Here is a 66,105-nt window from a genome sequence, read left to right as displayed (position 1 = left end):
TGGAAACGTTGGGATGTGATGTCACCCCAGGGGTCAGGAATGACCTGGTGCTTGCACAGGGGACCTTTACCTTTTTAAGTTTACTGAATATACAGTTGTAAAACTGAATATACAGTTGTAAAAAGGCAAGTCAGCCTTGCCAAAAGAATAATTTTTTTTTAAAAAAATGAATGTAACATTTTTCGATGTATCACATGACTTAAAGTAAAAGAGATATATAAATTGGTCATTCAGTTTTGAACAGTTTTGAACAGTGTCCTTAGTGGGGTTTCAGTTATGTACTCCAACTATTTATGAGTATCAAATTGTGTTTAAAGTAAAAAATAGTTATATTTAGTGACTGGAAAGGTCTTTCATTTGCCCTTAAAAGATAAAAGCATGAATCCTAACTGGTATACTATAAGGATATGTGCTCAGATATAACTGAGCCATATGTATAGCCAATATATTCTGTCTCCCAAAAATATCCAGGATTTTTCAGGACACTGAAAATTGTATCTTGAAAAATCTCAAAAATATTCTGAGTTAACCAAGAATATCAGGAGCTGGCATTTGCAGGTGCCTAGAACTGGGGTTTTTTTGTTTGTTTGTTTTTACTTTACCCCCTCCCCTTTCCCTTGTGTTTCTGAGTCTCCTGGTGCTTGGTATGGGCTTGCCAGGCTGCTTTAGGAAAGATTCTGTCAGTTTCAAGTGTTTTTGTTGTTGTTTTAATTAAAATTTCATTCTTTGCTGGAGTTCGTTTGTGTCAGGTTGGCTGTTCTTGTTTTACAGTGAGATTCTCATGTTTTACATAATTTCAGATTCTCAGGTTTTACATGGGTTGGGCTTAATCCCAGTTTGCATTAGAGTTCCTATCAGGTAGATATTTGGGTTTTACATTTTTGTGGGGTTTTCCCCTCCATAGGAAATAATGGAGGATGAATGGGGGCACCTTGTTCAGGGGCTCATAGAATTGGACCCCTTGGTCCAATTGGCTTGACTTTTGGGGGTTATTTAAAGGACAGCAGCTCCATGGCTATTTTGAGGCCAGTATGTTTACCCCCCCCCCCCATTCCTTATAGGGAATAATGGAAATATCAGAATAAAGGAAAATATCAGAAACTCACCAAGAATGTGGATCTGAATACAGGTGTTTGCAACCAGGGAAAACCAATATTTTTCAGCTCTAATATATCCAGATTTTCCAGATCCCAAAAATACAATTTTTTGGCTGCACACCTCTAATACACTTTACAGTTTGTACAGAATTAGTAGTAGTTTCCAAAATATTATAGTTGTCATTGCAGCCAAAGGACTGCAAGCTTTAGATGCTACCTCATAGTCTGAATATTTCCAACTGATGGATTTTCACCAGAGATGAACAGGAGTCTTATGGCATCCTAAAGATGAACAAATTTATTCTAGTATAAGCTGTCAAGTACTAGTCTTATTGGAAAAAAATTAGGTAGGATCCAACACCAGCAAACTAAAATATTTGCAATATAATCCTAAACAGAGTTACACCCTTCTAAGCCTACTAACTTCAATGGACTGAGAAGAGTATAACCACGATGAGGAATACATTATTATTGAATAGATTTGCCAACTGACTGGAAGAGAGGAAAAATGTTCTGTCCCTTTAATAGAGATTTACTGGGAGATTTACCAGGTGATATTATTTGCTTTATGGAATGAAAAGCTTCCACTGCTCATTTCCATGCATGAAGTCTCTGCTAAAATGACAGGACATTTTTCTCAAGTCTATTGGCAATCGTATATTTGTGGTATAAGTGTTCACAGATAGCATAATGGGAGCAATCCTGAACAGGCCTTTTGGAAAGTAAGTCCCTTGTTATTTAATTGAACGTATTCAGTGCTCTCAGGATTGCAGGCAGTGGGTTGGATCCAGACTAATGTTTCTGCGCCTGCAAAGATTTCTGCTTGGTTGTCAGCTCCCCCCACCCCCCATGGCAGCCTGAACTCCCCAGTCAGATTCTTAGGGGTCTCCTTCTTCCAGGAACAGGATTTCAGGGGGCATTTCAGGCTGTTGTGGGAAGCAGGACAGTGGGAAATTTGCATTCAGTGAACAGAAATCCTTGCAGTAGTGGAAATAACTCATCTGAATCCAGGTCATTAATTACAAATGACAGATTCTAGCACTCAGGTATAAAGAAAGCTATTATTGGACAAGCCTATTAATGCCTTAGAGGTGACATATTTTCATCTACCTAGCTTCATAACAAAATATAGTTCATACATTCTGAAGCTTTCCTTGTCTAGATACAGAACTTTGCCTTTTATTATAGATGTTGTAGAATTCACTGTTGCATCTGGCATCATCCAAATGGCTCAAGGGCATCCAAAAATGTTTCATTAATTAGAGATTGACAGCAGGATTTACAGAGCTATCCTATGCAGAGTTACTCTCATCTAAAACTTGTTGAAATCAATGGACTTAGACTGGCATAATTCTACACAGGATTACATTTACAATGTTATTTAGGTTAAACTGACATAAGGCTACTACAGGATACCACCCACATCAGCTTTGCCCCAAACGAACCTCACAGCATAACTACTTCATCAACAAATACAGGATCACTAGGGGGCACTAAACCTATAGCTGCAAGAAAAAGGAATGCAGTATATTTATTACAGTGTATAAATGAGCAAACAAATCTCTACTTTAAAAATACCGTGAATGGTATTAAATAGTGTTAAAGAGCATATACCTGAAGAAGTGAGCTTTGACTCACAAAATTTATACCCTGGAACACTTTGTGGTCTTTAAGGTGTTTCTGGACATTAATTTTGTTTTATTACAAAAGACTAACTTGGCTACTCACCTGACATTTTAATCCAGTGATTCCGAACACATGGATGAAGAGACCATCTCATTTCAAATGTGATCCCAAAGCTGCAATCTTATGCTCATTTACATGGGATTAAATCCCATTGAACCGACTAGTATTAGTTCTCCTGAGTAATAATGCACAGGATTTGGCTGTCATCTTGTTAACTAGTATTGATGTCACTGCTGTTGTCTTATGTGTTTCTGTTGGCCTTAAGCAGAAAAAGGAGGCCCCAAAGGCAGAAACAAAAAGGCAGCAAAACCTGGGGAAGAACAGGTCCACAGAGGCCTGCTCTGCAGCTACTCCTCCCACTTATCTGTCCTGTTGGTGAGTAGGGTTGCCTGGTCCTTCTTCGCCTCCGGCAGGAGGTTTTGGGGGCAGAGCCTGAGGAGGACGGGGTTTGGGGAGGAAAGGGACTTCAATGCCACAGAGTCCAATTGTCAAAGCGGCCATTTTCTCCTGGGGAACTGATAGCTATCGGCTGGAGATCAGTTGTAATAGCAGGAGATCTCCAGCTAGTACCTAGAGGTTGGCAACCAACCCTATTGGTGAGTAATGCTCCCACTTGATGTACCCCTTAAACAAGTGTGAGTAGGCCACCATCATGGTGCAAGATGCCATGTTCCACAGCCATGGGGCTGACTGACATAGCAGGGTTGCCAACCTCCAGGTACTAGCTGGAGATCTCCTGTTATTACAACTGATCTCCAGTGGATAGAGATCTGTTCACCTGAGAAAATGGTTGCTTTGACAGTTGGATCTATGGCATTGAAGTCCCTCCCCTCCCCAAAGTCCACCCTCCTCAGGCCCCACTCCCAAAATCTCCAGGTAATTCCCAACCCAGAGCTGGCAACCCTACTAATATAGCCCCATGCTGCACAACTTGGCATCTGATCCATCCACGCATGGCCTCAGATTTATAATCCCTGCCAGGAGTTGCCAATGCCATTGGCCATGTATGTGTGGGAGCGTTGAGACAGGAATTAATAGGTAGTGCAGAGGTCATCCACATCCTGTGCCTATGGGCTCCCCTGTGATCTTGGATGGAGTAACTTTCCACTGATTCTGGGGGGCATTCACAGGCTAGGATGGTTTAAGAAGTTGACTAACTCCTGCCATGTCTTCCAGCCCACCCCTTCCTATGCTGGCATCGGGGACTATGCCAGCATAGCACTGGTGGGTAGCAGGGCTGTGCCAGTGCCTGGCACCAGTGTCCCAGGGTGCTCTGCCAGAGTATCTCGGGGGTATGTTGGGGTAGTGGCCAGTTGTCACCCACAGTGTTTTCCTGCCCCCAACATTGCACTGTGGGTAATGTTTTGAAGGCTTCAGGAAAAACTAGTTGTAGAACAGGATAACCAGTTATTATCTTGAATGATCTTGGAGGTGGTCCTGTCCTGGGTCCTTGTCTGACAGTCCTGTAAGAAGGCTGGTGCCCTTCTATCACACACCTTTATGGTGTGCAGCCATGCTGCTGCCACTATGGGTGGCAACAAGCACTCGTTCCTCTTCTTTCCCTCCCTGATGGATGAAGGAGGGGCTTGAGGTATCGCTATGAGTGAGCAGAAAAGGGGGAGCCATGAAGCTTTCTCTTGGTTTACTGTGGGCAGATCTCCTACCTACTCCCTTCCCTGTCACCTCACAGGGTATTGTCAGTTTTTAAACTCTGAATACTCTGTATAATCAATATAATTTCCATTGCTTTTGACGTCTCTGTTTTTTAATCACTAAAAGGATCACAGTGCCAACCTAAGAAGAGTTACATCCTTCTGAGCCCAATGACTTCAATAAAGGGTGTACCTCTACTACAAATTGCACTGCCAGTTGGTTAATTTAAGAAATAAAAGTTCATTCACAATCATATGGAGATCCCAAGGTTCTTTAACTTATTCCAGATTGGATGCAGTTAATAATCTACAATCACACTATAACTCGAATGCTTATATTTTAATTCTGACCCTTCTCCAAGGAGTTCAGGGCAGGGTACACATTTTCCACCCTCCCCCATTTTATAGTCATAACAGCACCATGAGATAACTTAGGATGGGAGAGGAAAGCAAGGCCCAAGATCAACCAGGCCTTCATGGCTGAGTGGGGATTTGAATGCGGGTGCCCCCAGTCCAATATTCTAACCAATACACCACATACTGATAATACATCTATGCTGCAAACACAGACGGTTGAATGGTTTAAAATTCTGATTTGGACCCTATTTGGTTAGGGTTGCCAGGTCCCTCTTTGCTACGGGCAGGAGGTTTTTGGTGTGGAGCCTGAGGAGGGAGGGGTTTAGGGAGGGGAGGGACTTCAATCCCATAGAGTCCAATTGTGAAAGCGGCCATTTTCTCCAGGTGAACTGATCTCTATCGGCTGGAGATCAGCTGTAATATCAAGAGATCTCCAGCTAGTACCTGGAGGCTTGCAATCCTATATTTGGTTCAGGAATACGCTTAGCCATGGCAAAGTTGAAATCTGTTTCTACAGCAAATGATAAGGCTTTCGGGCCTTGAAAGAGTGACTTCTGACCTTTGGAGTGCCATTTACTTTTCTGGTGCAACTTTAAGCTATATTGTCCTGATTATCATTGATTATTTGATTAGATATCTCTTTTTAGTTAATAATTCCTTCCAGTTTTACAAACCAGAGGGTAGAAACCTGCACTGAGAGGATGCCTTTCATCAGAAATCTTGGGCCACGCGAGAACTTTCCCAATGAATTACTTCCCAGCACACACTTGTATTTGTAGACCTCAAACAAAATACTGAGTAGAAGAAGCTGTAACCAAAACACACATTAACAGAATCACATTCCACAGCTCTTGCTGGCTTGAATGATTTCAAAATGCAAGTTGAGGATGTGTATATTTCTTATAAAAAATCCTTGCACACAGAACAGGGGCATGCCAGAGACAAAGCTAAAGGCAAACATGTTAGTGTTCTAAGTATAGGGAGCTGAGTTTATTGTGGGAAGGATTCAAACATGTTCCCTCTCCAATAGTTTCTACGGTGCTGTTCAGGAAAAAAACCTACATAATGTGATTTTTCTGATTGTGTGCTTCCACCGCTCCAAACCACCGCTCTTAACCACTACACCATGAAGATAGGCAAAATCAAACTAGTCTGCTAAGTTTGTAAAATTTGGTCTCATCCTTCATTATGAAACATATTAGCATATGTTACAGCCACAGCCCTGATGGTTGGTGTTGGGAATACTACTTTGACTACTGCAGAGGAGTGTTACCATCACTCCTCGAGTACTGTTCAGTATTTTTGGCATGTCTAGAAAACCAAACTGCCTAGAGAAATTAGTTACCAAAATGCTGTCTGCTAAAGAGACTGCATGTAGCTCCATGGGTTCTAACTGCCATCTTCCAGAAGAGCCAAGATCTTGCTGATCCCATGATAGGGTTGCTGTGAGGATAAAATGGAGAAGGGGAAAACATTGTAAGACACTTGGGTTCCACATTGGGAAAACAATGGAATATAAATTAAGTAAATAAATTTTACAGCCAGCCATGGCCCACCTGAGACTTATGGTAAGGGGTAATAATGTTAATATAGCCTTCCTTTTTGTAAGTCGCTTCAGTGCAATTCTAAGCGGAGTGACATCTGTCTTAGTCCATTGAAATCAATGGACTTAGAAGGTAAGACTGTCCTTAGGATTGCACTGTCAGAACCTTAAAACTACAATAGTCTCAGCAGCTGGATTCTGACAGGATAGATGGCAAATGGAGATGGCAAAAAGGAAAGAGTGGAGATCTCCTATAGCTGGAGTAGATGAAGGTGACTGCAACAGCTGGAAATGTGTCCTATGTATACCCCATCATAGGATCTCAAAATACATTTGCTCATCAGTGAGTGTTTATGCCAAATAAAGGTGTGATTTGTGATTTGATTTGAGTAAAGAATTCTTTTATTTTCATCTGGAAAACATGCACGTTTCATTTTTGGTCATTTTTATTTCAGTAATGTGTAAAGCGAGGCCCTTGGCTCAGAATGGTAAACTGCAGTACTGCAATCAAAAGCTCTGCTCACGACCTGAGTTTGATCCCGACGGAAGTCGGTTTCAGATAGCCAGCTCAAGGTTGACTCAGTCTTCCATCCTTCTGAGGTCGGTAAAAGGAGTACTCAACTTGCTGCTGGGGGTAAACTGTAGATGACTGGGGAAGGCAATGGCAAACCACCCCATAAACATGGTCTGCCTAGGAAACATCAGGATGTGATGTCACCCCATGGGTCAGTGCTTGCACAGGGGACTACCTTTACCTTTACCTAAAGTGTAAAGCTAGATCTAAATGGAAGAGTTCCTGTTGGGTATCAAGTACGAAATATCTTGCTGATATATTGCATGGCTGGAAAATTATGATAGCAGATAGAAAGTCCCCAGAGTTGTCACAATCTGTTTCTTAACTGCAGTGACAAGAATAACTACATCAGTAAGCTGTGCTGATAGAATTAGTGATTGCTTGTGATGTGATCCTCAAAGGGCTTATCTGAGACAGCCCACTGAAATCTAGGGAAGCGTTTATCTTATCTCTGCAGTACATCCTTGGACAATTGCAAACTAGCTGAAATGTACTGGACAAAGTTCATCCTAGCAACCTGCCTGCTACACAGCCACAGGACATCAATCACAGTCAAATTAACATTGCAAGCTGGCTTCCTGAGTAAGGCTGCCAACAGACCAGGGAAAAAAATGCCTTGTCCTTTTAATAAAGGCTTAATGAGATATTCACTTTCACGCCATGAAAAGCTCCAATTGACTATCTTGCATGGTATGTGTGTAAAGTGCCACCAAATCACAGCTAGCTCATGGCAACCCCGTATGGGGTTTTCATGGCAAGAGACTAACAGAAGTAGTTTGCCAGTGCCTTCCTCTGCATAGCAACTCTGGTAGTATTTGGATGGGAGACCACCAAGGAATAACCAGGGCTGACCCTGCTCAGCTTCCGAGATCTGATGAGATCGGGCTATGCCATGCTACTTTCCCTCCCCTATCTCCCATTAAGCATATATTAAAAGGACAGGACATTTTTCTTTAGGCCTGTTGGCAAACCTATCCCTGAGTAGGATAACTACTTTTTTTGTTCTGCTTCAGAAGGGGAAGTGAGATGAGAATAAAGGAATTGGATTCCACACATCAATTCAAAGCTGATCTTTCAAAAATGACCCTTCATTGCCCTAAATGTAGCTCACTATCACTGCAGAACTGGAAAATTTGGAAACACGCTACAAAAGTGGGACGAACCAAGATAAACAAATAGTTGTCCAATAGTTCTTGGCACCCCTATTATACCCGATAGATCAGCTTCCAAATACAACCTGGTCCTGCAGAGCAAAGAGGCTTGAGCTTCTTTGCTGGTGCAAATATTTGTTTAATTTCCCTCACCAACACAATTAATGCATGTTTGCTAACTAAATAAGCACCGTTCCAGTGAAACCAGTGGCACCACCCTGATTTTTTTTTAAATCAACAGTCAAATGAATCTGTTACTCTGGGCTGCAAGATAAAGAGAACTCAGAAACCAGCAGTTTCTTCAGCAACACCATAGACAAGGTTTTCTTAGGTTACACCTTTCATAAGGTAAGGGGCTCAGGTCAACAGCAGTGCCATTTGGTGTCATGTGACTAACTGAACTTCAGCCAGCCACATCACTGTGTGAATTGCTTTCCAGATAAGTGAAGACATAAATCTCCCTTAAAAAGGTGTGCTCTATGTCAGGTTGGGCAGAAGTCACCTCAGTCTGATACTTCTTTGTTACAGCAAACAATCATGGCATTTAATGGTATATGGAAAGTAGAAAAGAGTGAAAACTATGAGAAGTTCATGGAGGTGCTGGGTAAGATCTACCTTTCCTTTTGGCTCCTGTGAGAACATTCTTTCTTGCTGCCACTGAGTTCAGTTGTTCTTTTTATGTGTTAAGTTACTGCTGTTGTCCATCTGTACATATTTTAAAATTCATCTTTTTTATGGGGGGGGGAGAAGATTGTTTGCTAAGGGGATGATCCCTCAAAATAATACATTGGTAATTCTAAATAAAGGTTATAGCTATATCCTCCTTTTTGTCTGTGCTCCTGGGCCTTTAATAACTGTGCGGCAGGCAGATATTCAAGAGAAGCTGATAGACCATGAGAGGGAAAAACTTGGCTAGCAGTATTTTTGCTTGTGATGCAACCCTTAAATGCTCTCCTAGTTGTATTCACCCTCATAACTATCAAGTGCTTGGAACGGTGTAATGAAGAACACAGATCTTCTTTCTATAGCAGCCTTGCAGACCTAAGGAGGAGAGTATGATTGTTTCATAACACCTTATGGAAGAAAAACCATGACCGTTTCATTGTCTCCCAAATGTATTCTTTCTCAGGCTGCTATTTAGAGACTTAATACTCCTTTTCTTGGTGCCTTGCTTCCTCCTGCAGAACATGTCAGGACTCTAGCCTACCCTGGTTTTCTCTCCACTACACATGAGAAAACTCCTTCAAAAAAGCCAATTGGAAGTCCAACCTGTCCAACTTGATCCTCCTATTAGTAAATATGCTTACTCCAATTTTTTTTAAAAAGGGTTTTTGTTGTGTTTTTACTTAGTATTTTCTTTTCCTTTTAGGTGTCAATTTAGTGAAGAGAAAGCTAGGAGCCCATGACAACCTCAAGCTCACTATCCAACAAGAGGGAAACCAGTTCACTATCAAAGAATCAAGCAATTTCCGCACCATAGATATAGTGTTCACACTGGGAGTAGACTTTGACTACAGTTTAGCTGATGGAACGGAGCTCCACGTAAGAGACCTTCTCTTCTATGATGCTGTTATTTGGCAAGGCTGCTGACTGGATGCAAACCAATGCAACTCCTATAAACCTGCTTTTTGGTTTCAGTAGTTTCTAATAGCCCTGACCTGGATGGCCCAGGCTAGCCTGATCTCGTCAGATCTCAGAAGCTAAGCAGGGTCAGCCCTGGTTAGTATTTGGATGGGAGACCACCAAGGAATACCAGGGTTCCTGTGCAGAGGAAGGCACTGGCAAACCACCTCTGTTAGTCTCTTGCCTTGAAAACCCCAAAAGGGGTCGCCATAAGCCGGCTGCGACTTGAAGGCACTTCACACACACACAGTTTCTAATAATATGTAAACTCACTCAGTTTAGAGTTGTCTGTGACGTCTGTCTTTACATTATAGGGTAACTGGATCATAGAAGATGGTAAGCTTGTAGCCATATTCAAAAGGAAAGATAATGGAAAGGAACTTAAGGCTTTCAGAGAAATCGTAGGAGAGGAACTGGTTCAGGTGAGTTAATAAAGAAGAGGTGATAGGTCTTATTTTCTGTTTCCGAGGCTGTAATGCGAAGCCTCTCACTTAGCTAAGGAAAGAGATGGATCCTCCTCTGCTGACCGTCCTCTCTACCCTAAAATACTGACTTTTCAACATTTGATAAATTTCAACCTCCTTAAATACACCTCTGCTCCTCATACACTTCTGCATTCACAAGGAGTTCAAGAATCCCAAGGTTGTCTTTGGCAAGGGGTTGTAGTAATTTTACTTTAGCCCCTCTGTGGCTAATGGCCCACCTCCCATCTAATAAAATAGTATTTTCAATGTATTGGTCACTCTAATCGTAAGACAATAGTGACATTCCTTAAAGATCCAGTGAAAGAAGGAATGAATGCTGGCTTTAGCAAGATAAGCTTTAGCAAGATGGCATGCAAGTTCAGCCTACAGTACTGTAAAAGCACCATTAACATTACAAGTAATCCTGCAGCTGAATAAGCTTTACACTTCGATCAGTTTCTTAAGCTGTATCACAGAAGATACTCTTACAGTGCATTCCTAAGGAGAGTTACTCCAGTCTAAGCCCATTGGGCTTAGACTGGAGTAACTCTCCTTAGGAATGCACTGTAAAGCTGCAATTCTACACATGCTTACTTGGAAGTAAGCCCCATTGATGCAGTGGATTGAAGTAAATATGCTTAAGATCACATTGTACACAGTTGTGGCATGGGAGCTATTTCTTCAGTGCCACAGTAATGCCTTGAAGAACCACTGCATGAGTTGGGTTAACAGTGGGACATGGATCAGATTGAAGATCTCATGCTGCAACAAAATGGTGGGGGGGCATATTTTGTGTAAAATAAAATATAAAGGATACCATGCTTGTGTATTTTAGTACATGAACTCATCTGGTTGAGAGTGCACTTTAGTTTTTGCATTTGCCCTGCTAGATATATTCTACACGTCTGTTATAATGACTTAAAAAAAAGTAATCATATGGTCTTTGTATATACTCCCTTCCACACACATACACACACATGACAGCTCTTAATCTCTTGTGTCACATGAATCGGCCTTATGCTGAGTCAGGCCATTGGTCTATTAAAATCAGGATTGTCTACTCTGATTGGCAGCAACTCTGCACAGTCTCATGTAGAGATCTTTCACATCACCTCCTCCTACCTTGTCCATTTAACTGGAGATGCCAGGGTTTGAAGCGGAAACCTTCTGCATGCAAAGTTGATAATCTGCCTCCGAGCCATATAAAAAAGGTAAAGGTCCCCTGTGCAAGCACCGGGTCATTCCTGACCCATGGGGAGACGTCACATCCTGACGTTTTCTAGGCAGACTTTGTTTGCGGGGTGGTTTGCCAGTGTCTTCCCCAGTCATCTTCCCTTTACCCCCAGCAAGCTGGGTACTCATTTGACCGACCTCGGAAGGATGGAAGGCTGAGTCGACCTTGAGCCGGCTACCTGAAACCGACTTCCGTGGGGATCGAACTCAGGTCGTGAGCAGAGCTTTTGACTGCAGTACTGCAGCTTAACACTCTGCGCCACGGGGCTCCTCCGAGCCATATAGTCAAACCAAAAATCCCTTACTGAGGTCCTACACGTTTAATCAGAAATAAATCCCATCAAGTTTAGTGGGCTTACTTCTAGTAAATGCATTTTGGATTGCAGTTTCTCATGGACCACCCCACCTGTAACTTTTAGTAACTTTTAGAATTTGTGAACACAAGCCTCTTCCTGGTCAAAATGCATCTGTTAAAATTGAGTTCAATGCCTACAAATATATGTGCTGCAATAAGTACCTGGTCTTTAAAGTGCTAGAGTACATTTTCTGCTTGCTCCTAAGAGTTAAGCACATTTAACTCTAAATAGGATCACGCTGCAAGCATTTTGGAGACAGCTCAGTTGAAAGTGTTCTCTCATCGTGCTTATCTTGGAAAGCAGGTACTTTAAAATACCGCAGAAAAAATAAAATGCAGCAACCTCAAGGTTCCAGTTCTATTAAATAACATTACTAGAGAATTAATATTAGTCTTTACTGTAGTGTAAGTAGCCAAGTATCTATGAAGCCTGGGATGTAGTAAATCATCAAGGTCAACTGAAATGTGTACACCATTGTTCAATAAGACAGATACGGGTGCAACCAGTTCGTACCTCCTTAGATTCTTCTTTGACTGACAAATATGGAGACAAGTAATCCATGTGTGTGTGTTTGTAATTTTATACATGGTTTTTAATTGTAAGCCGCCTCAAGCAGGACTCTGAAGAGACGACTCAGAAGAGATGACATAGAAATATTCTAAATAAATAATCCCGAGGAAAAGAAGCATCCTTAAATGAATCATAGTAGGTCTCAGTGATATTCTGACCTAACCTTTTCCCCTCCTTTTTTGGTGCTTCACCGTTTTAGACTTACATCTATGAAGGTGTCACAGCTAAGAGAATCTTCAAGAAAGCTTGAACAGGACTGAAACATGATGGACAAATTACCATACATACGGAAACTGGGCTTTTTACAACAAGCACATAGTAACTGTTAAAGTACAACAAAGAGCTATTTATCTTATGTCCCATGTCTATTTAGTTAATAGTGTTGCTAAGAGCTGGAAAGAATACTTGTCTTCATAATGGTAATAAACATGGTTTCTACACTGCTTTTCAGAAGGTTTATTTGGTTTTATTGCTATTGTGCCTAACTTATGTACTAGATACCGAATTGTGGATTGAATGCCCCCCTTTTAAAGTTTGTCACCTTCACAGAATACTGTTTTGCACCTATCCTCTGATTTGTGGAAAGTTCCAGAAGCAACATTACTTGCATTTGGTTTCTTCTGGAGGAGAGCATACTGGAGATACTGCATTTTTTGTAATACTTACATTTTTTGGTAATATTTACTTTATTTACAAATATACATATATTGCCCAGTGTGAGGTAAAGAGGACCACGCGGTGCATCGGCTCCAGGAGCTCTTTGTCCCCCCACCCATTCCTTTTCAAGTGTAGAAACAGCCGCGTGGGGGGGGGGAAAGCTGTTTCTAAACCTGAAAAGGTGCAGGAAGGGCAGGAAATGAGCTCCTTGGGCCACTGAACTGTGCACCCCATCCCGATTGGGGCCTTGCAGCAACTTTTAAAGAACTACAGATGATTTTAAAATGGTGTCAGGAGCCACAGGATGGACCTATGGCCTCTGTCACTTGTATTTGGTCCAAGGCAAATGTGCTGTCCCTCATTAGATCCCGAAGAGAGAAAGAATGCATCTCCAGAGGCTTTGCCTTCATACAACCCACAATCAAATGTGTATCTATCCCAAATTCAAAGTGCAACACCTATACACATATCTGCCTTCTCCTTTTAGCTGGAGTTAACATATTCTCTGAGTTCTGAACTAGACAGTTAGCTGGAGACTATTTCTGACCACTAGAAAATGTTGAACATTTATAGCTATGAAGACTTCCACTTATGGTATGGTAACCTCACAACAATGCCAGTTTTCTAGAGATGGATAAAATGGATAGGCTCATGCTCCCTGCTCTTGATATGGCAACATTTTCCTCTAGCAGTCTCTATTAAAAGCTTGAAAGCAGATTAGTGCTAGATTTAGCCACCTGGCTAAATATGGTATTCCCCCCCACCCCCGTTCCAAATAGTTAGTAAATTATCTTTTCTCGGGTTCCACCTCTCCTGCCATGCCTCCAGGTACAGCTGTGATCACATGCTGTGAGGCTACCCTTGAACACAACTTGGAATGTGTGCCTTACATCTGGATGTAATCCCATTTCAACAGTCTTTATCAGCTGAAGGTTAATTCTTGATATACTGAAGGAAAATCCTAAAATGTCAGAAGGGAGCTCTACCAGTCCAACCACTGCGTTTCTTGCCACCAGTCAGTGTTAGGTTTTGCAGAATTTGTGCTCCACTGTTATCAATCTTCATAAGTTGTTAGACTGTTTGAACACTTTGCAATTCTTGCAGATGTTTAACATCCATTTGTTACTTGTTCAGCCTTCAATGTAGTAAAGGAGATAATGTGGTTCTTTATCACAATGTATTTTATTTCTGGTTTGGATTTCACACTGTGATCCCTCTTTTTGTTTTGTTTTTTTACTTGTGAGGAGAAGCAAAATGCATTATGATTGGAAGGTAGCTTCCTTCTGAATACATTTTGGAGCTATGCTGCAGATACTGAAAAAGGGGCAGCCAGCATGTAGCAGTTAAGGTGTAGGACCAGGTTCAAATCCCCACTGGTGCCATGACGGGGAGGCAGGCAATGGCAAATCACCTCTGAAGGTTTCCTGCCTTAAAAATCCTACAGTCATATGTGACTTGACAGCTGGCAAAACTGAGCTTCTGCTTCCTTGTTTCTTGAGAAATTTCCCTTCAGTTAATGAATATCTCCACTTTTGTTCAGGTTGCGATACTGTGCACGCACACACACACCGACCACCACCACTGATGTTAGTAGGGTTGCTAACTTCCAGGGGGTGGCTGGATATCTCCTACCATTACAAATGATCCCCAGGCGACAAAGATCAGTTCCGCTGGAGAAAACGGCCGCTTCGGCAATTGGACTCTATGGCATTGAAGTCCCTCCCCTCTCCAAACCCCGCCCTCCTCAGACTCTACTCCCGAATCTCCAGGTATTTCCCAACCTGGAGCTGCCAACCCTAGATGTTACAGAGGCTCATTCCTGAATAAATATTGGGCAGTTAGCCTCCGACCCTTTTCTTCGTCCTGGGCAACTGTTACGGCACAAGAAACAACGAAGACTCTTGAAAAAGCCCCTCCCCACCCGGAGTAAACTCAGAATCCCCGTTAGTAGATGCAGAATAACGCAAAGCCGCCGTTGGCCGCAGGCTTTTCAGCCGCCGCAGAGATCTGTTAGCCTAGGGCAGGGGTGGGGAACCTTTTTTCCGCTAAAGGCCATTTGGATATTTATAACATCATTTGCGGGCCATACAAAATTATCAACTTAGAAATTAGCTGACCAAGCCCCAAGCAGGCAGCTGCCCCAGATGACCCCCCCCCCCACGCGAGCGGGCAAGCAAGCAGGCATCCAACTAGTGGGAAAGGGTTAATACAGTTTCTTGGGTGGTCCTAGCAGTTCCATAACTTAACGACTCTTCTGCAAGGTGGGAAAAGGTTCCTTGGCAAAACAAACTCACATCCGCCTTGAATAGAGGCTATTCCTTTCTGTGGGAGGGGGCGGATTGCCCGTCTTAGATCCTTCTGAGCTAGAGATCTGCCAGGACCCACAAAGGGCCAGACCAAATGATTTCATGGGCCTTATACGGCCCCCGGGCCTGACGTTCCCCACCCCTGGCCTAGGGCCATTTATGCACGGTCAATTTTGATGCTCGCTCAAAGTTTTTTTTAAAAATACGACTTTAAAAATGCCTATTCAAGGTCTCCACGCAAAAGGAGACATTCCACACCCCTCGCCTGCTCCTTCGTTCCTGTTTGCGTCGCCATTAGCATGTCCATAGCTAACGCGCCGCTGTTATTTTGCACGGTTCCTTGAGGGGATCGTTAAAGGGGCTCTTAAGTAATGCGAAGCAGGTATGCGCCGGTTTCGCAGTCACATCCGGAATAAATTTTCTTAAAAAATATGCGGGGCAACTGAGCCTGGAACGCGCAGGCATAAACGGCCTAGGCTTGCGCAACCCCCGTTCGGGCTCAGACCCGCAGCGCCAATCAGAGCAGCGGCACCGCGCGACTTGACGCGGAGCGACCGCGGCCTCGCGCGCCAGGGCCCGGAAGGGCGACTACGGCCACGCGCCCCGCCGCGGACCTGCCGCTTCCGGTTTGCAAAGAACGGGGCGCGGCCAACCTGCGCGCGCGCCCATAGAGACGCTCCAGGGCAGAGCGGCGCCCACTCCGCGCCTCTCCCGGAAGAGACGTTCGGCGCGGGCCTTTCGTAGGCGGCTCGGGATCGCACGAAGCCCCGCCCTACGTGCGTCACGTGGCGCCAGGCCCCGGCGTGCGCGGGGCGTCGCTTCCTTGGCGCCTGCGCCGCACTGTGGAGCGGGGCGATGGAGGCGTCGGCAGTGCGGGAGCGCGGGGCGCGGGAGCCGGCCACAGGCCCCTCGGCGGCGGCGGGGGGTGGAGGCCGCGGGCCCGCCCTCTCCGGGCAGTCGTACTGGCTGGACGTTTGGCTCATGCTCCTCATCGACTTGCTGCTCTTCGTCGTCGTCTATCTGCTGCCCTGACCGGTGAGTGTGGACAGGGGGAACCGTGCTTCGGTTGCCGCTTCGCCCCTAAATAAGACAGGACCTCAGTGATGCCTTTTTATATATATATATATATTTACGTTGACTTCTCCTCTCTCCTCCTCTTATCTTTTTGATAACTTTATTAGTCACCTTTGCATTTAATTTCTAATTCAATACAATACTTCATATATCAATCGGAACAATTCTTAAAATCTAAATCATTTATCTTAATAGTGTTTCTACCTTAATCAATTGCATTAGAACAAAACGTAACCTTCAATACTTCCCAATTTAAATTCATTTTGACAATATATTGTCCATGCCTCCCATTCTCCCACAAATTCTGTATTCTCCTTTTGATTTACTAATGCCGTAAATTTAGCCATTCAGTGATGCCTTAAAGGATAAGAAAACTTTGTTCCGTGTCGAAAACTTAGGCTGGGATGAATTTTGATAGCTCTTAAGGTGCCACCAGACTCCTGTTTTACTTTGTTGTGTGTAGAAAAGGGCAAGAGTCCAGTAGCACCTTAAAGACTAACAAAAATATTTTCTGGTAGGGTAGGAGTTTTCGTGAGCCACAGCTGTTGTGTGTGTTAAGTGCCGTCAAGTCGCTTCCCACTCATGGCGACCCTATGGCCATTTCTGCATGGGAGGTTTTGCCTTGGGTTTGCCGCTTTCCAGATGCACGTTTTTCCCCATCCGAATTCTCAAAACTCAAAAATAAGCCCCCATGCAGAGTTTTGTGAATTCGGATGGGGAAAACGTGCATCTGGAGAGCGGCAAATCCAAGGCATAACCTCCCGTGCAGAAATGGTATATGAATCAGTGTCCTCCAAAACGTCCTATCTTTGACAGCCTTGCTCAGACCTTGCAAATTGAGGGCTGTGGCTTCCTTCATTGAGTCAATCCATCTCTTGTTGGGTCTTCCTCTTTTCCTGCTGCCCTCAACTTTTCCTCGCATGACTGTCTTTTCCAATTACTAGCCATAATAAAATACTTTGTTACTAGCTATAATCAAAACCCATGGTAATAATCGTTGATGCATATTTAAAGCATTTACATGTTTGTATGTAAATTCTTTAAGACACGGAGTGATGTTCAAAGGCATCTAACAGTTCTCATGGGTGTAGCTTTTGTTTGGAACACATTGTTCTTGGGATCTTTGAAGTTGCAGAATGGAATCTTGACTTCACCGTCTTGTTTTACTCGTCTTGAAACTTCCAAAGGAAGACAGATCCCTATTTCTTTTAACAGCTTTCTTAAATGAATTATTCAGTTGTACTTTGCTTTTTGTGTGTTTACTATTTGTTGACTTTGTTTTTTTCTGAGGGTGGTTGCAAGCTGTTGGGTGTGTGTGATTACTAGTTAGCTAAAAAGAGTGAGTTGTTGTTGTTAGAGAGCCTCTGATTTACGCTGTTTAAAAAATTCTTGTTTGTTTCCCCTCTTCAGACCATGGTGCTTGCCAGGGAAATGAAAGCCATGAAAGATGTTTTCAACAAAAAAAGTGGTTGTAAATTGAACTGTGTGTTGGCTAAATAAGAAAAGGGGTGAATGGAAACATTCATTCTGGGCAGGGAGAAGATGCTTGCATTGCATAACAGAACTAATATCTACTAGGACTGGCAGTAGAGGAGAGTAAATAGAAACTGCAGGACCAGAAGATAAAATCTAGTTGGCACAAAGAAGGAAACCTGAATAATAGAGAGTAATACTGGCCCTCTCGCATCCCTGTGGAGAGGGGAAAGAACATAGTTCAGCTATAGAGGACTTTATTTAAGCACTTAAGATAAAGGAATGGTGTTAATCAGTTAAAAATAGGCTGCTTAAAGATGTTTGCTAAAAAACAGATGACAAATCATAAGCATAAAACAGACATCCAAATTTACAATTGTGAAGCAAACGTTCAGGGGAGGATGAAGCAGGGCTCCTCCAACACTAAAGAATACCCGAAGAACCACAGCTGCACAGGCTCATGCATCCTTTTTGTGTGTGTATTTTATCTGCTGTGAAATAGATCCTTTGTGTGCTTAAGTGATCACTCTTCAGCTGAACCATCATTCAGAGAGGTATTGTGAGTCTCTCAAAAGTTCATTAGCACAGTTAATCTGCAGTAAAAAGGAGAAGCTCCAGTCAGTCTAGACACAAAAGTCTGTATCACCTCATGACAATGTTTTACTATATCCTTAAGAGAGGCTGCCCCGCAAATATAATGGTTCCAGACTGTTTAGGGCTTTAAAGGTTAGCACCAAAACCTTGAACTTGATTCGGTACTCCACCTGAAACCAGTGAAGCTGGTGGTTCATTGTCCGTATATGGGCTCTAAATGAGGTCCCTGTTAGGACCCGTGCCACCGCATTCTAGACCAGATAGCTTCTGGATTAGTCTCAAGGGCCACTCTGCATAGAGCGAGTTACAGTAGTCTAATCTCGAGGTGACGGTTACATGGATCACTGGCAAGAGCCACATAGCTTTGCTCCACATAGTTTTGTGGAATGACAGAAGAGGGAGCTCTCCTGACTTCAGACAACTCATCCCACAAGGTGGGGCCATAGCACAGAAAGCACATGTAGTGTCAGTTTGCAGCTGTTTTCTCTTCCCCCCCATCAACAGCTGACCCAATCATGACAGCTTGGGCGCTTAATTACTTCACACTCGGCTTAGGGACTGCTCTGATTACCCAGAATATTAACGCTTCTGAAGCTTGGAGGTGTGGATTTGTCTGGAATCTGGCTGTGGATTACAGGTCACTTGCAGAAGGAAGCTCTGATAGTTTCAAGCCTGCAAGGTGACCATCCCACCGCTGTCCCAATCAATGGGTCAAAACTCTTTCAGTGCCTTTCTGTGTCTATTCAGATGTGTGGCAGCTTTCAAAAGAGAAACATACTTGAAATAAATGATCAGGATGCTGGATTTTCACCCATTCTTGAATTCTGTATTTCTATGGTACTTGCACAGCATATACTTTGATTATAGGAATGATTTGGTTGTTGGCCTGCAGTAAGCAAATACCCACTGTATCCAAGGACAGCTTTGAGTGAGAGGGAAAGCACTGTACAAATGTTTTTAGAATTTTAAAATTCAAATTCCATGTTGTGAGTTTCTTGTAATGGTATTGGTTATGTAGGTAGGCTATAAGCCTGAATTTGCTTTGGAGAATAACCACTAAATTCAATGAGACGAGAAGCTTGAGAACTATCACTTTACTCATGCAAATAAACCTTTGGCACTATTTGTAGCCTCATCCATTTCTGTGAGCATCAGGGTATGTGAAAGTAATTAGGTTGTGTGCACGTGCAAAATAATCTTTTTTTTGGGGGGTGGGAAGCTGGGAAAACAAAGGGGCTCATATAAAAATAAATGCTTTAACTTTAGAGATTTATTTATTGCAATGATACAAGCTTAATAACTATGCACCTTTGTAGTTATATCTGTCGCAGTCAAACAGGTCAATGAGTATTGTAAATCACCTGGTTAGTTTAAAATATATTTCTCAACGGGAGCTTGGTCTCAGTATTACAGGGTGGATAAAAATCTAAAGATAGTTTTCTCTTTAAGATACATTATAGTCCAGGGGTGGGGAACCTTTTTCCTGCTAAGGGCCATTTGCGCATTTACAACATTATTCGGGGGCCATAACCAGGTGTAGATCTCCCGGGGGGGGGGGGGAGACTACGGTTTCCAGGTCTCCGGCCACCACCTTGAGGTTGGCAACCCCAGGGAAGACCAAACAGAGAAGACCTGGAGGGCGCCCCTGCTCCCTCGTCCTCCCCCGTTCCCAGGCGGGAGGGCAGCCAGTGGTAGGCCTGAGCAAATGAGGCACCAGGAGGCAGCCGATCCACAGGGAAGGAAGGGAGGAACGAAAGAAAACAGAGAGAGGAAAAGGGAGGGAGGGGAAAAGAGAGAGAAAGGGAGAAAGAAATAAAGGGAGGGGGAGAAAGAAAGAAAAGGATGGAGGGAGACAGACAAAGAGACAAAAAGAGGGAAAGAAAGCAGAGTGACAGAAAAAGAAAAGAAAGAAAAGCCTTCCCCCCACACACACACCTGTGCACGCCGGCCCCAAGCGACCAGGCCCCAACCTCCACGCCTCCCCCCCCCCCCGGCCCCAGAGCTCCTGAGGGCTGCAGAAAATGCCCCGGGCCTGAGGTTCCCCATCCCTGTTATAGTCCAAAGGCTTTTCATCATGAAATAAGGATTAGTTTTTAATTATGTAGCATAAGGGTGTATATTCATGCAACGTTTAATTTTTGGGTGAACAAATACTGTTAATCCATTCACAATGTCATGCTCTTCCAGAAGTTTTTAAGACTATTTGGGGCATTTTTTTTGTAGAAAACCATGATTTAAATCTAGTCTTGCAATATATTGTCGAAGGCTTTCACGGTCAGAGTTCATTGGTTCTTGCAGGTTATCCGGGTTGTGTAACCGTGGTCTTGGAATTTTCTTTCCTGACGTTTCGCCAGCAGCTGTGGCAGGCATCTTCAGAGTAGTAACACTGAAGGACAATGTCTCTCAGTGTCAAGTGTGTAGGAAGAGCCAGAGAGGGGTTGGGTTTTGAGCTGAGTACTGTCCTGCAGACGTAATGTACTAATCATTGTCCTGTAAGTATCAAGATAATGTACTAATGAGTGTGGGGTATGTTAATATGGAAGCATTGTATCCTGGAATGATCTGGTAATGTGTGAAATCCAAAGCTAATCTGCATGGCTATTGTCGACTGTAGCCTTTGTTAGTCTGGAGGTTTTTCAGGGCAATAAGGCTTGGCTTCCTTATTAACATACCACACTCTCATTAGAACATTATCTTGATACTTACAGGACAATGATTAGCACATTACGTCTGCAGGGCAGTACTCAGCTCAAACCCAACCCCTCTCTGACTCTTCCTACACACTTGACACTGAGAGACACTGTCCTTCAGTGTTACTACTCTGAAGATGCCTGCCACAGCTGCTGGCGAAACGTCAGGAAAGAAAATTCCAAGACCACGGTTACACAACCCGGATAACCTACAAGAACCTAGTCTTGCAATATTAACTTGCAACATTAGCAGCTCTCTCATGGCTAAAGCAGTTGGGTGCTGTCCTTAAGAGTTAATTATTTCCTCTGTGGCACAGAATAACCGATTGTGACAAAGTTTTGGAGACAATTATCTGGTTTTATCTGATTCACTGACATTGTATGTAATTCTGCCTTCTAGGGGAGACTGAGTCCACTGAAGAAAATGGGTCACCTTCTTTTGGCAGCACTTCCATTCATAACAGAACTGATCAACACTGGAACTTTTATGTATAAATGGACCAAGAAGTGCACTCCACAACTGCGTTTGAACTGCTGGCTCACATGTTCAATTCCTTGGACGTAGTTTCATGAATGGACTTGGAGGAGAGATGTGATTTCATCTTGAGTCTTCAAGCTAGAAACAGTGGAAGCTGTGCCTTAAATTAAACGTTATGCTATTTACAGATTAAAAGTTTTCCGCTACTTTGAAGTGGGTCCCTTTCAGTAATTCTGTACTGATAGTTTTATAAAGCATTGCAGGATTAGGAGCCTTAAGAGTCATGGCAGATCTGTTCTTTAATAGAATAAAAATGAGTTATTTCTGTGAAAAGGCCAGCTTAGCATCTGGACCTTTGGAGGCCAAACTGGTTGTAACAGATAACCCGTCTGCTCTGTTCTCATCTAAAAGGGTGGAAGGCAGTACAGTCCTAAAGGCACAAGCCAGACTTCACTGAACTGTAAATCATGGCGAGATCTGATGACACAGGTTGCCACCTCCCTGGGGCCATGAGGATATGGACTTGAGTCCTCCCAGGCATGGCATGCATCTAAGTGGGGTGGAACTCGGAAGGGCTGGCTGGGCAGAGTGTGTATGTGTGGGGGGGAGAGAAACGGGACGGCATTAGCCACACCCTGAGGTCTCCCTGTTGAACCCTCACCTGCAGAAAAGCAAAACAGACACGTGCAGTGACAAGAAGCAGCCAGGAGTGCCTCAGCCATGACCATCACAGCACCCCAGGGACTCCATTCCATGGCCCAGAACTGCCACACACACTCCGAGGCACAGGCTGGTGCCATCAGAACCACACTCCACTGTCCTGCATTGAGGTGCTTGGCTCCTGCTAATGATCCATCCACTACGGCGGCTGCCACACAGGGCTCTGTTCCTGCAAGAGAATGAATCAAAGGTTGTGTGGCAGCCTACCCCACTTAGAATGGAGGGGCTCCTCCCCTAACAAAATACCCTTTCTGGGGGGTGGGGAACCTGCCAAAGGAATGAGTTTAGAGCCCACTGCGGGAAAGGCAAGGGCTGTTCCAGCTTGCCCTCGCTGTTGAGATATTAGGAATCTTGGAGGTCTTCCAGAGCTATGTCCATGAATGGCTAGGAAGCATAGCCAGTTAATCAGTGTTACACTAACATTCTTTTCAAAACAAATGTAACTTCAAACTGCAGCATCCCATGCTGCATGGTACCCACACTTGGAAAATTAAGCAAGATTTGCACTGAAGTAGTTCTTTGGATTCTAGCCTGTCTACTCCATAGCCAAACACACTGGGAGTTCACCATTATAATGGACAAGCCAGGCAGCTGCATGGACTCATAGGGTCCTGTTCTCCCCACAGCCCAAACTGGCCCCTTTCCCAAGCTGTCTGTTCCCTCACATCTACCCTCAACCCCACTTTTCTCTCCTAACTCCTGCCCTACCCCCAGCAACACAAAATGGTTAAAAGTGCCAAGATATTATAATACTATGCCACACCACCCTTACTATCACTCTGAGTTGCCTAGGCAACCTATAAAGGTAATCAAGATATTTTAAACTTTTACTCTACCCTCTCATCAGTTTTTCTTGCAAGTGAGGGGGGAAATCCCCTGGCGGGCCTCATTGTGTGGCTTTTTTGATCCACACAGTGGGGCCACCCATAGCTCTTAGATATAATGAAAAAGCAATTCAGTAATCATCCTTCCCCCCCCCCACAAAAAAACCACCTTATATTGAGACAGAACATTCATCTATTACAGGTAGCTGTTTTCTCTAACACTGGCTTTCCAGTGATTCAGGTAAAGTTTATTCATATCCCCTAATCCTTTTAACTGGGATGCCAAGGATTAAGCCTAGGAACACCTGCATGCTAAGCAGACATTCTACCACTGAACCAAGGTTCTTCCCTGAAAAAGATGCACTTTGCATTTCCAGAAATCAAAGGGCCATACATTTGCCCTGATGGGTTTAGTCTGATGTAAGGATGGAATCAAACCATTAAAAATTTGGGTTCAGTTTTGGTTTAGACACTAATTTTAAAAAGTGGTGTGAATCAGTTCAGAAACATTTCATGAAGAATATTACTATACTGCTTACTTGTGATGTGGCTCTGTAAAATGGGATGAAACTGCTAATCACTTTGTTGCTTCACCATTGGTCCTCTATCACCCCAAAATACCAAGTTTTATTTCTCAGAATGCTTTTAATCTCTGTTTCCTCCCTTCCCCCATACTTGCTGTTTAGGCCGCACAATTTTTAACTTTAGTTGTATGTATATTGATGAGTGACCAGGAATATTCCACTTTCCTTAAAAAGACCAGAAGTTAAGCAAATGTTACTAGGATAATGAGGAAACCATACTGTATAGGTTAACGGTTTTTATCCAATAGCTTGAACAAGCAGAAAAATGCAACTTTGGATTCAAATTTGCTAAAGACAATGAAAATATCCTTTATACAACATGTTGTGCATTTAACGTTACAAAATTTGTTATACAAATCTATAATTTTAATGGAACAATTATAAAAGTAGGCACCCAGGAGAAGTCAAAAATCAGTTTCTGCACAGTTGCTAGCAAATATTCATCTACATAGAACATTAGGTCAGATATAAAATTGTAATGTTCAGTAATATGATTAAATATTGACATGAAGCCACAATTCTGTACAAAGGTTGTCTATAAAGACTTAAGATGAATGCCTAAGCCCCTTTAAACAACATTAACATTTCAGACTGCATGATGCTACTGAACTATTAGTAAGCAGAATAAATTTACTAATTGTGCTTGTTAGCACTTTATATACAAATTTACAAGTTAAAACATTTGCTATGCACATTTTTAAAATGTAGTAATGCTCTTACATTAAGTCATTCACATTTGTTAGTTTTCAAATACTGCAAATTCAAACACAATTTCAGTAAGAGCTTTAAACTGTACATTATAAGTTCTAGTATTTACCATTTCATGTTTACCTACAAAGGCTTTGTATTATCTTATACATTGCTTGTGTACAAGGAACAAGATTTAAAAAGTTGAAATAAAAAAAAACAAGCATTAGAAACTGGCAATAACTTTACACAGCTGCTTTTAGGTGAAGTTCCTTCTGTCCTACACTGAAGGTGATAGGATCAGTTTCATTTGCATTCATATAAATGTTTTACATGTACATGCTTTAATAAAGCAATACTAACTTGAAGAAACACTCTGAAGCACTACTGCTAGGGAGGGGCACAGGCAACAAGATCTAAAATAACTGCTTGAGATATTTGGTCTGCTGCATATTAAGTAACATCTTAGGTTACATTTCTGGTTAAGACACTGTCCATGTAAACATAACAGGCCTATTCAGACATGACTTGGTTTTCATAAGTACACCAAGAAAAAGTGGGAAAGATTAGTAAGATCCACATTTAAATACATGTAGGCTCTTCCAGTGCATACACTGCTTTATCCCCAGGGTGAGGGAAGCTGGAGGAGGACACACCCTAGTTCGAGGCCTGGTCTCCATCTCAAGCAAAGCGTAATCCTGGGGGCAAAGTAGTGAAGTCCAAAGTCTAACTAACCTTGGGTAACTATTCTATGATTGTCAGCATTTGATTAAAAGCACAAACTTGCATTCTGCATTTATCAGGCTACAGTGCAAGCATTTGATAATGTTTTAAGTATCAGCAATCAATATGTTTAAAAATTAAAAAGGCATTTACATTTTATTATAATCAACTATCTTTTCTGCAAAATAGCCATCTTCGTAGGTCTTAATTTTACCTAAACTGTTTATCAAAAGTATTTAAAAGACATCTGCTGCTGAATTAATTTCTATCCAACAGAATCTAGAGGGAAAAGTTGAATGTAAAGCTTCAAAGGACCTAATACAAATCTGGCTGGTTTATCCCGTGACAGGAGTTCCTGAGGAATACATCCTGTGCCCCACTTGTACATTTTGCATAAGACATCAGGACAACATGTTTTCCTTACATGCAGAAAATTATAAACACTGTTTTCCATAGCAAGTTCTAATAGCAAGTTCTAATATAAAAATATATCATTTATACACTTTGTGATATGAAAATCTTTCCTGTAGCACAAAGATAGCCTCTACTGCATATAACTGCTATGCACAACTTGCAATATTTAAACTATGTTGTGTGAAACACCTATTGCTATTTGAAATTCCAGCTACCGTTTCATATACTGCATTCTAAGCCACTCATTAAGGCATCATTTCAAAAGCTAAAAAAATGCTGGACAGATACATTAAAGATTTCCAGGGCTGTTGGACGGGACTGACTCACAGAATTCAGGTAAATAAGTTATGGTGATTTATGAGTATGAGGAAGAATATTTCCATAATATGGACCATTGTATGCATAGTTCCAATATCAATGTATGCCTCCAGCATTTTTTTAAGTTAGATTTATATAGACATTCTAATAGCAAGAAAAGCCTCCATCTTTTACCAGTGCAACAAGGCAAAACAATATTCTTAGAACTACTGTAACTTTTGACTAAAAGTACCTGAACACAAGTGCAAGTCAATACTCCCATTAAATGCATTTTCACTTTTCACAATCATACAAGAAACTCAAGGTAAGATACCTATGCAGGTCCAGTAACACTTTAGAGTGCCTTAGGAAGCACCTCTCTGACTGCTTTCACATCCTCAGCAAAAGCCCACCTCATAAACAGAACTGTTCCAAAAACGTGTCCTTTGCAGCCCCCCCGCCAGCCCCATGGAAATGAACAGGTAAGTAGCTACACAACGCCATGGTAGTGCTGTGCTGGGCAGGAGAAAAGCCCTGCAAAATCAGGTGGAGCATGCTGCCTGTTCACTGCTACAGGCAGATTCCTGTATGCTTGACTGAAGTAATATAGTCCATTTGAAACTGCCTCCTAAATTTTCGGGGGGGGGGTGCCCCCATGCAAAAAATAATCTCATGTAAAACACACATAATTAAAAACAATTTCTAATGTGATACGTTTATAAAATGAACAAATTATAGGGGCAAAAATTCCAAGTGAAACCTGGGGTGGTGCAAGCCTCTGTGGGGGTAGGTAAAGGTAGTCCCCTGTGCAAGCACTGGGTCATTCCTGACCCATGGGGTGACGTCACATCCCAGCATTTACCAGGCAGACTATATTGATGGGGGGGGGGCGGTATACCAACAATTACTGCATACTTCCTTTGGCTTTATGTTTGAAAGAATTCACAAAACCAATGCAGAATAATGTTTACAGCGATTCAGCCATGGATTCCCCCCCCCCATTCCAAAATGGGAAGGCAGGGCCACAGTAGAGATGCTGCAAACACTTGAGCTCATTCATATTAAACAGCTTTGCAAAAAAATTTGACTGTGTAACTGAAAATGATAGCTGAAGAGTAAAGGAAGCATGATTTGTGTTACATGAGTTTCAGAAAGTGCTCTAGTAGATCAGTTCATTCATTCATACAATTAACAGAACCTAAAATTGGTTATTGTACATCCACAACCTGGATCCGAACTAGACATTTTTGCAGATGCAAGGATTTCAGCTCATGGAGAGCAATATTCCCTCTTCCTCCCCTCCTGTGGCACCCCAAAATCCTGTTCTTGGAGGAGTGAGGACCCCAAGTAACAGGATTTGGGGAGCCATTTGTATGAAGAACAAGACAAGAAACCCTTGCGCCTGTGGACACCATCTAGATCCAACCCAATCTGTACAGTAATCTTGACATGTTCTAAATTAAATAGAGTTAATGCAGCAGCTCTTAATTACCTGCCAGAGCAGACTATTCCTAGTTATTAAATGAAAACCCATTTAAATGGGATTACTTTGAAATTTCAAAGTGTAACAGGCTAAACTCCTCCCTCTTTGCTTATAATAGGTGCAAATCTTATTAAAGCAGAGCAGCAGCAATTCCATGAACCAAGGACCAGAAGTTTTTGCATCTTTCTTGATCATACATGCATGTGCAAACACACTTAGGGAACTAGCAGTAACTTCTTAACGAAGTATAGGTGAGGTAAGGAAAACCTAAATATTGCATCATGTTAAGAGGGCCAAGGATTTATGCTCACTTATGCCTGCCTCTACCTATTGCAATGCACATTTTCAATGCTGGGTTTGTGTCTCTGTTCAGCTGTGGGATAATCTGAATCAGAAGTGTTATGGTATGAAGCGTTCAGTGGCATTCCAGTTGATGGTAGAGATGTTTCCTTGTTCAATACAGCAGTATCTGCAAAGTACAGTTTGGGTCTCTGGTGGTATTTCATCCTGTATGTGTCAGTCATACAGTTATCAACCGAAAAGTAAGTAGTTAGTGATATAATGTCATTTGCATTTGCATCCAAGGAATTAGCACTTAGTCCTTTGTGGCACACACTCTTATTTGTAGGATTGCTGGATACAGTCCACAAATCATTTACTGATAAGCTTGATGGAAAGTTTGCCTTGGAGGACTCAGTCCCTTGAAATGTTGCTTTAATTCTTTCTTCATCTGTAAATGGACCTGTTTCAGATGTAGCTTTTGAAGTAACGTTTGCAGCATGCCTTTCAACGCTTGCAGGATTAGTGCGTAGTATTTCTGTTGGTATTAAATCCACAATGGATTCATGTTCTAATCCATGGAAACTGGTCAGAGCATATTTCTTTGGAGGTAAAGGAGGAGGAAGATTTTGGTAAACTGCTTCTGATGTATCGTCAGCCTTGCCACTATACAAATATGTTTTATGTTCAGCAGGTGAAACTGATTCAGTATAGGAAGGTTTTGATATATTCTGTTGCAAGAAAAATGCAAGTGCCGGCCTGGATCTACCTGTCTTTGTAGGAGGCAAGTGGGAAGACAGACTGCTGCTCTGAACCTTTTCAGACATAGCTAAACTATCATCATTATAAGAGCAAGCTGAACTGTCAGCTGCAGGGTAAACATTTGTTTCTTCAAGTGTATCTTGATTAGGCCACTGTGAGCTTTGCTTGCTTAATGCACAGTTCTTTGTCTCTTTCTCAGTGTAGTCTTTTGATGTGGTCTGTAGTGTTAACGAGGGGAAAAACTTCTTATTACAATCAGGTACGTCCATCCTAGAAGACAATATACCAACACAGTCCGTTAGTCTAGAAAAAACACAATTTTGTGATAAACAGTTTCATGTACTTCAATAATTCTGGTTGAGCTGTTCCTGCTGGCAGCAGAGGATAGGACTCATAATAACGGGTATAAATTATAGGCAGAAAGGTACCAGCTGGATACTAGTTAAAAAAATGTTTACAGTAACAGTAGTTCAGCAATGGAATCAGCTGTCTCAGGAAGTGGTGAACTCCCCTTCACTGGCAGTCTTAAAGCAGCAGCTGGCAAACACTTGTCAGGGATGCTCTAGGCTGATCCTGCATTGAGCAAGGGATTGGACAAGATTGCCTGTATGGCCCCTTCCAACTCTATGATTCTAAAGAGGTAAACCAAGTCCTCTAATATTCTGTCACATTCTTATCCATTCCAAAGATATAAAAATACAGGATAGGCTATGCAGAGGAAAAAGGAGTATCATTCAGATGCAAATAAGATTGAATCTAAGTGTATGGGTACACCAAATTTAGCCTCCACACTAGTGAACCACTTTTTCCATGTAAGTAGCTGTTATTCAGGACAACGGGGGGGGGGGAGTATGACTATTAATACTAGGTTGGATCCTACCATTTTGTTTAATCAGAACCAGCACATTTTTATAGGACAAAGGACGCTTCCACTGACACAAGATGTGTTGAATTCATGCAAGTGTCCTGTGCCAGACGAATGTGCAAGTAGTGATCAAACTAAAAGGCAGCATCCAACACATTGTTATGGTGAGGGCACAACCTGACACCACATTATCCCTAACAGGGTTCCAAAGGGAATGCAATGCAAAGGGAATCTGCATCTTCCAAGTATGCCAGTAACAAACATACCCTCCATACATGCAGCTGACCATCATAAATCATTTTGCTAGGTTAATAAATCTTTATTTCCTCATCTCATCAGATTGAAAGTTAGTACTTTAAAATAAATATATTTTATATTGCCTTTCTACCTAAATAACACTTATTTTTCATTGCATTGGCAGAAAAGAAGATGTCTCATGAACCCCGCTCAGGCATTCCAATGCCTGGGCAAGAAAGCTCCACTACTGGTTGTCTACTGACAAGCTTCTGATGGTCAGGACACTTCAAGTCTTTTGTTGACGACTGTTGCATACACACAGGTTGCAATGGGAGAAGGCTGCTGATGACAGACAATTTGTATAGCTCAACACCAACTTCCAAGTGTACCCGGAAAGACTGGAAGCCAGTCTAGATGTTTACATATTGGAGAAACAGGCTCAGAGGAGTTGTCCTGGTTAAAAACCTGGGCATTGCATTCTGAACCAACTGCAGTTTTCAGATGTTTTGAAACCCAGTTTCATGCAAATTACACGTAATGTAATCTGGAAATTACTACAGCCTGAAATATGGAGCAAGATTACCTTTAAATTTCATCATTTAAAGAAAGCCGTTTCAAAGGCAACATTCATTCTTTAGTTTTAAACCCATCATACCTGTCATTGTCTCCCAGAGCTGCACAGCCATCAGCCAAGTCCGAGGTGAATCTCAGATGTTGGCAGAACCGCTGGGACTTGGCTTGCTCCAAGCTTGTTTGACCAACTATAACCTTTGTCTCTCTGCCTTTCCATTGTGTATGCTGGCACACCAACATCTTCACATGTACTGTAGACCCTGCATTTTTCTGGAACTAGGGCCATAAAGGTTGCCCACCCCTGCTTTAGACTCTTGTCGCTGCATAGTTAAAAAGTGTTACCTTTTCAAAGGCGGACAGTGCATCTGCAAATGGGATGTTGCTTGGGGATTATGAGTTCTGTAGTTAAACTGGGTATTCATCTGGTCTTTCTTCAAGGCTGCAAAAAGTATTCACATGCAATTCAGCAATTGGAACATTTTTTCATACCATCTCAGACTGACTTACTTACATAAGCACAGTCAGAAGTTTATTCTTTGACATTCATCTTTTTATACGCAAGGAAAAGCGTCAGCGGTACCAGCAATCTTTTTAAAAAATATTTATATTTAAAAATATATATCTTAGCATCCTATGATTAAATATAAATAAGATAAAGGTGTGTTTAGGATTTTTTGGACACCGATAGCATGATCCAGCCAAAGCGAAGCAGAAAATGAAGGGAGAAATTTAAGCATGTGCTTGGATTTGATGTGGCTCATTTTTCCACTGCTTTAAAAGTGTCAATTTCTATAGGAAAATACCATGCTTATGAATTGAAAACACATGACATAAAGCTATTACCAGAAGACAGGTAGCAGTTAGTGGTAATCTGTAGTGTTATACTGGCACCAAAGGTAGATAATACATGGGGCAAATAGCTAGGAGGATAATTAACATAATTAAATTAGCCTGCAAGCCATGTTTTCAAAACTCTTTTAGATATTTGTGAAAAACATCCAATGGCCAACTACATATAAATGGGAGAAAGTACAAATGGATGTATTCCTCGCACAAAACATGCTAAGGTTTCAGAGTCAAGTTACTTTACTAGATTTCTGTATATTGCCATACATTTACATGTACTGAACAGGAGGAGGCAGCAAAAGTTTATGAGATGAAATTTCTACATGGTATCACCAGGGCAAGCATTGAATTAAAGCTGCTCGCTGACACGGGGAGGCTTATGCCTTCGGAATTCCATCTAATTTAAAAATAGATGTGTTATTTTTCTCTTCTGCTGACATGAAGATCCATGCATGGTTACAACCAGAGACCATCCAGTAGGAATTTTGGCTCTAGGTTCAAGTCAAAACTAAACATGGCAAATACTAGCCTTACACTGCAAAGGTTTCGCTGTTACCAAACATAATTCAATGTTTTAACAGCAACCCAATGAACTGTGATTTCTGTTACATTTAAAATCCATGAGGAGATTTACAGTATACTACAGGAACTCTCAGGATTTTCCTGGACTGGCCAAAATGGTTTGCCTTGCTATCCACGCCGGTAGTGACTTTTAAAAAAAAGAAAGAAGACACAGGCTGCTAATATAGACACATAAGTATTCATGATCACAAAGCTACAGTTTTCTCTATTAATGCCGGCCTCCTAAATTACTCTACCCTGCCTGGAAGCGACCATTCACTCTACAGGCTCTGCACCTTATGTGAACCATCTGCAGGCCCTACTGTGGCCTTATGTCACAATCCAGGCATGACTGGAGATAGCTGATTTTATAATTTTATAGGGCTGTTTTATAATTAATTGGTTTTATAAGTCTAGGATCTTTTATTGTATATTTATCATTGTGTGAGCTGCCCTGAGCCTGTCTTCTGTCGGAGAGGGCAGGCTATAACTCTAATAAATAGAATATAAAGCTGTTATATTCTTTCTGTCCAAAATGAGTGTCATTTTCCTGTCTCTAGCTGCACAAGTATGAAGAATGATCCCTATCCACCCTTGCTCCCATTACATTAATACAACTAGTCAATTTACAATCTACTTGGGAATAATGAATAAAACACATGTAGTATTACTTCTGCTCTCCATCAATCATAGTTACTGTTGCTTTACATTCTATAGCAGTGTTGGCGAACCTATGGCACGCGTGCCAGAGGTGGCACTCAGAGCCCTCTCTGTGGGCACGCGAGCCGTCGCCCCAGCACAGAGTTTGCCTGAGTTCGTTCCCCTGGCTGAGGAGGCTGGGGACCAGCGGTGCCTTCCTGGCTCCTCCAGGAAGCGCCGGGCTCCTTCCCAGTGCCTTCTCCACAGTCGCCTGCTGTGCACTCCAGAAGCGAAGACAACGATGAGCCTTCTGCCGAGGACTGGAAGAGGCGGAGCCAGGACGGGGCTGGACCGGGAGTGGGACACCTGGGCGGCTGTCTGCAGTGGGCTGGTTGGTGACTGCAGCGCAGGGGGTTGGCGGTGAGGGCCGAACGGGGGCCTGCCTGGCGTTTGTGCTGGAGCCAAGCTCCTCGCTTAGCTCGGGTTTCCACTCTGCTCGTTCATGCAACCGAAGGTGCCTCTGAGCGTGTGCAGAGGGCTGTCCCCACCATCAGCCCCCCTGCATAACAGTCTTTTTTAATTCGTATGAAGATAACAGTTGGAAAAAGAACCAAACTGAAGGGGTGGGGGCTATGCTCCAGCTGCTTTCCTTCCCCCGCTTGGCCGCACATGCAGGGTTGCCAAACTCCAGGTAATAGCAGGAGATCTGCTATTTCAGTTCACCTGGAGAAAATGGCCGCTTTGGCAATTGGATTCTATGGCATTGAAGTCCCTCCCCAAACCCCACCATCCTCAGGCTCCGCCCCAAAAAACTCCCACAGGTGGCAAAGAGGTACCTGGCAACCCCTAACCCCATGTGGACTTCTAGCTGTGTTGGCGCTTTGCAATAAATAAGTGGGTTTTGGGTTGCAGTTTGGGCACTCGGTCTTTAAAAGGTTCGCCATCACTGTTCTATAGCTTCCTACAGCGATTTTAGGCTGTTTTTTGTAGTGAAGACCTTTGTAGTGTATGTCCTTTTTACAGCGACTCACCAATGATGGTTGCATCTTACCTCTGCAAATATATACATCAAGGTTAAGCTGCATCGTGGGTTGCCCATCTATTCACATTTAGAGAGTCACCTTTCCAAAACATGAGTCAAAAATACTCTGCCAGATTACTGCTTCTTCCTACCCAGCAAATTCTTTTATGCCAGTGATCTAACATGCTGTCCACTTGCTGGCCTGCTACTGATATCCTTCCTGCACCCCCTTCTAGTTTCCAGTTTTTTATTTGTTCTTCTTCACTTTGTTCACGCTCCCCTTTTTTCTACTCTTTCTTTTTACTGGTTCACATTACGTCCCACCTCTCCCCTTTCTGTTCTCTATCCTTTGACCCTACTGTATGAAACTTCTCCAGCCAGGTATGTGGTACACTAAAGGCAACTGGCTAGCCCGATCTCATCAGATCTTGGAAACTAAGCAGGGTCAGCTCAAGTTACTATACTTGGACTGGAGACCACCAAGAAATCCAGGGTTGCTATGTAGAGGCAGGCAAAGCAAACCACCTCTGTTTATCCCTTGCTTTGAAAATCCTATGTGTCGCCAAGAGTCAGCTGTGACTTGATAGCACTTTCCACCACCAAAGGCAACGGGAGGGCAGAGGTTGCAGTGGTAGGAATGAGAGTGGTCTAGGGTGGGTAAAGAAAGAGAGCCCAAGCTCCAGTTTCCTTCTTTGATGTTCATGCAGTAGCTGCAGCATTCAGTAACAGGTGTCTAAGCTTGCAGCTTGGCTATGTTTGCCTTCATTAGGGACATACACTTGCTTGAAAGTACTTTGTCATAACAGTAGCTACACCATCAGTAGAAGGGAATGAGGGGAGAGGGACCCTAGGTATAGAAGTGAACGTAAATCCAATAAGAGCTGGAAGACAAAATAAGAGATGGATGGAAGATTTACGCTCTTCCAGTTTCAGGATTGGATTCTGTGATCTATCAGTAGAAGACTTTAACAGTCATGGATCTTTGGCTCATTCCCCTTCCCAGAAGTCTTTTTTGAACTCAGAGAAGTTTATTTCTAGGGTTGCAAGACCCACGTGGAATAACATAGGACTATCCAGAGTGTATGTACACACACTATACTACTAGGATTCATTCTGATCTTGCTCACTAAGAGATTTGGACCAGATATAAGAACTATCGGCAAATGACACTGGATGGTCCTATGTTTTTCCAACAATGAAGGGGATTGTCTAGCTAATGAAAATCCCCTACTTTTTATACATGATTTACAGCTTGGTCAGAAACGTTATATTTCATATTTTAATATTTTGAATGATTGAACATTGTGGTGTGTGTATTTTACAATTTGTACCACTGAGGAAGGTCTATTCGCTGAAACACATTTGGGTAAGGATATTTTTAATGATTTACAATGTATTAAAGCTTTGTCTAATTTTTGTATGTACCCCATTGTTATTCTGTCCATTATTGGGGTTTTTTTTGTCAACCTTTTTGGTTATCTGTTACCCAAAGAAAGAATTGAAGAATGCCGTTCCAAAATTTAAGAAGTGCTAGAAATGTAGTGCTAGGTGTAGCAAAATATGTCTCAAGAGATCACTTAGAACTCTGGTGGAAAAATAAAAACATTAGGATAATAAACCAGAATGAAAAATTATTTCTCAAGTGTTATAAGCCTAAAGCTCTAGCATTGTAAAATACTTTTATGCAGTCCAGTTTATTTTAATTCTTTCAGTATATTTTAGATAAAGATGAAATTCTTACCATCCAAGGAGTTTTTATTCTGCTGGGAGGTAGATTGCAAGACATATCCAGGATATCTGGCAGATAGATTCTGGTCACTATGAAAAAAGAAGTAGTAGTAAAAGATTTGGAAAAAATACATATCTAATACTACCATTTAGTAAGAACAGAATTAAGTATGTGTTCACTGAAAGATTTACTTGCTGCAACCACATGAAAAGCTTCATTATTTAAAGCCACTGTAGGCAGACATATCTAAAGGGACTTTTAAGCCCTGTACCACTCCTACCTACACAGTCTTTTCAAAGCATATTTTGTCATGCAGTTTTGTTTACCTTCAATGAGAATACACTGCAGAACTACCAAAACTGGATCTGACAAACCAACAATTGGATTGGAATAAGCAAGCAATTAAAAAAAAAACCAGACTCCTTTATACCCTCTCACAAACTCATTTTCCTTAGCCTTTCTGAACCTCAGTGGATCTTATTGAGCTTTGAGAATTCTCAAGCAATGATGAGCATTTCACAGCCACAATTTCTTTAGAAGATACTTTAGTTTCCACTACTGTGCTATTATGATTCGTGATGCAACATACTGTATACAACATGCTGTATAGATTAAGTTCTCTGGTGGATTAAGCCAGTAGAGCAATCACAGGACTGCACAAAATTGGTTATGACTTCCGTGACTTTGAACACTGTCCACCAAAACTTTTTATGAACTGGGTGTTGTCAACAGATATGGAAAAAATGACACATTCTGAGTCTCACATCTCCAGCAGGTCTTTGAAGTTGTTAGTTTGGCTGTTCTCACTGGTGTAAGATACCATTTACATGTCAATTGCAGAAAATTTTCTGTCATACTTATTGAAAGTTTTGCTATGTTCCTATGAATTTTCAATCATGTCTCATCTGATATCTGTCATGCTTACTGAGAGTTTTGCTATGTTCCTATGAATTTTCAACCATGTCTCATCTGATATCTTTCCCATCAGTTTTGTGTTTCTTTCTCTATCAGCTAAAGCAGCATAGTCTAGCAGGGCAATGCTGCTTAGACTGAATAACTTTTGTGAGCATACTACTATGACAAGAAGTGGCCATTTCTAGTGACTGATTTCTGAAAGGGAAGTATTGCGTAACCTCTTACAAAGTTGAAAGACTAATATATATTGCCCTTATTGAGGGTTTAAAGTTATTCTTTTTCATTTTTCTCAAATTCTAAGTCTTGAATAATGGGCAAGCTCTGGGATGAATGAACAGGGCACTCCACATTTGTCCAGTACTTGAATCAAGGCTGCTTCTACGGCATTCCTTTCTAGATCTTGATGCTGCTGTTTTCCAGACCCACCTAGAAAGTGGCATATCTGTGCTCCATCTCCCAGGCAACTCGTGACTCATCAATTCCTGAACCAATGTTATTGCATGAAATTACTTACAATTACTCCAATTACCTGCAAGGAACTGTTTCTTTCATAGTTGTGGTGTCTATGGGACTGGTGCCTTCAATGACAGGTGAATCCAGATTAGCAGATGCGTTGCTGATATGATCACTGCTTTCATAACCAGACTCAGTCCTCTGTATCTGCCAACCATCAGAGTGAATTTTTCTCTCGGTAAAGCCTTTGCCTTTTTCTGCATTTCCTTTGCCTTCTGAATCCAAGGAATTCCGGCTGCCCATTTGTTTCGTTTCATCTTCATAAATTGTCATTAAGCCTTTTTGACTTGCATTTTCCTTTGGCCAGTTGCTTGAGCTCTGTTCCTTTTCATGTTTTGATTTGCTGCTTGCATTTAGTTTGGGCTTTGAACTCTGCTCCTTTTTCTCAGTATCGTTAAAAATACTGTCTACATTGAGTGTTTCCCGCATGGGCTTCCAGCCTCTGCTTCGACTTTTACTGCTACTGACACTTCCTTTGTCCTTGGAGTCTTGGCTACTATCGGTGTCATAACCAGCAGTGCTGTCAGTCTTCACACGACTCACCTCTCCATCAGGAAAGCCACTGGTTTTATTTGACCCCTGGACCTGAATACCAGGCCTTATTTGGTTGTGTATCTTGTCATGTCTGTAAGGTCCTCTTCCCTGGCTATTATATATGCGTTCGTTAGAATGTGACCTAAATCCATTTCCAGAAGGTGGTGATCCTGGCTTAAAATTACTGCGGGTTTCTCCAGGCAGCTCTAAAAACATAGACAAAGACAATCCTGGTGAGACCTGAATTGAAATTCTCCCAAGTTAAATATTTTAGACTGGCTAGATATTTAACACTCATATCAGAGGATCTGCATAATATTATTATGATTTCTGATTGCAGAAGTGAAACAAATAGTAAGGATGTAGATTCAATTCCATCTCAGGGATGGACAGGATAATAATCCTACCTCCAATCACCTTAGCTGTATTGACCTGTCTAAAGATAAAAGAAGGCAAGAATGATTCTGTAATTCATATAGTTAGATAGGCACCTGGGAATTACAGACTGATCAAGCCCTACCAGGAAGGAAAGTTTAGGGATTTCAAATCTTTTCTCATATCTTATATCCAGACATGTCTTCTTTATGTATAAGAGATCTGAATGCTTAACTCCAAACCAACAATCTGGACAGATGGATAAAGGCTAACATCAATAAGACTGATGGAACTTTTGGTTCAATGATCATCAATCCTTATTAGGGATTGAAAATGGACACAGAATATTAGTACTCTTATATTTTCCGATTGGACATTTTGTCATCTAATTGAAAATCAGTGTGTGTTTGGAAAGTTAAAGAATTTTTGAACTACAAGTTCTGGTTAAGTCAAAACATATAATACAATAATGATAATCCTGAGGAAGTGTTAAAAAGAAGAATACATCAAGGCTTACAGTGCAACCCTAAACCAAGTTACACCCTTCTAAACCTACTGAATTAAATGGACTTAGAAGGATATAACTCTGCATCAGAGTTACTAATGTAATTTCTGGTTTCACAAAAAAATGTACTGCAGTTTTGGAAAGACCAATATTAGATACTTAGATAGCTGGCTTTGTGAGTAATGGGAAAACCTTATTAGAGTAAAATCAGAATTAAAATTGTCACCTTTCAACGGAAATGGCACTCTTATTTGTTGTTCTTTGGGGAATTTGTTGACAGAGCAGAGACTGAATTTTTGGTTGCAACAATAAAGTAAGTTTAAATTGCTGAACCTCACACTTACAATATCTTTATTCCCTATAGTGTTAATAAATTCCTGTTTAAACTTGAGCTGTCATGCAGCTCAATTCTATGGAAGTCTGCTTGGAAGTAACTTCTATGGAGTTCAGTGGGACTTGCTCACTGGTGTTTGGGTTTGCAGCTTTAATTATTCCTACTACATTAGAACAATTATTCTTATTACATCAAAATTTCAAAGCAAATTATTTTTTCAATGTTTTAAACTTAAAAACTTTCATAAGGGTGAATATGCTGCTATGCTTTTTCAAATTAATAAATTCCAAGTTACCTCTTTGTTTCCCAGCCTCTTTTTTTGATGCTCTGTCTGCATCTTTTCTTAGGGAGGATGAGAAATTTTTCATCTCAGCTACCTTTTGAGCACACTCTCTGGAAATATCCTTTGCTTTTTCCTTGTGCTCATTATACCCCAACTTGCCTGCAAACATAGAAGTCAATATTCATTATAGCCTCAATTGCAAATGTCACCAAGTTTTAAAAAATTTAATTCATTGTGAGGCAGGATTACCCATCCTAGAATGCCCCAGGCCAACATAATGGTGATTGTATAATGTCACTAGCAGAAAGCAGATACACTGGAGTTTGCCTGTTACGTGTCTAGCACACAAGTTACAAAAATACTACATAGAAGGCTCAACTCCCCTCTGTACCCAACTTCTGTAGGGAAGCTTCAAATGTCAGAAAAATATAAACAGATAAAATGATCTGACATACATAATTTACTGTGGATGCTTATCAGCTGGAACCTGATATTAAAGAGCTTGATTATAACAGCACTACTTTTCGTGCTCGTCGTGTCTGTTCATCCCAGTTCTTCGGAATACCCCCTCCACGTGGTCTGCCTGCCTATACATATTATCTAACAACTCCTCGTCTCTGTAGAGCTTTTTGCTTGGCTAGATTGAATGCTAACCCTTCTATGGTAATGCAGGGCAGAATTCTGAATATACCATACTCTGACAGGATCTGCCCTTGCTCTTCTGGCTCTATTGACTCATTAGCCCATGCCCTTTTGGAATGCCGCTTTTACGAGGAACTTCGATAGCACTATATTTCCCCCCTTTTAATATACAAATCCAATGCCTCTGTGACTGACATAATGCCTTTCTTACTAAGTGATAGGGACCCCAAGGGTACATTGTCAGTGGCAAGATTTGTTTCAGTCCTTATATTCCTCCAACACTAGATATATGCTGCTCAAGATCAATTGATCAAGGAGCTTCTAAGGGATAAGAGGAAAGAGGAACCTTCAATAATAAAAAATCCCAGGTGTTACACCAACTTTACAATCATTTGCAGCACTATACTTGATAAATCTTGAAAGTAACAATTTAAGAATTTGCTGCATATATTACACAAACATACATACCTGGCCTACTGACAGTACTTGACTGAATATGGCTCCTAATAAATGGTGGGTTTTCTGGTTGATATTTTTTGTTGCTTTTATGAGTAACAGATTCTCCAAATCCATTCTCTTTTATGTGATCTGACATAGGAAAAGCTGATGTTTCAAATCCTACGAAAAGGGACATCAAACACATTAAGGCCGAAACAGCGTACCCATTTCTAGAATTAAAATTAACTTCTGTCTAGTATATTCAAAGAAAGCGTAAAACACTGTGAATTAATTAAGAGTAAACATGCTGATCAGGAGGTAATACCACAGTACTAGACAAGGATTTAAACCAGATACAGAGAACTAAAAGATTAAAACTGTAGCAAGGTAGTCTTTAATATCAATGACAATGACATTTCCCATATAACCAAAAATTAAGACATTCAACCATTCTAATCATGCAAGACCCTCTTTACAGCCCATCTTCTTCCAACGGGAAGTTTGCTGCTAGCCTTAATCCATCCCCCTCAATTTTTTTTTAATACCTAGGCACTTCTACTATTATCCAATCTGAAACAGTAGCCTCCAGACAGTTTTGTACACCCTCCTCAGTTTTCCTTATTCTCTTCTGTTTAGCATGCCAATAGATGGATACATGTTCCTTTCACTATAGGACTGCTGAAACTATGATGAGTCAACCACTTCCTAGCTTTATCAGTAAGCGGAATGCACCTTCAGACCTGGGCCAACATGTAGCAAGTTTTTCAAACTTGTCACTGCCAGTGAAGTGAATCAGGGCTGGGGATAACTTCTCTACGTTAAGTCTGGTCCATACTATTGGAGGACGAGGACAATCTGAAGGACTACTGGTTCCCATTTCCAAGTAATGATTTAGTGAAACACCAGTAGACTATGTACAGGTTGAAATAATTTCATTTTACTAAATTATTAGTCCATAAACATTTTTATTACCAAGATCTTCTCCATTTCCTGCTTTGTAGTGTGACCAGTGAATTATCTGCCTGGGTGCATCTTCTGTTGATACAGGTGTACCATCTGGGTTCGCATAAAATAGCAGCAATGGTTGAAAATGACACCGAATACATTTGGACACCACATCTTTCCATTTTGTTCCAACCTAAAGTTTTAATTGCAAAAAAGTACATTATAAACCAGGTGATCTATATACATTCAGTGAATCTGAACATGCTATTAAAGCATATATATAATATATTCAAACATGAGAGAAGAAAAGACCAGTTCTACAATGTATTTGTATTTTGTTTTTGCAGTTGAAAAATGATGCCTGCAAATTTCCCCAGCATTTTATAAAAGTAGCAGCCACCCTATTCATCTAACCGCCTTGTCAGAAAGTGTGTGCATCTTATAAAGCTTCAGGTTCATTTGTTCCATCGAAGTCTTAAATATTAAAAAGAAGTCTTTAAAAGGTCACCAAGTAGCCACACTCACCTCTTTCACATTAGCGTCATCAAACAACACCCATTTGCAACTCTTGGTATGAAAAGCAAAGGCACAGTAATGCTTGCTAGCGTAGCAAATCATCCCCACAAGAAAAAGGTCACTATTTTTGGCATGTTCATCAGTAACTCTATAGAACAACTAGGGGGGAGAAAAAAGATTGTTAAGTACGGCAGAGGATAAAAAACCTAAGTTCCATATAAAGAACTCTTAAAGTCTGACCCAGTTCCTTTCTGCAGTCAGAAAAATAGCCACGACCTATACAACTGCTGGGTATTTCATCAATTCATTTAGATTAAATGTCTTCCCTCTTTTACAATTCTTTGCCAGCTTATATATCTATATCTATCTATCTAGTAAATAAGTATATATAGTAAATATACTGGGACATACCAATACATATAATAAATTTAACTTGAGAGCTCTCCGTGGGAGCAATCTTAAGCAGATCTACTCAGAAGTCTTATTTTATTCAGTGGAGTTTACTCCCAGGAAAGTGTTCTTAGGACTGCAGCCCATGTATTTTAGGAGTGACTTCAAGTACAATATTTTTATAACAATACTTCAACATCTGAAGTTTCAGCTTTTCAATTACCACAAAATGCATAATATTAAGGATCAAGTATTAAAGGAGGCAGCGAAGGAATATTACAGGGCTTTATGACAATGGATCACCATTCAGTAGTTCAAGCACTAACTGAAAACAACCAATTAGTAGTCCCTTAACATACAAAGTTCTCAAAAGTTTTAGAAATTATTTTAAAATTGTGAAAAGTACAGATGAATGCTTATACTAAAAGTTGCTTTAAATACCCCTGGAAGATACAGTTGTGTTGCCAGATTACGGATGACATCTTCCGTTAGGTCAGAATGTTCTGAATCCCAGACTAAACCAATTGTGACAATTTCTGGACAGTTCATTAGAACACGACGTATTTTTATTTTTTGGCCGCAGTTACTCTACAAAAAGAAAAAAGAGAAAGACACAAAAGGAGTAGAACATATTTTGAAGATCTTTAAAACTTCGTTATGAATGCATTTGACAGAGGAAGCTGTAGAACACAAAAGACTCAGTTCACCCTTTACTTGAGTTTCTTATTATTTAGGACAGAAATAAACACTAAGCTATCAGTAATTATGCCCTAATTCAGTGGAGTTTCCTGCTGCTACTGTCTGCAATTGATTTCTAGAGAGAGAGGTAGATTTATTACTGTTATTTAGCCCTTTAATCGTTGCTATTTGACAGTCTCTTGAATGCCTCTGCAGCACAGCTAGGCATTGACATAATGGGTAGGGACAACCATTGAAACAAAGGGGTTATTTTTATTATCCAGCAAATTAAAAGGTAACCCAAATTAAAACCTATAAAGATATACATTTGTGTTTTGTAACACTAAATCAGGTTTCATTTAATCAAAATACTTCATCATCTGGCTAAATGTATTAAGTGCCATATTGTTACTTAAGGCAATAAAATTCATCAAAAAGTGACCAATTCATAAACAAATAAGCAATTCATAAACAAAATAAAGTAAAATATATTGAATGAATGAATTTTTACAGCATTAGCCAGAACACCACAGCCATGTTACCACCCTAAAAGAAGTAAGATAATCTCTTTGTCTGGAAAGTATAAAGTTTAAAAATTTAAAATTAAAAGGATTCAAAATCACATGTTTACTAGTTAAAATTAACCAATACCATTCTTAATGTTATTAGTCCTTTCCAAATGGGTCTTAATTGCCGAGGCTGCTTGAGCAAGACAGAAAGAGTCCCCTTCCCATAGAAGAAATTTAAATTCCTCTTCCTTCGTACCGAGCTCCATTGAATTAATAATAGGATAAATCCACTTCTGCTGAATACCATCATAAAAGCTGCACCTGAGAAAGACACGACTAGTATTTTCAACTTCCCCTGCCCCGCAAGGGCATTCCCACTGTGCTCTTGGGAGAGTAAAATATATTTAATATTCCCAAAACTCCCTACACATTTCACCAAGAGGCTTCTTCAGGGGAATATGTAATATGTTGCCAGAGATAGACGAGAAGCAAAAGTAGAAGGTGACAGAAATAGAATCAAAAGTCTAAGTGCAACGTTCCAGCGACTAGCACGTAGAGACAAAGAGACCTATTATAATAACCAGTGTAAAGAAATAGAAGAGAACAACAAAAAAGGAAGAACAAGAGATCTGTTCCACAAGATCCAAGAAATCAAAGGGAAATTTAAAGCACGGTTAGGCATGCTGAAAGATCAGCATGGAAATACATTAACTGAACAGGACAAAATAAAGAAAAGGTGGGAACAATACACTGAAGAACTATACAGAAGAGATGAGAGGATAAAAGATTCTTTCCAAGAAGAATCTTTTGAAGAAGAATCTACAGTTTTAGAAAGTGAAGTGAAAGCTGCATTGAGAGCAATCGGGAGAAACAAATCACCAGGAGCAGATGGGATATCAATAGAGCTATTCCAAGCCACAGAAACAGAGTCCATCAAAATCTTGACAAGAATATGCCAACAGATATGGAAAACAAAACAATGGCCCACAGACTGGAAACAATCCATTTACATTCCAATTCCCAAGAAAGGAGACATCAAAGATTGCAACAACTATCGGACCATTGCATTAATTTCTCATGCAAGTAAAGTGATGCTCAAAATCTTACAGCAAAGGCTGTTACCATATATGGAACGAGAAATGCCTGATGTTCAAGCTGGTTTCAGAAAAGGAAGAGGCACTAGAGACCATATTGCAAATATACGCTGGTTACTGGAGCGTACGAGAGAATTTCAGAAGAAAATCAGCTTGTGTTTCATAGATTACAGCAAAGCTTTTGACTGTGTGGATCATGAAAAGCTATGGCTGGTTTTAAAGGAAATGGGTGTGCCACTACATCTGATCGTTTTGATGTGCAACCTGTACTCTGGACAAGAGGCCTCAGTTAGAACAGAATATGGAGAAACGGAATGGTTTCCAATTGGCAAAGGTGTCAGACAAGGATGTATTTTATCTCCCTATCTCTTCAATCTATATGCAGAACATATAATTAGGAAAGCTGGATTAGATTTAGATGAAGGTGGAGTGAAAATTGGAGGGAGGAACATTAATAATTTGAGATATTCTGATGACACTACATTATTGGCAGAAAATAGTGAAGATTTGAAACAACTACTGCTGAAAGTTAAAAGAGAAAGTGCCAAAGCAGGACTACAGCTGAACATCAAGAAAACAAAAGTAATGACTACAGGAGAATTACACAACTTTAAGGTTGACAATGAAGAAATTGAAATTGTTCAAGACTTTCTATTCCTTGGCTCCACCAAAAGGGAGACTGCAGCCAAGAAATTAGAAGGAGATTGAGACTGGGAAGGGCAGCCATGAAGGAGCTAGAAAAGATTTTGAAGTGTAAGGATGTGACTCTGGTCACCAAGACTAGATTAATTCATGCCATCATATTCCCTATTACTATGTATGGGTGTGAAAGCTGGACAGTGAAGAAAGCTGATAGGAAGAAAATAGATTCCTTTGAAATGTGGTGTTGGAGGAGAGTGTTACGGATTCCATGGACTGCCAAAAAAACAAATCAGTGGGTTATTGATCAAATCAAGCCTGAACTGACCCTAGAAGCTGAAATGACTAAACTGAGGCTGTCGTATTTTGGTCACGTCATGAGACGACAAGAGTCACTGGAAAAGACCGTCATGATAGGAAAAGTTGAGGGCAGTAGGAAAAGAGGAAGACCCAACAAGAGATGGATTGACTCAATAAAGGAAGCCACAGCCTTCAATTTGCAAGATCTGAGCAAGGCTGTCAAAGATAGGACATTTTGGAGGACTTTCATTCATAGGGTCGCCATGAGTCGGAAGCGACTTGACGGCACTTAACACACACACAATTGAATTACTGAGTTTACATAAAGGATGTTACTAAGTTAAAATTATATAAGAAAATAAAACATTATATTAAAAATCAAAATACAGGTTGTACAATACGTTATTATAATTTTCTTATATAATACATATTATATATTACAGATTCCTGTGAAGAAGCCTCTTGGCGAAATGTGTAGGGAATTTATTTTACACCATCGGACTTGGCCTTATTTTTTTTATCGTAGTATAATAGACACCATCACAAAATGATCACCATCATGGAAGGGCTAACCACACAACGAGTGCAACCGAGGGAGGGAAAGTTAAAGAAGTTGGGAGGTTCCAGGCCAAGCAGCTGCTTCTGAATGGGTGCTCACTGCAGATGCTTCCTGGGTTCTTCTAAAGCACTGCCTGCACTAAAGAGATGGAGGAAAAGCTGGGCCCAGCTCTTACGCTTTAGAAAAGAGATGCTGTTTGATTTCAATTTCCAAAGAATGGGGAAAGCTTGTACTCTATGTAGCCACAGAAAGACTGTCAAAGAGACATAAGCCTGTGACCAAACAGGGGACACAGCTCTGGCACACCGGTGTTAGGTAAGCGCTTCACTAATCAGTCAACTGCCAGGATGGAGCAATTCAAAACTGCCTAGTTTTTTTGTTTTGTTTTTATTTAACTTTATTAAGAAACAACAATAGAGAAACACAAAAGAAAAAAATTAATTTACAATTGAGATCCAAAATAAAACAATGTCAAAATTTCTTCACTGAGACTTTTAAACTATACATAGTCGTATCTTCTCAATTTACTTTGACTTCCCAAGCTTATTCTGGTTGATATTCCTCTGTCTCGATTATATCACACATTTTATGAATTACTCTATATTAAAACAATTGTGAATAGAAAAAAACTGTCATAATAAACCAATACCTAAATAAAATTTGTCTTAAGACTCATAAATTTGTGTAGTCCAATCATATTTTCAAACCATATTTTAAGTGGATATAATTTTGAAATGGCATCCATGTTGAGTCAAGGCCAGAGACATAAGCCTGTGACCAAACAGAGGACACAGCTCTGGCACACCGGTGTTAGGTAAGCGCTTCACTAATCAGTCAACTTGCCAGGATGGAGCAATTCAAAACTGCCTAGTTTTTTAAAATTTTCCATTCATCACCCTTTGGATTTTACATTTAAGATTTAAGCAGCAAAAATACACCAGGAAGCACATCAGCAGGTACCGTGGGCCCCCTTGGGCACCACTTTGGGAATCAACAAGTTATATGAAGGCTGAAGGCACTGAGCTACAGAAAGAGAGAGAGGAAGAGAGAAAATGGGACCTTGGCTTACCTGTGAGGGTCCCTTCTCTACTGAGGGAGGAGGACATCTTCAGCAGCGGGTTTTATCATCCTATGCTCAGGGAGGCAGGAGTTAAAAAATCTTCACTTCTCCTTCTCTGGCTAGGAGTGCCCCCTGCTTTCCAGTGTGATAACTTCCCAAGCAGGATAAATTTAGAACATATGAACTACTAAACTTGAGGAACACTGCGAACAGAAAATCAGAACCGGTTAATAACACGGAACTATGAACACATAACAGGGGGAATGAATCGAAGATCATCTCCCAACTATTGGCAACAATTCTTGCTTCAGCTCTGTCGGATCCCTTTCTTCAATTCGTAGCCCTTCATCTTCACCCTGGGTGGGCAAGATGTCCTCCTCCCTCAGTAGAGAAGGGACCCTCACAAGTAAGCCAAGGTCCCATTCTCCAACTGAGCTCAGAGGACATCTTCAGCAGCGCAATCTTCAAAAGCTGTACATCAATGGATGGGTCAAACGTCTGTCACTACGTGTTGAAAAACCCTTCTGCCGAAAGCAGCATCCGACGAGGAGAAGGAATCTATCTTGTAGTGATGAGTGAAGGTGGATAGGCTAGACCAAGTTGCCGCTTTACAGATTTCTTTGACTGAGGCCTGTCTGTCGAATGCCGCCGAAGTAGCAGAACTGCGGACTGAGTGGGCGGTAATCCCAGCTGGCACAAGGATGTTACTGTGTTGATAGCAGAGTTGTATGCATTGCCGAATGCAACGACTGATGGCTATGCTGGACATCTTGCTGCCCGTGTTAGGAGCAGAAACTGAGATGAACAAGGCGTCAGAACGCCTAACGTCTGCCGTCCGACGCAGGTAGATCCATAAGGCCCGTCTCAAGTCCAAACTGTGCCAATCCTTCTCCCTAGGATGGGAAGGGCGTGGGCAAAAAGATGGTAGGCTAATTTCTTGCTGAAGGTGGAATCTTGAATTTACTTTGGGGATGAAGGTCGGATCTGGGCGCAGGACGACCTTGTCCGCGTGGAAAATGCATAACCCCTCTCTGGAGGAGAGAGATCCCAGTTCAGAGACTCTTCTGGCGGAGGTGACTGCCGTAAGAAACAACACCTTCATCCTGAGGAAAGATAAGGACACCTCTCTTAAGGGTTCGAATGGATGCTTTGTTAACACCTGGAGAACTACGTTGAGACGCCAAGTGGGAAACCTGTGGCACACTGGCGGGGACATAGCCGATACCCCTTTCAGGAAAGCGACCACGTGAGGATGTCTGCCGATGGCGAAGCCCCCCAGCTGTGGGATCACAGTAGCTATGGCTGCCACTTGTCGTCTAAGAGTCGATGCTGTGGTGAGAATTCTTTAGTATTAAAAATATTACTAGTTTGTGTTAAGAAAGAACCATTTATAGGCTTTAACTTATAGTTTAAAAATCATATTAAGGCCTGACTATGGCTTTAACTTTAAGCTGCTTCTAGTCTGACCCCATCTTCAAATTAGGGGCTGTGATCTTGGAAAAACTTACATTACTAGGAGATAGGTGCTTGCAATTCCTTTCCGGGACATAAAGAGCCTTTGAACCAGCAACAAAATTACCCGCTAGATTGAGGGAATTTACTTAGGCACACAGGCTTCACAAGCAGACAATTGTCAGGGACTCTTTCAACTAAGTAACATATTAGGAACAGAAAGTTTCAAAGCAAAATACAGCTCCAATTCATGAACAGGCCCAGCTCCGGGGAGCTTGTGAAAAGGGCTGTTGTAAATTCTCTTTCCCATGGTTTAGCCTATAAAACGTCTTGCGAGATCCCTGCTCTTTATCATTCTGGGGAAAGAGATCAGGCTGTAGCCATCTTTCTTTAGACTGATCCAGAGCGCTCTGATTTTATGTCTGTGTGTTTGGTCTGTGTAAGGTTTGTAACTTTAAATAGGTATTGTTTATGCCTTTGCCTTATACTTTCTTGTAAGCTTAATAAATCTGTCTGGTTTACTATCAATGAACGTTTGTGTTCTATGTAAGTTTTCTGATGCATGCTCTATGATTCACTAAGTACATTTCCTGGTCATTGCTTTGGTGAGTAGCAGGCCGGGAAGTCCAAATACAACGAACCAAAGGAGGAAGGAAAAAAATTCCCACCTCAGATGCCTTCAGTGATTTTACCACTCCATCTTGGAGAAATTCCAGTAGTTTTCCCACAGAGATGGACATCGGATCCAGGTGTTTGCGCCCGCACCACTAGGTGAATGCCCTCTAAGAGAAGTTATAGATTCGCTTGGTAGACTCCTTTCTTGCCGCTTGCATGGTGGAAACCACTTCCGCCGAATATCCTAGCGCTAGTAACCGTCGCCTTTCAAGGCCCAGGCAGTTAGTTGCAGCCATGTTGGATCCTGATGTCGTAGAGGACCCTAGTGCAACAGATCTGGAACTGGAGGTAGAGGCCAGGGTTCCTGTTGAGATAGCTCCCTCAGGGTCGAGAACCAAGGTCTTCGGGGCCAGTGCGGGGCGATGAAGATGACCCGAGACCTTTCCTGTCTGACCTTTCGAAGTGCTCCCAGAATGATTGGAAGAGGAGGGAAAGCAAACAGAAGTCCCTGAGGCCATGTCGACTCCAGCGCATCTATCCCTTTGGCTCCTGGATGCTTGAATCTTGCGAAGTACCTTGGAGTTTGGTGGTTGTTTGGAGCGGCGAACAGATCCACCGCTGGACTCTTGAACCTCTTTGTTACCTGCAGAAAGACTTGTCTGTCCAGCGACCATTCCCCCTCATCTATCTGCTGGCGGCTCAGCCAGTCCGCCTGCGTGTTGAGCACCCCTCTGACATGTTCTGCTCGGAGGGAGGCTAGATGGATCTCGGCCCAGCTTAGGATGTTCTCGGCTTCCTTGTGAAGGGAGGAGGAACGAGACCCTCCTTCCTTGTTCAGATGGGCCTTTGCCGCCACGTTGTCCGTTCGAATGAGGACATGTTGATTCTCCAGCAGAGGTTGGAAACGAACTAGTACGTTCTGGATCGCCCTCAGCTCTAGCTTGTTGATATGGAGACGTGTCTCTTCCTTGGTTCACTGGCCTTGAGCCATGTGCTACAGGAGAGTGGCTCCCCACCCTTCCAAGCTGGCGTCCATGAACAGTTGAATGGACTCTGTCTGAAGATAGCTTTGGCCCTTGGCCAAGTTGAGAGACTTGGTCCACCATTTTAGGTTGACCTTTAGTTGGGGAGGAATGTGAAGCGGCGGATTCCTTTTCAGAACAATCTGTGCTTGGTATGGCTTCAAGAACCACTGTAGACCTCTCATGTGGAAACGAGCCCACAGGACGGAGCCGATGCAGGACACCATTAGTCCCTGCAGCTTGACTAGTGTCGATTTTGTCCTCTGGGAGAAAGATCATGCCCCGGACCGTATCTATAATCACCCCCTGTCTGATCGACTGCGTAGGCGTGAGGTTGCTTTTGTTCCTGTTCACCAGGAAGCCGTGCTGTTCTAGGGTCGAGAGCACTGTCTTTGTGCGTTGACTGGAGGGTTGCTTGGATGGCGACATCACCAGGATGTCGTCCAGATAAGGAAAGACATGGATTCCTTCTTCTCTCAGGTGGGCCACTAGAGTCACCAGGACCTTCGTGAACATCCTCAGCGCAGAGGACAGGCCGAACGGGAGAGCCTGGAATTGGTAATGACATCGGTTGTACGAGAACCGCAGGTATTTGCAGCCCTGGGGATGGATCAGAATGTGCATATAGGCTTCTGTTAAATCCACAGAAGTGAGGAACACTTGGGGACGCAGAGCATCTATGATCGAGCGCAGGGTCTCCATCCTGAAACGCTGGAGACGGATGAACCTGTTCATGTGCTTCAGATCTAGAATCGAGCCCCAATCCCCATTTCTCTTGGGCACTGTGAAGAAGTAAGAGTATACCCCTGCGCATTGCTCCGGTAAGGGGACATACTTGATGGCCTTTATGTCCAGAAGGTGCTCTATTGCTTCCCGCGTACGGGTGCGCTTTTCCTGCTTGTAAGAGTGAAAGTTGATGAAGCGATCTGGAGGTATTCTGTGGAACTCCAATTTGTATCCGTCGTGTATAATCTTTGCTACCCAGACGTACGTCCAGGTAGATTCCCAGGTCGTGGCGAAGCATTGGAGTCTTCCGCCCACAGGATACCGAGCGCAGTCATTGCTTACCAGGCTTGTCATTGAACCTGCCAGACTTGTCTTGGGCTTGGTTGAATTGGGATGATTTGTTGAATCTGGATCTCCTGCGAAAGAAGCCTCTTCCAGAGGACCAGCTTCCTCTTCTGTTGTCTGTCCTGGGTCGGGCCAGGGTGTGGGAGGTCCGAAAGGGCTGAAAGGACGAATACGATGATCTGCCTTCCTTCTTTAGGTACTTAGGAAGCGCCTTCTTTTTGTCCTTCATTTCAATAATAATGTCCTCGAGCTTAGAGCCGACTAGACGATTCCCTTCGAAGGGATAGCCCAGGAGGATCTATTTTGACCCGTTGTCCGCTGACCAGGGTCTAAGCCATAGGGCCCGTCGTGTTACTGAGGTTGCTGCTAGCACCCTGGCTGACAAGGTGACCGAGTCCAGAGTGGCATCTGCTAGGAATGTTACCTCCTTGAGGACGCGGTTCAGGCCATCCAACATTTTCCTGTTATCCTGTGGGACCAAATCAATCAATTTACGAGACCACATAACACAAGCCCGAGCCACCAGGGCCGCAGTAGTGGAGGCCTGGATACATGTAGCGGAAGCGTCATGTGCCTTCCTGGCAGCGTGGTCTGCCTTCCTATCTAGCTGGTCTCTGATGCTGCCTGTACCGTCCTCAGAGACTAGGCCTGCAGAGTGCAGATCTGCTATTGGAGCTTCAATTATAGGCACTTGCAGAAGCTTCGCTCCCCTGGGTTCCAGGGAATAAAGTTTCTTTACGAAGGCAGGGAACTGTCTGCCTGACAGGGGCCTTTCCCACTCAGCCCTTACTAGGTCTTCAAAGTATTCTGGGAAAGGGACAGAACATAATTGGGGCCTCAGCCTGGCAAAAAATTCCTTGGTGCCCCTGAATGTGGATTTGCTCTTAGCCGCCTCATTCTGCTCGTCTTCATGTAAGTCTAAAGTTGCCATGACCTTGGAAAGAAGGGCCTGGTAATCCTCCCCTGCGAAGAGAAGAGACTGCTGATCTTGGGGAATAACTTCCTCCCCCCCCCATCTTTTCCTGAGGAGAATTCGCCCTCCTCTCTTCCACTTCCCTCCGAATCTGGCGGGGAAGCCCTGGACCTTCTATGGGGGGGGCGGGGGAGAAGTTTTCTTAGCCGCCTTGGAAGAACCAGCACGGCTAAAGTCTCTGGTACAACTCCCCTTCTCATGCCTAGAACGGGTTGATACGGAGGTCCCGGGAGAAGAGGCTCTGGAGCTGGCGATTTCCCTGAGGGACAACTCCCCGGCTTGGGCAAATTCCTCCCTGAGGGCTTGCCACATGAGGTCTATCATGGCCCGATTACCCGCACCTCCCACAGAGCAGGGGAACGGAGGGGTTGAGGGATTACCGGACCCGGCCGTTGATTCGCCTCCTGCGCCATTCCCTCGGCAGGCTCCTAAAGTGCCGGGATCCGACTCACTCTCGTTGCCCCCCTTGGGCCGAACGGGGAGTTGCGGCGGCCATTTTGCCCTCACACGCCTTTTTGGCGCCGCTTTTCGGCGCCTCTTTTCTTGTTCGCCCGCCCACTCTCCCTGCGGGTCTTTGAAGCCGCCACGAGCGATCTGCGCGGCGAAAGGAGTCCAGAGACCTGTTCCTCGTCTCCGGACATGAGTTCCTCTGGGTTCTCCTCTCTACCAGCCCCATTCTTCTCAGCGCCGAAGCGGGGAGGGGGTGGGTGGGAAGGGAGAGACACACGACACACCTAGCCTTAACGCCGTGATCGGGCAAGAGGAACAGGGGTAATCAACGCGGGAGGTAAGTAACAAACACGAGGAAATAAATAAATTAGGAATAAGGTATACAAAACGGAGGTATAAGTAAGCTGGCTAAAGAGCTGGCTAATAGACCTGCTGCTCCCTCTAAGGCAGGAGAAAAACTGGAAAGCAGGGGGCGCTCCTAGCCCAGAGAAGGAGAAGTGAAGATTTTTTAACTCCTGCCTCCGAGCATAGGACGATAAAACCCGCTGCTGAAGATGTCCTCCGAGCTCAGTTGGAGAATAAGTGTTGCTTATGAACTCTTCTAAGAAGCAAACCCATCTCTCCCCAAGGGTCTTGCCCTGCCTCTGCACTCTGAGCGCACTAACCTAATGCAGCTGCGATCTTTAGATTTAAAAACAAATTGTAGTAAGTTACATAGCTGTAGTAAGTTACATAGCTGTGTAAAGTTAAGAAGAAACTAATCAGATCCCTTTTTCAACAAAAAAAATAAATGTTACGTGTCATCACTTTCACAGGAAATTTCAAGCCTTGCCCAACAGAAAGACTCTTTTTTAAAAAAAGGTAACTTACAGGACAGTTTCTGAAGTCATCAGTAGTATTTGCAGCCTGAAGCAGTTCTGCAAACATTTCAGGCTTGAGTCGCTCGTGTCTTTCCAGCATCCTATCAACCTCATTGCTGCAAAGAAGAATCAGTAAAATTTCAACTCAGAAAATATTACTACTACAATAAATAGTGTTCAATCTATTTTGACCCAGTGCTTTCCATCAATTCCTACGAAATGTAATTAAGACAAGAAACACTAAACCAATATTTAGGAATAACTATTGATTCACCTGACAAATTCAGTTATCCCTAGAGCCTTGAAATGATATGCTAATACAAGGATTATAAAATAAAGTAAACCGGGTTTTGCATGTGACAATTAATTAAACATAGCTCGAATTTTGTATCTCAGATGCAAGAGTAATCTAGTGCTTACCCTCTGAAGTTAAGTGAGGGACTACGGTATCTATCTAGCACATTTTTATCCCACCCTTTCTCCAAGGAGCTTTCTCTTCCACATTTTATCTGCACAGCCACAAGGTCATAAGAACATAAGAAAAAACATGCTGAATCAGACCAAGGCCCATCAAGTCCAGCAGTCTGTTCACACAGTGGCCAACCAGGTGCCTCTAAGGAAGCCCACAAACAAGACGACTGCAGCAGCATCCTGCCTGTGTTCCACAGCAGCTAAAATGAGCTCTCCTCTCTTTTCATCTGCCACACCAGACTATGGATGAACCCAGTGTTTGAATGCATAAATAATTCCATTAGCTCAGCTAAGGTACAATAGGCCTATCTGTTCCTTCTTTTCTATATATCAGTAACACCATGATTCTGGGAATAAAATGATTCTTCAAGGACATAAATATTGATATGTGCAACCACAAATCTCAGGATGGACCATCTTGGATCTAGAAACTTCAGCACTCCTATTAGTTATTTATTACTTTCATTTATATCCACCATACTCGCTGGGATCCAAAGTGGATTAGTCAATCAGTAAGTACAAAATATGATAACATTTTAATCCAACAGCAAAGATTTCTAGTAAGATAAAATAATGTAGTTGGGCTGAAATTCTAGAACAGGGGAAAGAAAAGCAAAAAACAGAACGCATACAAACCTCTCTGTTTCAGACAAGACGATCACTGTAGGAAAGACTTTACCACTGATAAAAGTCACCTCCTGACCTGAACCATGTCCTAGTGGTTTTTATGTTTCATCCTGACTGACTTAAGCTGGATTTGCACCTAGCTCAACAGCAGCATCACTTCCCCTGTGAAGTGAGACTAACCTGGTTTCTTCCTGTATCTACTTTCATGGTGGGATTGTCTGTGTATGTTAGCACGATGACTAGTAATATAATCCTAGAAGGTCAAGAGGAAGAGAAATACTGTTCAAAGCTCCAGCCAATTGATATGCTTCCTAGATTTTAATGGGCTATATATCCCCTGAATGGACACCTTTTCACAATGGGCTGCCCAGCCTGAGAGATGAACATTTGCAATCATCAAGATCCTCTTGGTTCTTTTGTCAGTATGTCCAGACTCAGTCATCAGTCCAGTGATTCATGCACCTGGAGAGCTACTGACTTGCTGATCTTCAGCATGACTTTGAAATTGAAGCCTTACTATCTAGAGCACAGTCTTGCCTATAGCAGCACTTCTATGCCATGCACAAGATCCCTGTGTCCAGTGGTTTTGTTCCTGCAAATGCAAGTTACTGTGACCTGCAGGAGTGCAAGTGAGCCAGAGGGGGTGTTCTGTGTGGAGCTAATACATTACACCCTTCTAAAAGACAATGCTCAGTTTCATATGAGTGAACTATTGCCTTGAATGTAGTTGGCTCTTTGCCTCAATTCCAAGTCTTGGATCTATAAGCTGTCTGCTAGACATCCCTCAGGCCTGACTCCAGGAATGAGCTCTCAATTACCAAGATACAGCTAAATATGTACCAGTTTGGGCCTGCCAAGATTTTGTCAGAGAACTTCCAAAAAGCTTAGCCCCCAAGCTTCATGCACTAAGTAATTTTAAAAAGTTTATTATGAGAACAGGAGAGCCCTACTACATTAAAACAAAATTACAGGTGCAATACCATCCTGTTCCCCATAGTGGCAAACTAGATCCATTTGGGAGTTCAAAGGGGGGAAATGCATCTTTCATGTTGTCTTCAAGAAGTGGCGCTCAGTGGCATATTGATTCTGAACATGGAGGCTGCAACTGGCCATCAACATTTTCATAAGGCAAAAGCCTCCAAACACCTATGCCAAAGTTCTCCTTGTTATTATACTGGATGTTAAGGCCCTTACCTGGAGTGCATCCAATGTAGAAGCCACAATGAAGACTGCTATTAATGCCAATTTGCATTGCTCTTTCAGCAAGGCTTGGTCTGGGGCCAAAGTTGGTTAGCCTACATACAGGGAACTAGGGCAAAGATATGAGGTGACCACAGGAATATGTTATGCTGTTACACCAACCTCAACATTTCTCTAAGAGCTCCTTCTCCCTACCACTTGGACTCATTATCTAGATATACACCTGACTACAAGAACAACACTGTGGCATAAAGCTTAGGAACAGATAAACAAGCCCCTAATATGCTTAGAAAAATGACAGAACTGGCACGTTAATTCAGTTTTATGGGATAAGAACATTCTATGTCCCAAGCTGTTTGAATGCAAGGAAGAGAATTTCTGAAGAGGGAAGGACTGTAGTAGAAAAGATGGCAACCCTTTCAGACAAAGATAGGAAATTCCTAATTTGTTACCTAGGAAGACAGTTCTAAGTGCCTAACAATTTTCTCAAAGCTTGAAGGGGGGTTGCCACCGCTGCTGTTGAGCTTCCTTTTGCTCAGATTAAGAAAATTCTCTGACCTCCTTGACCTGGAAGCCTCAGCCACTTCCACCCGATTCCCCATACTACTACTATAACATCAGAGGGGAGAGGAGTGCGAAGGAAAAGCTTCAGTTCTCTGGTCGGTAACTTGGAGAATAGCTGACTAGCTGCTAGAAGGGCCTACCCTTATCAGGATAAAGAATAGAAACACAGGCCTGGAAAAGACAGTGTTTCTAATAACGTTCTCCTATTCCATTGATGCAGGCCCAGCTACAGGCCCCCAAAGAATAGGGAGCGAAGTCGCAACTGCTCCACGTGATGTCTTTTGCCCCAGTCGGAAGCCCTGTACTTATGACAATAACAGCAAAATCAACTTGTCTGATGAGGACTGTAAGAAGAAGCTCCTCCCAGTATAGCTTCATGATCATTTTGTTTTCTCTTTTGCCCTTCTGGACCACTAAACTTCTCATATGGGTCAAGGATGAGCCACGTTCCTCTCTTTGGGGATCTCAGGCCCACAGAAAAAATGGGATATGAAAGGGAACCTATAGCCCAGATATCGTCTGTCCTTATTTTGGCTAGAAAAACAAGTTATCTGGAAAATTCAATGCACAAGATATTCAAATAGATACTTGCTCAGTTGCTGTCTGAATGCTAAGTGCTAACTGGGCACGATGAGAGCAATCAATGGCAGAAACGGGCAGTCTGATCTGGAGAAGAGCACTGCTTTCAAAGCAGAACGTCCTTGAGGAACAAGTATTGAACTGAATGTGAAGGAGTTTTCCTAATGTTTTCCCTCTTTGAGGTCAGCTCAAATGTGACAGAGTTGCATTTGCCTTCCCTACGCCATCTACATCAGATAGGAGTGTAATAGAGTGATATAAATGTGAAACTAGGTGAACTTGGGCGATTCAGCAACTTTCTGCCTAAAAGGCTGTCATAAGGACAAAGGTGTGGGGAAAGGGAAAGAAACAATATTGTTAATATGCAATAACCTCACATTGGAGATAATCTTTTCCCTCCTTGGATGTTTGCCAATGTCAGCTATGACATAATTCCATATCTTCCTCCACCTAACACTTCCCGTGAATTCTTAACCAACCAGAGACCTTGCAACTTTGTAACAGTACATAGTATAACATAGGAAAAAATATTATAATGAATATTTAAACTTCGACAATTTATTATTTATCATCTGGTACTCCAAGAATACTAATTTTGGTATACAGGAGATCCTCACAGAGCAACAATGTAGACAAGAGCCTCCTGATCACATCACTTTAGTGTTCCTCAGTTTTGAGTTTTTAGCAACAAGACAAAAACATACAGAAGAGTCTCTTACCACAAGGCTGTTGTTGAAATATAGCGCACAAATTCTGTGAAAGGCAAAGGATCTGAAGATGCCCCACAACTGCGACACACACACTACACAAAAGAAAAAAAAGTAAAAGTTTTAAACTTTTAGTTTTAGAATCCTGGAAATAAAGTAATATAGAGGATTTTAAAATGCCTAACCTGTTCATAAAGCGTCATAGCAAACTTCTGATGAGTAATGCAGGATTTAGAAGTGCACATGTCTGTTTCACTGCTTGGCACTATGTGATAGTGAATCCTCTCAAGTATATTTTCCTAAACAAAACAATGATACAACACACGTCGTTTGCCATGAAGATTACCATTACACTCAACTGTGGTTAAGATTCAGTGAATAATTCAGCTCACACAATGATTGTTTTACATTTAATGCTGGCAATAAATTAACAAGTAAAACTTTAAGAGACACTGTCCTTCAGTGTTACTACTCTGAAGATGCCTGCCACAGTTGCTGGCGAAACGTCAGGAAAGAAAATTCCAAGACCACGGTTACACAGCCCGGATAACCTACAAGAACCAATCTAAGAGCCACATTTGTCCACAGATTTTAAAAACCCAAATTAAAAAAAGTATTATTACATGGTTTTTGTTTTTAGATATTTTATAGGAGTCCCTTAATGTGCTTTTTAAAAACTTCAGAAGATGACTTTACAATAATTATTGATCCTTATCATAATAGTCCTGCACAATAAGTTAAAATATTTCACTGACAGGAGATCTGAACGTGGCTCTAGTATTTCCAGCACAAACACCACAGCGAACACACAGTAAAGCCAAACTTCTTAAATAAAAATCTTACTAGGAATAAGTGTACTTACAAAACATTCTGCTGCATCATCCATGAACCCAAGTTGAAAACGCTGTTCATCTTTAAAACTTTCAGCCAAGGCATGCCTCATATGATTTGATGGCAGTGCCTTTTCTCGACTGTGTTGGAACTGTGCAAATATTGCCTGGAAATAAACAGTACGGTTAGTGAATATTTGAATATGTTCACTGTTCAGTAGGAGGGAGTGAAAAGGATGCAGAATTGCCCATAATTGAATTCCCTAGAATAGCAATTTAGGGAAGACGTGAAATCAGCTCCACCCACCCCTATAGTATTCATTTGCTGGCAGGAAGCTAAAGTAGTAGAAAGTGAAAAATGTTTCAGGTAAGGCAAAGCAAAATGTATGTTACACTACAATCCACAAAAGTTTTGACTGCATCAAGCTGATGGTATACTTCAGTAGATTTATATTTTAAGAATACACACTTCATTTTGAATTTTTACTCAGTTTGCTCAGCTTTGTTACACAGCATGATATGAGTTTTAAAAATAGGATAAGTTGTAGCCTGAACACAGCTTACACACATCATATACATTCTTTCCTACATCCATCAAAGAAAGAAGAAGCACACAGCCATAATAGTGGTTTAGAGAAAAGTGGTTTAGAGAAAAGACCTACATTCTGACTTGCCCAGAAAAAGTGCTATATCCAAAAAAACAGCAACATTCTATCCAGGTAATGAAGGAAGCAGCAAATGGAATTTGATCAATTTGCGAGGCTATGAGTAATTTTTAATTCCCAACTGGGGAATTTATACATATGAAGGTTGGAATCTCAGCCCAAACACACCTAAGATCCAACCAAGAACAATTATACTGTTTCCTCACTGATAATCTATATTCCAATGCTGTTATAACTCTTAAAGATCTTCAATACAAAAAACCTGTCAACAAATGTTATTTTATAAAGCAAAGCTTTGCATTGAGTTCAAGGTTCATGTGTATAAGGCTCCTGTCAACTTAGACTTCTTATAAAATTATTACTGTGTTTTCATTGTTAGTAGTAAAAGGTTCTTTATAAAACCAAAGATATTTTCATCTATTAGCAGCATAAAATCAGGATATTCACTTAATGTCAGAAAAAAATTACTGGCCAGAGCCTTTTAGACTGACAAAATTAGTTCTCATATTACATCAAATAGATTAATACAGCGAAATTATATTATCTACTTGATGTAGTTTGAACTGAAATACTGTATGTCTACCTTTAAAGCACAAAATATGCAGGCATCTCCCTGACAAACATGTCCTGTGAGACCTCTCATGCTTCGTCGGAATATGTCAAGTTGCCACAAAACCTGCAAGAAAAATAAAGGAGGAAACTTCAGTTTCTTTACCAAAATATTTTTCCATCTTAAAAACTTGAAGCCCTACAATAATCTGATAACTGGCATACAATGAAAACACTGAGTACTAGAAGATTTTCTAGTTTGGCAGTGGTTTAGAGAAAAGACTAAATATTAAATGTTGAACACTTAAATGTAAGTGACATTTGGAAAGCTTTATAAAACACATTTATAAGCAAGTCATCATCAGTTTGGTGGATCCTAACCATGTTTTCCACTGTTGGAAGTTACTTCTGACAGAAAAAGGGTGGGTAGTTTTGTTGATTCTCTCCTTCCTTTCCAGATCCTCAATTTACTCCTGTCAGCATGAATTTAGAGGGTACAACAGGCTGCATTAGAAGGACGGAGGTGGGGAAGTTTGCTTATGTAAGCAAAACTCTGCATGCACTTGACAGGATCTAAGTCAATCTTTATCACTCCATCTCTTCTACATTCCTGCTCAACCCATTATTAAAGGGAAAAAAAACCAGGTAAATGTAAAAAAAAAAAGGTGGCGAGGGATGACTTACTTAATAGTTGTTTTAGGCTTTTCTTGATATTTAACAAGGAGTAAGATCACTTATCTATAGTATGGAATACCTTGGGTAATGCATTTTAATTAATCCAGTAGCTGACAGCATTAGTTGCCATAAGATTTACAAAATGTATGTTGTATCCACAAAGTTTAAGTCACGCAGAAGAAAATTCACAGGCAACTATTGTTAGAGGGGGGGAAACAATGGGATATGATTCTTGCATCTTAGCAGCTTGAAGAACAAATGCTATGATTTAAAAGATCAGAATTTCACTGAAATAATGAAGCTTCCTTGTCCAATGAAAATAAAGTGTGTGAAATTTGTATAAAAAGAGTGGAAATGGATGTATGCGGTGGTAAGAATCAGCAGAATCCAACTGAATAAACAAGCAGCAATAAATGAGTTTGAATCCAATACATACCATTCATTTGCAAGAGAGGCACATGTGCCACCACACAGTCTTGCCTGGTTGTACTGCAGTGGTTTCAACAAACTATAGTTCAAGTTAACACATCAGTTTAAGTTCAGCTGCTGAACAACAGGAAGTTCTGGCTACACATGTAGTTCTCCCTCAAGAGCACATGCCATATCTTTGTACCTAGGAGATTCCCTTTAAATCAGTACTAGAATGGTTACAAAACTGAAGACTTCCCAATTTTAAAGAACCAGCAGTTTGTTGCAATAGCTGGTTGGAAACAGTTACATTTCTTAAAGCATCTACAGTTTCTTTCAAATTTGGAGGTTTTCCTTTCCTTTATCCTTAGAAGCTCCTTGACCCATTGATCTTGAGCAGCATATATCTAATGTTTGAGGGATATAAGGACTGAAACAAATCTTGCCACTGACAATGTAGCCTTGGGATCCCTATCACTTAGTAAAAAAGGCATTATGTCAGACACAGAGACATTAGATTTATATGTTAAAAGGGGAGATATATAACATGATCGAAGTTCCTCATAAAAGTGGCATTCCAAAAGGGCATGAGCTAATGAATCAATAGAGCCAGAAGAGCAAGGACAGGTCCTGTCTGGGTATGGTATATTCAAATATACCATAGAGGGGTTAGCATAACCATAGAGGGGTTAGCATTCAGTCTAGCTAAACAAAAGGCTCTAGAAAGACAAGGAGTTGTCAAATAATAAGTATAAGCAGGCAAACCATGTGGTGGTGGTATTCCGAAGAACTGGGATGAACAAACACGGCGAGCACGAAAAGTAGTGCTGTTATACTCAAGCTCTTTAATGCATTTGGAGGTTTTCAGTATTGGCTCTTCAAGCAGTCAAAGGAAAAGGAGCATACAAACCTGAAGACTTCCTGGCTCGCTATCAAAATAAACTGGAGTTTGCTCTTGACAACTTAATACAGACATTGTGCAGCCCTTCATAAATTGCTTATTTAGAAAAATATTATGCCGCCTCTCCAGGGAACCCGCAGGAGGTGGCTTATAGAACATAATAAAAACATAAATCATTAAAATTGTTAATCAAGCCCCAGCAAGAGCATGAAAACATAAATGAGCGCGTACACTAAAGGACATTCAAAGAGGAGAATTTGGGATATCCTGCATCAGGAAATGCCATAACCACCAAGTCAGTCATTAATAAGTTTAACATGTAACTTTAACACACTGTACTTTACCATTTGTACCAAAATACATGAAAACATAACATATTTGTATGTATCATTGACAACCACCATCCATCCCAAAACAGGTGTTAATCAGAACTGAATTGTTAGTAAAATATTTTTTGAGCACAGAAGGTCAAATGTATCATTCCTGTAGACCTCAACCTTTTTAATGGCTGGGAGACAGGTGATGGGAAAAATCTGTCAAAATTAAAGCAATCAATAGGGTTTTTTTAAAGCCACTTTTTGGGTAAGAGAACCCAATATGAGATTTCACATTAGTGTCAAAAATGATATATATAATAGAAAATCAAGATGGACTTTTGTAAGAATAAAAGTCTCAACAAGTGGGCACTATTTGTAATGCAATGGAATAATAAATTCAAAGATGAAATACAAGTCTGTGATCTTTTCATTAGAAACTTTGATTGTGTAGATATATACTAAGGTTGGTAAAATATATTACCGTAAATTACAATACTGAAATTGACTTTGTTATGACCATATTATGAGGAGAAAGTAAGTACTGCTGTATTTGTACTACTCTCACCCTATTTTACTTTCAAGTTAATATTGTTGTTCCCGGGGGGGGGGGGGGAGGAGAACACCCTATACTTAGCAGAAGTGGAGAGAAGTAGGTTAAACCTTTTCCCCTTGTTTTGTTTTTCTATGGTATAGTAGCCCTAATGTATTTGAAGCTTTTATTGATTTATATAATAAATACTAAAATAAAAAAAATGCTTAGCACTGTTCCACTGGGCTTGACAATTGAACACAAATTCATCTTAGTGGATAAATATGATAAAACAATTGTTAGGTCTTCCAGTATGGTTTCCATGGCCTTTTAGTTTATTTTATGAGAAAAACAAAATATTTGCTGCAGTGTTGGCCACATATATTTGCAAGCAGGTTTTGCACGTAAAATTTTAAAAATATTTTCAGTCTAAATATAAGATCGGGGTCTTCACTGACATTACAAAAAATATTATAGAAAGCCTTTGCCCATTAAAATACAAGCCACTTTAATTACACATGGCTTTCCATATTTTTTGCATTATAAATAAAATATGAAAAATATAATCTTTCTTACCTGAACAGCACTGTTAAGAAAGCAACTATTTTGTCCTGGTTCATTTAACAAGCCTTTGGTAGGAGCAAGAGACATCACGCTTCCAGGTTGATATACTTTTCCAAGATTCCCTCCAGGTTTTCTCAAGAACTTTACCCAAGCCATTATTTACAAAACAAGTGTATAGTTACAAAGATTAAGGATTCTGAGCAGAGCAAGGCAAATAAAAACTTCTGACAATTGCCTTAAAATTAGGGCATTCTGTTCAGACAGTGTTGCAGCTCTTCAGACCCCAGTATGTCAATTCTGCTTCTCCTGTTTGAGAATCGTTTTGGGTTTTTTTAAATCTTCGATTAAATTAAAATATACTTCAGGAACCAGAATTCGTGTTCACAGTCTTCAAAGCATTTCACTTTTCCTTCTATTTAGTGCAAATCATTCTTTCGAAGAGTATTTTTAAATAAAATAGCTGATACATAGCAAAAATAGACGTTCTTGGTGAATATTACAGTCACTCTTTCATGCCAATGTTGTCCTCATCAGTTCTGAAAATAAATCACATTTCTTTGTGTAGTTTGTAAAAGTAATTCCACTGTGGAAACTTCTTTTGGAGTCTAAAAAAGGGAAGTGAAAAAAAATTAATAAGAATTTCAAAGTGACACTTGTTTTAACTATATAACTAAGATTCAAAAGCAAATATGGAACATAGATGGGTGACAGTTACCATACTAACTGCTTGGGGTGTTGTCTGAATAGTCTTATTAGATTGCTGAAGATCAAAAGACTATTAACATTTTAACTTGCTATGGCCATTTTATGATTTGACCATTTGGAATTACTGATCCCTTGATTCAGAAGCGTGTACCTCCCCCCCTTTGACAATATATCTATTACCAATAGTTGTTCACTGAACCCCAATAAAAATTCACCAACAGAACATTTTAAAAACAAAGTTGAAGAATTCTCAAAGGACTAGCTGTAGGCCCATACACTGCAACCAATGGCCTTCAGCAGCAGACCCTATGGCTTACAGGAATGACTGATGGTCCCTGAAACTATTACCACCAGGAAACCAAGAGAAACAAGCCAACCCTACTCTCAGTTACCCAGAAGCATTAAAAGGGAGAACCTATCCTTGGCCATGTTTTGCAAAAAGGAAAGAAACATTCATTTAGGTTGCATAACACCCTATAAAAAACATCCTTCTATCTGCCATCTTAATGCCCTGTATGGGACAGCAATTTCAATTATAAGCAGAAAATGCCTACCCATACCTGGTGAAGAGGGCAAGCATTACGGAACTGAGTAGATAATAAGATGTGCTTTCCCTTCTATGCCCTTGGTAGGAAAGAGAAAAAACCCTGACTGCCTGAAAAGTCTGGTTTCTTCTGCATTTTATGGAATGGGGGAAATGAAATTCATCATCTGATTACAAGTTAGGGGGGGTAATGAGCAAGTTCAGGTTCAATTTATTACAAGTAATGGTTTAAAAGTTATGAACAAATTATTAGTGATATGCTGATAAGTTGCTCATTTAGCTACCCTTACAATTCTCATGTTTAACCAAAATGGTACATAGGCAGTAAGGCCAACAGACAAAATGGAAATAGAGGAATAGCTTCCCCCCAAAAAAGACTTCTTTGCTATTAATTTATAATTATTTATACTCTGTCTTTCTCACTGAGACTCGAGGTAGATTACACAGTGTAAGTCAATGCAAACAATCAGATAAGCAATATCATATGACAAAGATTACAGCAATCTCAAAGAAAGAATAGCATATTAGATATCTTAACGCAGAAAACAGTACCACATAAACATAAAAGCAATACAGTTGGAATATGATAATACATGTAGGAAACAGATAATACATACTATACACAGTGGTATAGTTTACAGTCCGGTTCCCTTCATTAAAGCACATTCCTGTGTCATTTCCTACAACTTGGTTACATTACAATAGACATTATACACCAAATTAACCAAGTTCCCATGCTATGCATTCTGAACAACTGCACATTTTTGTACTTCTGGAATCAAATTAAGACAAATTACTGTGTGTGGTTGTTATAATCCCAGAAACATCTTATTTTATTTTAATTAATAAATGGAAAAACTAAATGTGGAAGTATTCATTTTACTGTTTGTAGGCAGTGTTACATGGGTGGTCTAGAAATAAAAATCCTGCATGTACTTAGCAAACCGATAATTACAGAAATGTCTACAAGTATGTGCAAGCTTAACATCTTACAAGACCTCCACAGTTTTACTGCTTGATCTCTGGCAATAAACAGTACTTAAAACACATACTAATATTTAAAACATTTGGGACAAACAGATCCAACAAGTGATGTAATAATAAATACAACCGTCAAACTTCAACAGGGATTAAAGTTTAAACAGAATCAACAGAGAAACACACAAAAGTAGCCAGAAAAACAATTTGGCAATACTAAACTATAACAGAGCTAGATCTGCATCCAGTTAGCACCTTAGGGACCAACAAGATTTTTGAGGTATAATCTTTCAAGAGTCAAGGCTCCCTTTGTGGGAATGTAGGTACCTGAGCCCTTAAATCCTACTCAGAAGGTGGGAGGGGTGTTGCAAAGAAGGGCATCAGGATGCAAATGTACAGTGTAAAATGTAAATCAGCTTGATTAGAGTAGGCGAGATGCTTAGGGGCCGAAAAATAGGATCTGTAGTTAGATAAGAATTTTATGTCCCTCAAGTTCAGAAATCTCACATTTTCTGTTTGAGAAGTTTCAAAGGGAGATTACAACACAAGATTCCTGGATTTGAGTTCATTCATACATTCGAAACAATGCCCCCCCCCCCCAGGGCTGAACAGGGACATAGGGTTCTTATCTCACAACATAATGTTTTGTTGTACTACATTTCAAATATATGTGCATAAAGTTCTTGTAATTGCTTGTTTACCTGTAAATTTAACTTTTACACCGTTCAATGGTTATGGATCAATTCATTTCTTAACCAGCTGCTTTCTATATTGGCTCCAATATTTCATTAAATGGAGCTTTCTAAAGCAATAAGAGAATTCTGAGAAACTGAGAAGTCAGACTACAGTTAGAGGTTAGCTGTTTGTTGTGGTGATGGCAACCAGGTTATCCCCATATTCTCAACAAGGCCCTTCATGATTTAGGGCAGATATCTACAGGACAGGCTCTCTCAACATGCTCTGCTAGGATTACTTTGATTATGTGACTGAACCTTATGAAGATGCTACCCTGCACTTGGGTAAAATAGACAATGGACCATACTTAGGCAGATAAGAGCCACTACAGATGATGCTCATCTGAGGAGGTCAGGAAAGTTCTCACAGTATTATCTTTACTCATTTTTATAATAGGGAATAAGACTGTTCCTTGAGTATATCACACTATTACATTATCCAGTTTTGAAATTCATCTATGGGCCCAGCAATGTCAGCCATACTATCTCAGGTTCATACTCCTGTTCATTTTCTAATGTGATTTATGCTATCACACACCAACAATGCCCTTCCACCCTCTACATTGGACAAGTCCCTGTGACAAAGATTAAAAGTCTGACATCAGAAACCACAACATTCAGAAACCAGTGGGGGAACATTTTAACCTTCTAAGACATTCAGTTGCTGATTTAAGAGTAGCAGTTCTCTTGGTTTTACAAAGGGATTTCAAAGGGAGATTAGAAAGAGAGACTGCTGAATAACAACTAATAATGAAGCACAAGATATGCATTTTCCTGGACTTAATAGATTCTTGTCTCATTACCAATGCTAATTTCTCCATGCCTACTACCCTCTGCATATCATACTAATCCAATCAAGCCTGCTAATGTCATTTACTTGCTTTTGACATTTACATTGCTACTGTGTGTCTAATTCACTCATCTCTACTTAAGGATAGACAGAATCACATTCTAGCTGTATCTGAATAAGTGAGCTGTGGCTCACAAAAACTCATACCCTGCCAGAAATTGTTAGTCTTTAAAGTGCTACTGGACTCTTGCTCTTTTCTACTGCTAGTGACAGA

General features: G+C 41.2%; 2 protein-coding genes across 2 annotated transcripts; one reads left to right on the top strand and one right to left on the bottom strand.

The window, feature by feature from the left end:
- The first annotated feature begins 8,514 nt into the window (after positions 1–8,514).
- Positions 8,515–12,592, top strand: FABP2 (fatty acid binding protein 2). Its single transcript, XM_056855887.1, has 4 exons — positions 8,515–8,664; positions 9,430–9,602; positions 9,998–10,105; positions 12,506–12,592. The coding sequence occupies exons 1-4, from the start codon at positions 8,598–8,600 to the stop codon at positions 12,554–12,556; spliced, it is 399 nt and encodes a 132-aa protein (XP_056711865.1). The 5' UTR covers positions 8,515–8,597; the 3' UTR covers positions 12,557–12,592.
- Positions 12,593–27,582: 14,990 nt separating this feature from the next.
- USP53 (ubiquitin specific peptidase 53) lies at positions 27,583–62,573 on the bottom strand. Its single transcript, XM_056855890.1, has 15 exons — positions 62,093–62,573; positions 58,721–58,813; positions 57,505–57,639; positions 56,828–56,941; positions 56,655–56,737; positions 52,505–52,610; positions 41,654–41,800; positions 40,832–40,981; positions 40,334–40,499; positions 39,392–39,541; positions 38,294–38,440; positions 36,267–36,990; positions 34,835–34,911; positions 30,369–30,465; positions 27,583–28,621 (listed from the first exon to the last, which is right to left on the bottom strand). The coding sequence occupies exons 1-15, from the start codon at positions 62,234–62,236 to the stop codon at positions 27,634–27,636; spliced, it is 3,321 nt and encodes a 1,106-aa protein (XP_056711868.1). The 5' UTR covers positions 62,237–62,573; the 3' UTR covers positions 27,583–27,633.
- Between the last annotated feature and the right edge of the window lie 3,532 nt (positions 62,574–66,105).

The sequence above is a fragment of the Euleptes europaea genome, chromosome 9 (genome assembly GCF_029931775.1).
Source record: "Euleptes europaea isolate rEulEur1 chromosome 9, rEulEur1.hap1, whole genome shotgun sequence".
In the NCBI taxonomy this organism is placed as follows: Eukaryota; Metazoa; Chordata; class Lepidosauria; order Squamata; family Sphaerodactylidae; genus Euleptes; species Euleptes europaea.
Note: the sequence above shows the minus strand (reverse complement) of the source record. Positions and strands in the feature narration are given on the sequence as shown.

Excerpts from the sequence above, each read along its gene's own strand:
- USP53 (XM_056855890.1), bottom strand. The coding sequence starts at position 62,236 with ATGGCTTGGGTAAAGTTCTTGAGAAAACCTGGAGGGAATCTTGGAAAA. Across the intron at positions 36,991-38,293 it reads AGAGGCTGGGAAACAAAGAG|AGCTGCCTGGAGAAACCCGC; the intron begins GTAACTTGGAAT and ends CTATGTTTTTAG. Across the intron at positions 30,466-34,834 it reads GAATAAAAACTCCTTGGATG|CCTTGAAGAAAGACCAGATG; the intron begins GTAAGAATTTCA and ends TACTTTTTGCAG.
- FABP2 (XM_056855887.1), top strand. The coding sequence starts at position 8,598 with ATGGCATTTAATGGTATATGGAAAGTAGAAAAGAGTGAAAACTATGAG. Across the intron at positions 9,603-9,997 it reads CTGATGGAACGGAGCTCCAC|GGTAACTGGATCATAGAAGA; the intron begins GTAAGAGACCTT and ends TTTACATTATAG. Across the intron at positions 10,106-12,505 it reads TAGGAGAGGAACTGGTTCAG|ACTTACATCTATGAAGGTGT; the intron begins GTGAGTTAATAA and ends TCACCGTTTTAG.